Below are 72,089 nucleotides of genomic sequence, written 5' to 3' on the forward strand. Positions count from 1 at the left end.
CCAGCGAACGATGCTGGGGAGAAGGAATGAATGCCGGCTTCAGCACCACACGCAGGGGGGACAGCGCTTAACTCTAGCGCTGTCTCCTGCACGGTCCGTGTGGTCCTTAGTCGGCACACGGGCGGCACATGGCTGCCACCTGTGTGCCACACTGATGTGCCACATGAGCACACGGACACGGATAACTCCGGTACCGATTTTTCCGGTACCGGAATTATCTGGACGTGTGAGACTGGCCCAATAGACACTTCATGTATTCAGCATAAAACAGAACTAGTATTGTAAAATCCTTATCTAATATATAATTGCCTAGAATACTACTTCCTGCAATTTGTGCCAACTTCCGTGGCTTTGTCCGGAGCTAATGTCCGGAGATAATGTCCGGAGATAATGTCCGGAGCTAATGTCCGGAGCTAATGTCCGGACATAAGTGACGTCACCAGTGTCCTACACCCAGGCAGAGCACAGGGGCCCCAGGCAGAGCACAGTGGCCCCAGGCAGAGCACAGGGGCCCCAGGCAGCATATGGGGCCCCAGGCAGAGCACAGTGGTCCCAGGCAGAGCACAGGGGCCCCAGGCAGCCTATGGGGCCCCAGGCAGAGCACAGTGGCCCCAGGCAGAGCACAGGGGCCCCAGGCAGCATATGGGGCCCCAGGCAGAGCACAGGGGCCCCAGGCAGCATATGGGGCCCCAGGCAGAGCACAGGGGCCCCAGGCAGCTTATGGGGTCCCAGGCAGAGCACAGTGGCTCCAGGCAGCTTATGGGGCCCCAGGCAGAGCACACACCAAATCGGAGGCCGAGGGTCCCCGCCCACCAAATCGGAGGCCGAGGGGCCCCACCAACCAAATCGGAGGCCGAGGAGCCCCGCCCACCAAATCGAAGGCCGAGCGGCCCCGCCCACCAAAGCGGAGGCAGAGGGACCCCGCCCACCAAATCGGAGGCCGTGGGGCTCCGCCAACCAAATCGGAGGCCGAGGGTCCCCGCCCACCAAATTATTCTTACATTTGAATAAATAAAGTATATATGGATTCTAGACTCCCGATTCTTTAGAATCGGGCTGCCATCTAGTCTACTATATAATTGCCTAAGGGTACTTCCGTCTTTCTGTAACGGTTATTCGTTCGCTGACTGGTCTCGGCAGCTGCCTGTCATGGCTGCCGCGACCAATCAGCGACGCGCACAGTCCAGAAAAAAATGGCCGCTTACTCCCCGCACTCACTGCCCGGCGCCCGCATACACCGCTCACACAGGGTTAATGCCGGCGGTAACGGACCGCGTTATGCCGCGGGTAACGCACTCCGTTACCGCTGCTATTAACCGTGTGTCCCCAACTTTGTACTATTGACGCTGCCTATGCGGCATCAATAGTACAAAATGTAATGTTAAAAATAATAAATTTAAAAAAAAAACCTGTATACTCACAATCCGCCGCCTTTCTCGCTCCTCGCCACGCTCCCCGGACCGCTCCATTACAAGCGTCAGCTTGCGGTGAGGTCCCGTCCCAGGGCTGGTGTGCGGCAATGACCTGCCGTAACGTCACGGTCACGTGACCGCGACGTCTTCATAGGTCCTGCTCCCACCAGCCCTGGCACTTGCAATGGAACTCGGCTTCAGGAAAATGGCCGCCGCGATCTCGATCTTCGCACGCGCAGCATCCCGCGGCCATTTTCCTGAAGCCGAGCACTACCATCTGCACAGAAAGAGGATCCCAGGAAGAGGAGACACAGGACGCATAGGAGCAGCGACAAGAATGGTGAGTATGATACACTACAAGGGCCCCTCGGATCGTTAGGTGAGTATGTTTATTTTTTATTTTTTGGACCTGTGACATACGTGCCTCGGCAATATACTACGTGGCTGGGCAATATACTAACTGGACATGCATATTCTAGAATACCCGATGCGTTAGAATCGGGCCACCATCTAGTTTATTCATAGATATATTCACTTGTATCATTACTTTTCTTGTTTCAAGTAATTACATTATATCATCCTCGGTGCTCAGTTCTCAAGTTCTGGTTTTACATGAAAAACATATCTCAGAGCCTTCATTTAATTTAAATTACTGAAATGCCTAAAACTGAAATAACACCCATATTACCCTAAATTATCTACTGCGCACACCAAGGAACTCAGAACCGGGAAATGATCATTCTACAAAAAATAAAATTGGAAAATTAATCTGTTAATTCTTAGAAGAATATCAGCAGGGCAGCAGCCAGGACATTTCTTCATACTGTTATTTGCCTTCCTTCAGCCATGCCGGCTCTTATGAACTCCGGCCACGGGATTCTCTGGGTGAAGATGGGAAAAACGACCAAGTGTCCATATGGGGAATACATTTCGGTATGAAGTGTAGCTGATCGCACAGCTCTTGTTAAAGACACCTGATATATTTTCCTGGAAAGAAAATATAAGATGTATTATTACAGGTTTCTGTGGGTAAAGGGGAGTTCATAAGTGACGGATTGAATCCGAGCATGTTTAACCCCTTAATGACCAGGCCTTAAAGGGAATCTGTCACCAGGTTTTTGCTATCCCAACTGACAGCAGCATGATGTAGGGGCAGAGACCCTGATTCCACCACTTACTTTACTGGGTGCAGGAGTTCTGATAAAATCAGTTTTCTCTGCTGTAGATCTCTGAATCCTGAGCTCTGTATAACCTCGGCCACACCACTAATTGTCAGCTTTCTATGTACACTGTGCATAGGCAGAAAGATACCAGTCAGTGGTGGGGGCATGGGCGGACATACCGCCGGTTCAACCGGTGCAGCTGCACCGGGGCCCGGAGGCTCTGGGGGGCCCCTGCAGAGCGGCTAATATAGAGGGCAATCTGGCCAGTCTATCCGTCCCCGAGGCTCCGGGGGCCCCCTGGCCAGATTGCCCTCATGTGCGGCAGGCAGGGAGCAATCCCTGCAGCTCCGCTGCCTGCAAGAGAAAATGGCAACGGATCTCTGCAGGGAATGAATCCATCCTGCTTCCTTTCTCACACAGACAGCAGCGGCTGAATGACATCATCATTCCGCGCTGCGGCTGTCTGTGCGAGACAGGAAGCTGCCGGCGTGCAGCTTCAGGATAGGATCCGTGCGCAGAGGTGAGACATCTCCTGTCTTCTTCACAGCTGCTCCTCCTGTCTGGTGCTTGTTGTTAGATCATCCCCTTCTCCCTGCACACACTTCCAGCCTGTGCAGAACGGCGTCTGCACACTCATGCCTGGAAGGAAGCTGCAGCTGTGTGCAGGACCTCAATCACCCCCTGAACAGGAGGTAAAGAACGGTCTGAATGTGACGGATTGTTTGCAGAGTAAAGAGGGGAGGCAGGGGCTGCAGTCAGAGACTAGAAGCAGTGATTTACTGACTGTGACCCCGGAGCTTTGTGTTCTCTGGTCAGTGCAGGATTTTCATCCACACACAGCAGGGACCAGAGAGCTCAGAACTCGGGAACACAGTCACTAAATCACTGGGTCTATTCTCTGACGGGACTCCAGTCATCACTGCAGTATCAGATCCAGGCTGGGACTGACCCCTGAGCCCATCCCCCAGTGAAGACTTTTTCACATATACTGTATCTGTTGCATTAAACACACAGGTACAATACATAGACACATATAAGGGTATGTTTCCACTGTCGGTAAACTCTGCGGATTGGACGCTGTGTACATCCGCAGCATCCAATCCGCAGCAGCCGGATGTTACAGCATAGTGCATGAGATTTCAAGGAATCCAATGTCTACTATGTAAGCAGCGGCACCCGCAGCTTCCCTGCGGAGACGAACATGCGGCGCATCTTTCTAGACCGTAGCATGTCTATTTATCTTGCGGAGACGCTCAGTCTCCGCAAGATAAATATCACAGTCCACTGTATAGGATGCGGTGATTCCGCATGTGTTCAATGAACACATGCGGAATCATCACTCGTACAAAAGCCGGCAGCGCTTTGGACTGAGCGGACATGTGCTGCATCCAAAGCTTTGCCGATTCCTGACCGTGGAACCATACCCTTATACATTAATGTATAGTATGTCACATATGCAGTAGACACAGGTGTTTTTTATACATGGGCATATTCTACAGTATATGTATGCATTTTATTATATAGGTATGTACTATGAGTGCACTTCATATATATAGTTATACACTGATGCATTGATATACTGTAGGCAGCTACATCATTTTGCCTACTACTAGTTTTGAAAAGTCTCCCCAGACTGTATAAGCCCTTAACGAAATATGACATACTGCATACATCATATGTTGTCTTCCTGCCTTCATGCAGGAAGGGTTGATGGAGAAGGCAATGATGGGGCAGAAGGCAATGATTGGGTTGACGGAGAGGGCAATGATAGGGGTGGTGGGGGAGAAAGCAATTATGGGGGTGGTAGAAAGGGCAATAATGGGATGGTGGGGAGAAGGAAATGATGGAGGTCCTGGAATGTTTAATGATGGGGTGGTGGGGAGGAGGAAATGATGGTGGCAGTGGAAAAGACAATGATGGGGTGGTGGGGAGGAGGCAATGATGGAGGTGATGGAATGGGCAATAATGGGGTGGTGGGGAGAAAGCAATAATGGAGGTGGTGAAGAGGGCAATTAAGGAGGTGGGGAAGAGGGCAATAATGGGATGCGTGGGGAGGAGGACAATGAGGGATGTGGGGGACTGGGGTGAGAGGAAGGGGGATTTGGATGGGAGGAAGGGGGATTTATAATGGATTTAGGATCAGGGGGAGGTGGAGGAAGACGGTATTATCGATTATTATGTCTAACACAGTCCCTTAGTATAAAGTGTACTCACTTATGTATAGCACAGTCCCTTAGTATATAGTGTACTCATTATGTATAAAACCATCCTTAGTTACATAGTTTCCTCTTCTGTTATGTATAACACCGTCCCTTATTACGTACCATCCTCTCTAGCTATGTATGATGCCCTCCTTTATTATATAGCTTCCTCTGCTGTTATGTACAGTGCAGTCTCTTACATAGTGTATTCTTGATATTTTTGTTATTCACAGCGCCTTCTTTTACTACATGGTCCCCTCTCTTGTTAGATATAAAATGGCTACTGATGGAGGAGCCGGTGACCAGACTACCAGTCCATCAGCTCCTCCTTTAGAAAAGAAGCTTTCTTATGCTCCATCAGCCATCATTGCATTTTACAGCTAACAAGACAGGACGGTATGTAATAAAAACACAGGGCTCTATAAAATCCAATATGTAAGGGACAGTGCAGTACATAATAGGAGAGGGCACTGTATAATAAGGGACGGCAATATACATAATAAAGGAGACTATTTAATATATATACATGTATGTGTGTGGAGCTATATATATACTGTATATATATATATATATATATATATATATATATATATATATATATATATATATATAATGTAGCTTTGTCGCCTTTATAAGAGGGGGGGCCCAGACACATTTCCTGCACAGGGGCCCCAAGCTGTCTGTGTCCGCCCCTGGGTGGGGGCGTGGTTGGACTACCTAATTTCATCAGCTGGCATGAGCCCCTAATAGCCGCGGGTGGAATCGCAATCCACCCACGGCTGTTAACATGTTAAATGCTGTTACCAGCGTAAGACATGTAATGACTGACAGTGCACTCTACTGGTCAGCAGTGCCAATGCTTCGGCACGCTACACAGCGGTCATTGAGAGCTATGTAGCCAGTGAAAAAGAAGACAAATGCAGTAATAAACCACTTCTGTCTTCTCCACAGGGTTTGCATTTGATACCTGGAGACAGAACACGCTCATCCTATGAGCAGAAGCTTTAACCCTGCACCATCATATTTTTTTTTAATTAATTTTATAGAGGATTTTCCAACATAACAAGGTTACATCATAGAACAAAGAGCATTTCTCATTAACACTGTCTGGCAATGGTAACTCTGCGCTTAACATACTGTGGGTCTAATATCTTACCCAAAACCATAAGACCCCCCCCATGTCAGGCACCAAATATCCCATACTGTATCTCAAGAAAATACTCCTCATTATTTGGGGGCTATTTTGAGTCACAGAGGAATCAAACCAAGGCTTCTATAAATTACTGATTTTTGTTATATTTTTTTTTTTTTTTAACAATGAAAGCATTTTTAGGTTCTTTGATATAAATCTATTTTATGTGTTTCTATATTTTGCTGTACCTGAGGCCAGTCTCCGTTGCTGAGCTGCTTCTCCAGTAGCAGTTTTACTCCTCTCTCCAAAACACCAACATTGGGAAACCTGCAAAAGATCAGCAAGCTCAACAGAAAGCTTCTATCACACAGCCCGACCCTGTAATCAGTACAGCACATAAAAAGCATGTCGCATTCACACATCCGTACGTCACGGTCTGAGCACGGGCCGTAATCCATGGACTGTCCACGGGTCTCCTGATCCGAACTTGACAGCGTCATAAGCATATTTGAGGCTGCCAAGTTTGGGCCAGGAGACCCGTGAACAGTCCATGGATCCATGCTTGGACCTTGACACGTGGATGTGTGAATGCAGATTGTGCTCTACAGCGAGAACCGGCCCCATATTTCCGGGAACATGCACAGTCAGCTTTTGTAAACCTCAGTGCAAAGAGAACATCCAGCACCAGTCGCCATAAAAGTGGTCGTACCTGACGGCCATCAGAGCCAGCAGTGCCCAGCAGGTGTTGTGTAGCTGAGAGCTGGCACTCTGAACATATCTTCTCTCTTCACATGATTCAAAGTCCTCCCCCCAGCCTCCATCTTCCATTTGGTGAGAGAGAAGAAAATCGCAGGCACGGGTGACCTCCGGGCAACTGAATGGTGTAGGACACAACAAGGCGGATTAGTAGAAATCAATTCATTTCACAAATGCCAGCAATAACTTCCTCTGCTAAGTTTTTCTTTGTTTCTAGGTAACATAAATGCCTGTTAGAGCTAAAGTGGCATTCCCATATCCAAGATCCTATCCCAATATGTAGCAGGTGCAATAATAATAATATTAGCAAATACCTCCAATTAGAAATTCAGTAGAGTTCTTCTGATTAGTCATGTCCCTTACCTCATGTGCAGGGTATAGCTTAGGTATCCATGGTTACGACCAGTAGCAACTATCACTACGCCAGTGGTTGTAACCATGGATATCTAAGCTACTGCAATGCCCTGCACATGAGGTAAGAGACATAGCGAATCAGAAGAACTATTCTACATTTCTAGTTGGAGGTATTTGATAATATTAGTACTACACCTACTAGATATTGGGAAAGGATCTTAGAGATGGGAATACCCATTTAGGACAACTGAAGAAAATAAAAGTCAGGGTCAACCTCTTCACCCTCAAGTTGTAATTTTTTTGGAGTGATAGTAGATAAAAAAGTAATCATTTTAACTAATAATATCCCCTTGCACAACCTTAATCCCAACGACTGCACACAACTCAACAACTAACATCAGACATTGTTTTGCATCTACGTGTCGGCTCCTTGATGACACTCACCCATCTGAGTACTTATATCCCATGCAAGCAAAGGCCTCCAGTCCAAACCATATGCCATATGTAAAGCACACACCCCAGGACCTGGACAACGGGGAGAAATAGAAGAATATATTAAACTAAGAAAAAACAACAACATTTCTTGTCCTTAGCATTGGGGACCCAGCATCATTGGTTCAGGATCTGTCATTAGGAGGCTGATATTAGGTAGAATAAAAAGTAAACTGGTGGGGGTGATGTGGAAAGCGCCACACAAGAGAACATGTGGAGGGCAGCGTGCTCACACGGCAGCTTTTTAATGCAAATTTTCTGCTACAAAAACCATTATCCTCCCAACAGGTCCATTGCTATTACGGAGAAAATTAAACCTTTACACTTCTTGTAAAACCCCTTTGCTGTTGACTACACTAGGGCACACCAGTCCCACCCTATACATATTTTACTGCTCTCCAGAGTTGATTTCCGACCCCTTTGCACATGGCTCTCTTCCCCGAGTTCAGATCATGTTGGTTCTACTTTTACACATTTTTTTTTTTTGCTCTCTTGCTGCTTTTGGCACAAACCTCAGCTGGCCAGTTAGCCCACCAGACAGAGCCAAGGCTTCTTTTCTGCCTACTACTGGAAGGTTCTACGCCCAAGGTTCTGCGCTCCTTAAGGTATTCATCGAGAGAAGGATTTTACCAAAAGTTCAAAAGTCTAAATGATAACACAGTTCTAGAATACTTACCCTTCCCAGGATCCATCTTTACGCTGAACCCTGCGACAGTAATCCAGGCCTTGTTTGAGAGTTTCCCTAAGTAAACAAAAAAAAAAGGAGAAAAGTCCCGATAAGAAAATCAGTGCAGTTGCCTATCATAGTTTTGAAAAAGAACTCCTTTCTATATGAGGGCCATTTGCTTTCCCTGCTGGAAAGGGAATTCTGGACAAGAAGAACAGTACTGTGGATGCAATGTCACAGACCTAAAAGTGCCAGTGCAGCGGTAATACCAGAATTCGATCATTTACAAACGGTCATGCATTTATAATATATTATTGGAAGGTGCTTTAAGATGAAAAAACCTGAAAGAGGTTTTCTAATCTTAAGATACTGATGACTTTTCCTTTGGCTAGGCCATCAATATCAGATCGGTGGTGGGCAGATACCCAGGACCCAAACTGATCAGCTTCATTCTCCGTATAGCAGCCACTGCCAGGTACTGCAGAACAGCTCCTAGTCAAGAGGATAGGGCATCAATATCTTCTGACCACACAACCCCTTTAAATGAGTTTGCCATACAAATCCGAAAGGCAAATTTATATAAAGTAAATAATTTTCTGAACATCAGGAATATGTAACATTGCCTTTGAAGAAGAAGGTCTGAGAAATTACCCGATTTCATGTGCTCTGTAGTCCGGGTCCCAGGCTTGGTAATGTTTCAAGGCTTGCATTGCAGCAGATGTGCACTCGACATAGGTGTAGTCAATCATAATATCGCCTGCAGTGAGTGAAAGCATTGAATGTGATCTCCATGCTCCTCATCAGGATGTATTTATTACATTACTATGTACGTACCAAACACTTCAGAGGGATTGAGCCTTTCCAACAAGCGGCCACCTCGTTTGGTTTCATAGGTAGCAAATCCGCCATCAGAATTCTTCATACTAAGTAGCTACAGCACATCGAAATTATCAAGTTACATCACAGAAGACCACCAATTCCCACATACACGGCTGAACGTTTCTTACCACATCGACGGCATCCCGTAATCTGCTCCTCGGAATATGGTCAGATAAGAAAGAGCAGTTTTCTTGGAGCAGCATTGCAGACTTCAGCCCCTCCGCAGTACAATCTGCTACAACCCAACCACAGTCCCGAGTGCTGAATGGGAATCCGCCCTGGATTACAACAAAAAGTCATAGTACTGAAAATACTCAAAGGAAAACAAGATATCGGATACTGCGTTTCTAAAAGAGTCACTTGTTAGGAAGAATGATGTACGGTCATATAATTTGTATGGTAAATACACCTGCCCCCTCAGGAAACCTACAGATGACCATGAACACTCCTTTATAATATATACCCACCTTGTTCATCTGTCTGTAGAATTTCTTGTACTCTGGTGGGTTATCAGGTATCTGCAACATAAAGAAATTAATCATATATTATGTGTATGTGACTGACAAACACAACTGATCACAGAAAAAAAACAAGCCCTCATCTGACTTTGTCACCCAAAAACCACAACGTATGACTCCTGGGATGCCACAATAAATAAAAAGAACAGGCTTGCAGTTGTCGGTTATTAAAAATGTACTACTGTGTAACTTGTAGAGCTTGCATGTAATACAGAACAGTGCACGCTGCTCGATAGCATACTTTTCTCATTGCATCATGTAAGCTCTGTGACCTGTGCCGAAGCTAATCTAAGCTCAGATTCTTCATTTATGTTAATTTTATTTGTGTGTATATATATATATATATATATATATATATATATATACACATATATATATATAAAAGCTAAGATTAGCTTCAAGATTCATCATCTCATCTGAACTAATGAAGACAAAAAAGAGCAGCATAACCTGCAAGCTCTACAAATCGAAAGGCAAAACATTTTAATGAAATAATCAACTGCAAAAATAAAAAAAAAAATGTTCAAAAGATGTATATAGTGTTCACATCTCTTCAAGCTCCTTTTAACATTTTCCAAAACGTCACCTGTGTAATACGAAGAAATTCATGCGCCTTCTCCAATGTTTTCTCAAATAGTTTTTTCCGGTGTGCTCCAGCCTGTAGACAGACGGCAAAAAAAATAAAAAAAACAAAACAATAAAAACATACTGAAACAAATTATAGAAACTGATATGAAAAAAAAAATATGGGCTTTATTGTAATTTTTTTTCATGTTTTTTTTCACTAATGTAAATAAAATAAATTAAATCTTACAAAATGTCCCCGAGATGAGGCACAACTGCTTGTAGTTCACATACTTTACCTCTAAATATGCCTGTATTGCAAATGCCGTGTCCCAGAGCTGCGATCCATTTGTTCCCTGCGAAAAATGAACAGACAACTGTTACATTTTGGCTACACACGTGGACACAGCACATGGTACCTACGAATGAAAAGCTACCAAGTTGTTAAAAATATCACTAAAATCTCACACGCACTCAGGCCTCATTCAGACGTCTGATTGTCGCGTACGAGTACAACTTGTGGTTTTCACGGATAGCACTCATACCCGTGATACACTATGGGGCCATTCACATATCCGTGATTTTCGAGGACCAAAAGAAGTTCTACACATGTCCGTTTTTGATCTAATTTTATGGAACCAAGGGAAAAAAAAATCATTATATATATATATATATATATATATATATATATATATATATATATATATATATATATATATATATATATATATATATATGTATATATATATATATATATATATATATATATATATATATATATATATTTTTTTTTTATTTCTTCTTTTTTAAATCCACCATATGGTCCCAGATCTCTGGCCTTTTTATCTAATGCCAATGTTTATGTTCTTTACCAAGGAGACGTTGCTCCCAGGGTTATCTAAGGGCATATGTAACCTGTTTTGCATAATTATCTTGTGAGCCCTGCCGCCTTGTAAAGACTATGAAAATTATCACTAAATAAAAAAGGCCTATATTTCTGAAACTGTATGTCAGATTTATGACAAAAAATAAAATAAAAATATAGAAAAAATATCCCAAAACAAAAGAATGGTCAGGGGAGCAGCGAGAATAAAAATCAGAGCAAAACCTGACCACTTTAGACCTGGAACTTGGTAAACACTAGGGTAGCTCAATCAACATTTGTTAGGCAATTCAAACACCTCCTAGCAGAAACACAATTGCATCATCGTCACGGGGAGAAAAACAAAAACATGCTGGGAATCCCTTTGTTGTAAAAATTTTAGAGATTCTAAATTCATAAACCCCAACTAATCTCCTGACACGTCACGTTATAAAGTGTTCTACCATGTAGGCAACCTGACTGCTTGTAGGGCGAACAGGACCTCCAAAGGGCGATATACGGCAGGAAATATCTGGGTGCAGTGGTGTAAGCAACAAAGATACCAATAAAATAAAAAAGACATAGATTTCAGCCTTTAGTTTGAGGGTATATGCACACGTCAGGATTTCTTGCAGAAATCTTCCTGACAAAATCCAGACATTTCTGCCAGAAATCCGCATGCGATTTTTTTTTGCACGTTTTTTACGCGTTTTTTTTTTTTTGCGGAATTTTTGCGTTTTTTCCCAGACACTCCAATTTCATGGGAAATCCGCAAAAAATCCGCAAAAATAATGAACATATTGCTTCTTTTTCCGGATTGCGTTTTTTTGCGGAAAAAAAGCAACATTTGCACAAAAAATGCGGAATGCATTCTAAATGATACGATGCATAATGTATGCGTTTTTTTATGTGGTATTATAGCGTTTTTATCAGGGAAATCCTAAAAAAAAACGCAAAAAATCCTGAAGAAATCCTGACGTGTGCACATACCCTAAGGGTTTGTCCAGTAGCGATCTAAAGGAGATAGGAAATAGAATTTAAAAAAAATGATACTCATCTCCCAAAACCGGCCCCTCTCCTCCATAGTCAGTGTTGTGGGGCCAGTCTAGGAAGTATACTGAATAACAGGATTTTTGGTTGCTTACCGTAAAATCTGTTTCTTGGAGCCTCCATTGGGGGACACAGGAACCATGGGTGTATGCTGCTGCCACTAGGAGGCTGCCACTATGCAAATAAAAAAGTTAGCTCCTCCTCTGCAGTATACACCCCACCGACTGGCATTATACTCTTCAGTTAATGAGAAAGCAGTAGGAGATAAATAACAAGGTTGAAAACCATAACCACAAACTATCTAACTTCAAAATAAATGAGACTAAATCAGAAATGTTAAATCTAGGCATACCAAACAATATAATGAGGAAACTCAAATCTACATTCCCCTTCCCGTGGCAACCCAAAAGTTTAACTTACCTAGGAATTCAAATAAGTGCGTCTCACAAAGATTTATTTGAGCTCAATCTTAACAAACTATACCAAACTACAGCCACCAATCTCAGATCTTGGAAGGACCCCTTTCTTTCCTGGATTGGAAGAAAAAATATACTAAAAAGCCTCATTCTCCCCAAATTTATATACGTCTTCAATATGCTCCCAATCCATATACCCATATCCTTTCTAACTAAAGTCCACTCATTATTTTTTAAATATATATGGCAAAAATGTAAACCCCGCATTAATTTCCAAACCCTCACCCTACCGAAAGACAAAGGTGGCATGGGTGCCCCAGACATTGTCAAATACTATCAAGCCTCTCACCTAGCTAGAACGATCCACTGGTTCAGAAATGATAAAGGAAAACAACAATGGCTTCAAGTAGAGGAAGCAATGTCTCCCATGCCACTGCGCTCTATCTTATTAAACCGCAATAAAATACTAAATCTTAAGGACCATAAAAACAATTTTACGCTAGCTACCTTAAAAATCTGGAAGAAGTGGGGTGAAACCCTGGCTCCATCCTTCTCCCCATTGACCAGAGTCTCCGATTTGATAGACACTCTCCCCATATCCGCTGCCCGTATATCAATCGAGCAATTGCTTGAAGATGGGTCACTTCTCCCATTACATGACCTACGTAAAATTCCAGGCCTATCGGGCCTCACCTTTCTTCAACATGGGAAATTGGCCCATCTTTTCTCTCCACCAAACCGGCCAATTGATTTGAACAGAATACTAACTCCCTTTGAGGTCCTCTGTGCCAGATTTGAACCCCCTCGAAAAATTCTTTCAACGATTTACCAAACCTTATTAACCATAGATACACCCCTGAAACGAGCATACTTAGCCCATTGGGAAAAGGACATAGGGATCCCTCTAACTGAGCAACACATCAAGTATATCTATAAAAACTCTCATGGGCCCTCAAATTGCGTCCGCATACAAGAGAACTCTTATAAAATTATTACAAGATGGTATGTCACCCCCAAACAGATACATAAATGGCACAGAGCCTCATCTAATAATTGCTGGAGATGTGGGACCAATGAAGGAAGCTATTTTCATATCTGGTGGACATGCCCACAGATCTGTCCTTTCTGGAAAGAAGTATCCCAAGTCATATTTACACTTTTGGGTAAACGTGTAACACTGAAGCCAGAGAACCTTTTTTTGAATCTTCCGATTTGGCCTCAAGACAGCAAAGCTTCAAAACTAGCTCAATATGTTCTAGCAGCCGGGAAAACGCTAATCCCATCTAAATGGAACTCAACTATTACGCCCACCACCCAACAACTTTACCTTAAAATAGATCAGTTATACTACGTGGAGAAATTAGCGGCAAGAGTCAATAATACTCACAGCAGATTTCTTAACGTCTGGTCTCCATGGACTCAATTCAGATCTCAATTAACCTTCTTAAGTTCAGTATCAGCTAAATGAACTCACCCTTGGTGCCCACCCTCCTGTCCCCCTCCCTCCACCCCTCCCTACTCTACACCCACCTAAGTCCCCTTATTCTTACCTTTTTTTTCTTTTCTCGTCCTCTTAGCCTACATCATCTTCCTATCACTTACAGATACAGTTCTTTTTTTATTGTCTGACATTCTTAAGTTGTACGTGAATGGATGTAATAATATACTTAATATGTCAATATTTTTTTGTTCGCTCAAAAGTTCATTTGTAATATTGCATATTATTTAATAAAAAGATCATTGAAATGAAATGAAAACCATAACCACAAGCTTGAGAACTGTAAACGTGAGAACAGTCATAGAACATAAAACAACAGAAACTGAGAAACATTGGGAGGGTGCTGTGTCCCCCAATGGAGGCTCCAAGAAACAGATTTTACGGTAAGCTACCAAAAATCCTGTTTTCTTTATAGCCTCTCATTGGGAGACACAGGAACCATGGGACGTCCCAAAGCAGTCCCAAGGGCGGGAAGAAACAGACTTCCATCAGGCCAGAGGACTCACCACTGCCGCCTGCAAGATCCTTCTGCCTAGGCTGGCATCCGCCGAAGCGTAGGTATGGACCTTGTAAAATTTGGCGAACGTGTGGATGGAAGACCAGGTTGCCGCTTTGCAAAGCTGTAGGGCGGAAGCCCTGTGGTGCACCGCACAGGAGGCGCTGACTGCCTGGGTAGAGCGAGCCTTGATCCCAGGAGGATCAGAATTGCCATTCTGATCCAGCGAGCAATAGTCACCTTAGATGCCGGTTGGCCTCTGCGCAAGCCATCAGGAATGATGAAAAGAGAATCCGTCTTCCGGAAAGTGGACTTTCTATCCAGGTAGATCTTCACTGCCCTGACGAGGTCCAGCTTGTTCAACGATCGCTCCAGAGGATGAGTCGGAGCTGGACAAAAGGAAGGTAGAACGATGTCCTCGTTGAGGTGGAAGGTGGAAACCACCTTAGGAAGAAAAGAAGGCGGAGGCCTGAGGACCACCTTGTCCTGGTGGATGACCAAGAATGGAGGACGGCAAGACAGGGCCGCCAACTCGGAAACGCGGCAGATAGAAGTGATGGCCACAAGAAAGGCCACCTTCCAAGATAGAACTGACAGCGAATTTGTAAATAAAGCCGTAGGCACAACTATTGGTTGTGGTGCTCAAGTAGGTGCCCAAACCATATAATATTAGAGATAACTTGGCACACACGTAGTGAGATGCAATAAAGATTTAATCAGTAAAGGAGAGTACATACAATAGACGTTTCGGTCAAAATTAGACCTTCATCAATGTACCTCTCTTAGAGCATTTTAAGCTTATGGGTCACCAAAGGGTTAAGCCCCACTCTTAGTAGAGAGTCAATAGAGAGTCAATTGAGAACTGGCCAAATCCGGCACAAGTGGAAGATAAGATGGACGCGGTATCCACCGCTCGTCCAGTGTGTGCTAGGCCCGAATCCAGTCCTGCCTGAAGGAAGGCCAAAATGGAAGGCAGGGAAAAGGACATAGATGAAATGCGGTTGGACTCGCACCAACGGAAGTAAGCCTTCCAGGTACGATAGTAGATCCTGGAAGAAGGCTTCCGAGCCTGGATCATGGTGTGAATCACCCGGTCCAAAAGGCCGGACGCTCTTAGAACTGCGGTCTCAACAGCCACGCCGTTAAACTGAGCGACCGAGAATTCAGGTGGCAGATCGGACCCTGAGACAGCAGATCGGGCCTGTCTGGAAGGCGCCAGGGAGCGTCCGCGAGAAGATTGACGAGCTCCGCGAACCAAGCTCTCCTGAGCCAATCCGGGGCGATCAGAATGAGCGGCACCCCTTCCGCTTTGATCTTTTTCAACAGTTTGGGAAGTAATGGAAAGGGTGGGAACAGGTAGGGCAGCACGAACTGTGACGAAGGAATGGTCAGAGCGTCGACGCCCACAGCAAGAGGATTGCGAGACCTGGAGACGAACTGCGGAACCTTCCTGTTCATTCGAAACGCCGTGAGATCCACGTCCGGAGTCCCCCATCGAAGACAAATCTGATGGAAGACCTCCGGATGCAAGGACCATTCCCCTGCCGCGAGACCCTCACGGCTGAGGAAGTCGGCAGCCCAATTGTCCACGCCGGGGATATGCACCGCGGATATCACCGGAACTGTTGCCTCTGCCCAGAGGAGGATCTTGGATACCTCGGCCAAGGCGCTCCGAGTCCCCCCTTGATGGTTGACATATGCCACCGCCGTGGATTCGGATTGGAAGGCCCCTGAAAATCCCTTCCCAGTGACGAAGGAACATAAAAATGGCCCGGATCTCGAGGACATTGATCGGCAAGGTTGACTCCTGCGCCAACCAGCGGCCCTGTACAGTCAGGTGGCGAAACACCACACCCCAGCCGAGTAGGCTAGCATCCGTCGTCACCACTTGCCAGTGAACTGGAAGGAAGGACCTGCCCTGGGAGACGAGAGGTGACGTGAGCCACCAGTTGAGAGACCGTTTGACCAGGGGAGAGAGTCGGATCGGGCGGTCCAGGGAGAAGACAGACCTGCTCCACTGAGACAGGATGGCTTGCTGAAGAGGTCGCGAGTGAAATTGGGCGAAGGGAATTGCTTCCAATGTTGCTACCATCCTCCCTAAAACCTTCATGGTCGAACAGAAGGAGGGAGACCGAGAGCCCTGGAGCACGCGTATGTCCCGACGAAGAATGGATCTCGTCTTCGGGAAGAAAGACCTTGGTCTGACGAGTGTCGAAGAGCATGCCCAGAAAGATGATGCGCTGAGAAGGAATAAGGCAGGACTTCTTCTGGTTGACCAGCCACCCGAAACGGGCTAGGGTGTCGAGAACGATGGACAGGCTTTCGTGGGCCTGAGAAAAGGACGGAGCCTTGATGAGGATGTCGTCAAGGAATGGAAACAGAACCAGGCCTCTGACCCTCAAGATGGCCATCAGCGCCACCATGATCTTCGTGAAAACTCTTGGGGCGGTTGCAAGACCGAACGGCAGGGCGACGAACTGAAAATGTTCCTGAAGCACTGCAAAGCGCAGGTATCGGTGATGTCCCGGGAATATCAGAAGATGGGACGCACCCTGCCGTCTTTTTTCGGTACCACAAAGGTTTGAATAGAAACCTGTGAACCGTTCTTTTTCTGGGACGGAATCAATTACCTCGGCTTTGAGGAGAGAAGTGATGGCTGCAAAGAAACCCAGAACTAGAGTGGGATCTCTTGGAGATCGGGATTCGAAAAAACGATCCTGGGGTCGTGAAACGAACGCTATCTTGTATCCCGAGGATACAACTTCCCTGAGCCATGCGTCCTCTACTGAGAAGATCCAGACGTCCCTGAAGAAGAGGAGACGGCGGCCCAGCCTGGGAGGTGGGCTGACGACTAGCCGAGAGTCATGCCGAGGTGGTTCCTCCAGTCCTGGACCTGGAAGATCTACCCTGGGAGTAGCGAGGATGCCAGGAAGGAGTGGGCCTAAAGGATACCGTCTTCTTCTCATGACGTGCCTGTGGCCTCTGTTGCTGCTGGGAGAAGGAATTCGATGCCGCAAAGCGACAAAAAGGCCGAAAAGACCGAAATTGATGTCTAGGAGGAGGGCGACGAGGCTTGGCCTGGGGAAGAAGGGAACTTGTGCGCCCTGTAGCGTCCTTAATGATTTTGTGCAGCTTAGAACCAAAGAGACGAGACCCCTGAAAAGGCAGGCTGTTAAGGGACTTTTTAGAAGACAAATCCGCCTGCCAGGCCTTAAGCCAAACGGTCCGGCGGATGGCAACCGCGTTGCCGGACGCCTGAGCCACACAAGACGCAGCGTCCAGGGAGGTGGAGACCAGATATTCACCTGCGTGAGAAATCTGGTTGGCAAGTTCCACCAGCTGTCCAGATGGAACCCCGTCCAGAATGCCCTGACGGAGCTGTTTGGCCCATTTGGATATGGATTTTGAAACCCAAGTGGAAGCAAAGGCCGGGCAAAGACTAGCTGAGGCCGCTTCAAAGGCTGACTTTGCGAAAGATTCTATGACTCTATTGTTAGAATCCTTCAGAGATGCTCCGCCGGACAGTGGGAGGACTGTGTTGGTGGACAGTCTGGAAACTGGAGGGTCCACCGAAGGAGAAGCAGTCCAATTAGCAGTGAGCTCCGGAGAAAAGGGATATAAAACGCCAAGTCGCTTTCCTCTCTGAAAGCGTCTGGTTGGGTTCTCTCTTTCTCTGGTCATAATCTCTTCGAATTCCGGGTGAGGAGCGAAAAACTTGGAAGGTGGTTTAGCCCGTCTAAACGAAACCGCCTGATCTGTGGGTTCCGTAGAGGACTCCTTGATGCCACAGGTTAGATTTATCGCTCCAATGAGATTCTGAACGATATCCCTCATGGTAGCGATTTGGTTCGAATCCAGCTCCGAAACATCCTCCGAAAGCGCATCAGAGAACGCCTCGCCTGACTCAGGAGAGGGAGGACGCCGACCGCAGAGGACCGACTGGCGAGATGGAGCGAGAAGAGGACTCAGACCGACGTTCCTGTCTGGACCTTTTGCGGCTAATCAAGGAAGGCTTGGGCGGAGGCTCCTGCGACCCGCTGGCTACTGCGGGGGTCTGCAGAGTTAATCGGTCCAGCACGGACACCAGGGTTTGAGACACCAGTGTTAGATCGGCCACCGATTGTGACAGAGAGGAAGCCCAGCCTGGGATGGGGGTATCACTCTCGGGTGGATCGGCCGGGGGATCCTGGGCGGTGGGAACAATCGGGTTGCTGCAGGCCTGACAGAGCGGAGAGGACTGAACTGAGGGAAGTTTGCTGTTACAGCACGAACATGCAAAGTACTTGACTAAGGCAGAAGAGGAAGAAGTAGGAGGACAAGAGCAGCCCCCTTTAGAGTTAGACATATTGAAGAGGTCCCTGAAGAAAATGCGAGTGGGTTAAGGGACAGTGGGGCAGAGGGGGGTGTCAGTCTGCAGTGCAGAGCTACTCACGGCAGACGAGAAAACGGATACCAGGTTGCTGCCGGCCTGGATGTCCCCTGTTGTGAATTCTGCTTTTTGGCTCCCTCCGGTGGTTGTAGGTGGTAATGCAGTTGTTTCTGAGTGGCAGCCCTGGTCAGGTGTTTCTGCTGATTGCAGTTCTGACTGGGGTATTTAGGTTTGCAGGATTCATTAGTCCTTGCCAGTTGTCCATTGTTTTGGGAGGTTTTGTCCTTGCCTGGTTCCTCTGCCTTGCTGCCAAATCTACAAAGATAAGTGTCTGGTTTTCATGGCACACATGCCGTGTGCTTATGATTTAGTGCTATTCAGTGTTTTTTTGTCCAGCTTAGATTGTATCAGTGATTTCTCTGTCTTGCTGGATTCTCAGGAGTTGCAGATATACATTCCATGTCTTTAGTTGGATTGTGGAACTTTTTGTATTTTCTGCTGTGGATATTTTTAGTGTTTTAATACTGACCGCTTAGTATTCTGGTCTATCCTTCCCTGTTTAGCTAGAGTGGCCTCTTTTGCTGGAATCTGTTTTCTCTCTGTGTGTGTCCTTCCTCTCCTATTCACAGTCAATATTTGTGGGGGGCTGCCTATCCTTTGGGGTTCTGCTCTGAGGCATGTGAGTATTCCTATTTCTATCTATAGGGGTATTTAGTCCTCCGGCTGTGTCGAGGTGTCTAGGGTTGTTAGGCACACCCCACGGCTACTTCTAGTTGCGGTGTTAAGTTCAGGGTTTGCGGTCAGTACAGATTCCACTTCTCCTGAGAAAGTCTCATGCGGCTCCAAAGTCACCGGATCATAACACTAACCTGAGGGGAATGAGACGTCCACGGAACTGTGATGGACGTCCTCTTCCCCTCCAACCGACAGGCTCTGGTGGGCGAGTGGGTGGGGGACAGAGCCAGGACCGGACTTCTAAGCACGCTGGTGTGCTAGGCTCTTGGTCCTGGAGAGGGATCTATGAGGATACGAGGTGGCAGTACACGCCGTACTCATAGTCTGTATTATGGGACTACAGGTGTGACTGTTCACCCTGTATCCCTCCGGAAAAACCTGAAAAGAAACGACACACATTGAGGTAGATAAGGGTCTAATGAAACACCCGTGTCCACCTCCTACTGACACTAAGCTAAACGGAAGAGCATAATGCCAGTCGGTGGGGTGTACACTGCAGAGGAGGAGCTAACTTTTTTATTTGCATAGTGTCAGCCTCCTAGTGGCAGCAGCATACACCCATGGTTCCTGTGTCCCCCAATGAGAGGCTGTCAGGACTCTGAACATTTTTTACCTTTTGTGCATTACTGCCCTTTTCCAACATGGCGTCTTTGGTCTCATGTGCACTTGTCTTCCTGCTATAAAACTCCACCCCAGCCTTCAGTCTGTGCTAGATTATTCTGCTTTGCATCCAGCTCCTTATTACTCCCTGGCCTTGCACTTGCACCTGCTCCTGTGAACCTGTTTTGGAGATCCTGCCACTCTGCTCTGAGTTCCTGCTGCATACATCAGTGTTCAGTAATCCTCCTTCATCTGCTGCTCGTGTTACTTCCATCTGCATTTGCTGGACATGTAAGCTGTTTCTGCTCTGCAAAACCTGAGACTATTAACCAGGCCTCCCTGGTTGAGCTAAGATATGATTTGAACTGCCTAATAGCATATCTATCTGTGTCTGGACTAAGTCAAGGATCTATTCGTGTCAAGTTTCCTCAAGTATAACTGTGCTTCATAGACTTTCTGTTTGTTTGCATCTAACTCTGAAGTTTCCTATTGACTGCGAAGCTGCGTTTATTATTTGGACCAAGTGTTGTGGACTTGAGTTTCTCTCTGCACCTGCTTGAATCACCGTGTGATAATATAAACTTTACCACTTATAAAACTGTGTCCTGTTGTCTTGTTCCACGCAAAGAGTCTCCTGAATTATCCCCTATAATTATTACAGAGGCGATAAAGAAATTTTTTTTCTCATCACCCTGTGCCCATTACTAAAGGGTTGTCTAGTTCCTATTTTCCAAGTGTATAGGAAGAAGAAAAGATTAAAAAGAATTCATTTACCTGCATTTTCATTCCATCCAATCCGAGCCTGCAAGAAGATCATTGTTTAAAGAAAAATGGAGAAAGGAACTAAGTTTCAGTTACATGTGGCAGCATAAAATAAAATATTTTTTTTTCGAGGTGAATTCTTATGCTACATTGTACAGTAACATCTAGCTCTAATAAAAAAAGAAAACAGGTGCAATAGTTTTAGGTCCCCATGTGCAGTACCTGAGACGCCTTTCCCTTCACAGCTCAGCTGTGTGTGTCGCACTTGCAGATATCTTCTTCCTCTCAATGCACATGTTATTAAAGAGAATCTGTCAGTAGGATCCACCCTCCTAAGCCGTCTATATGGGCATGTAGGTCATAGGAAGCTGAATAACATGATACATTGATATCTGTGATCTGATGTCTTATTCCAGAGAAATCCACGTTTTTCTTATATGTAAAGGAGCTGTTCTAGGCTATGGGCCGGACACTGATCTGCATAAGAATCTGCCTCCAGAGATTAATTTTGAATGGCAGGGAGCGTTACCAGTGTAACTAACACAGAACAGTAGAACTGAACTTTGTCTTATTACACATTTGCTGCAGCTCTCACAGCTCTGCTGTATTGCAATACTGTCTGCCTGTGAGATGGAAGCTGAAGCTGAGAGGAACCTGCAGATGTGTCAGGTATAATCACACACAGTTCTGCAGTGAGATCAGGAGAGCAGAGAACGGACATTACACGTCACACTGGTAACCATTACACGTCACACTGGTAATACCCCCATCTATTTAAAACAAGGCCTGGAGGCAGATTCTCAGGGAGATCTATGTCCGGCCCATAGATCTTAACAGCTCATTTACACCTAAGAAAATTGTGGATTTCTCAGGAATAAGACATCAGATCGCAGATATCAAGGTATCATTATATTCAGCTTCCTATGACCTACATGCCCATATAATGCAGAGGCTGCTGTAATCATAGGATCTTATTAAGAACACGAGCACTAAGACCTGTATCTCGGCTGTTGTGAATTCTGCTTTTGGGCTCCCTCCGGTGGTTGTAGGTGGTAATGCAGTTGCTTCTGAGTGGCAGCCCTGGTCAGGTGTTTCTGCTGATTGCAGTTCTGACTGGGGTATTTAGGTTAGCAGGATTCATTAGTCCTTGCCAGTTGTCCATTGTTTTTGGAGGTTTTTCCTTGCCTGGTTCCTCTGCCTTGCTGCCAAATCTACAAAGATAAGTGTCTGGTGTTCGTGGCACACATGCCGTGTGTTTATGATTTAGTGCTATTCAGTGCCTTTTTTGTCCAGCTTAGATTGTGTCAGTGATTTCTCAGTCTTGCTGGATTCTCAGGAGTTGCAGATATACATTCCATGTCTTTAGTTAGATTGTGGAACTTTTTGTATTTTCTGCTGTGGATATTTTTAGTGTTTTAATACTGACCGCTTAGTATTCTGTTCTATCCTTCCCTGTTTAGCTAGAGTGGCCTCTTTTGCTGGAATCTGTTTTCTCTCTGTGTGTGTCCTTCCTCTCCTATTCACAGTCAATATTTGTGGGGGGCTGCCTATCCTTTGGGGTTCTGCTCTGAGGCAAGTGAGTATTCCTATTTCTATCTATAGGGGTATTTAGTCCTCCGGCTGTGTCCAGGTGTCTAGGGTTTGTTAGGCACACCCCACGGCTACTTCTAGTTGCGGTGTTAAGTTCAGGGTTTGTCAGCACAGATTCCACTTCTCCTGAGAAAGTCTCATGCGGCTCCAAAGTCACCGGATCATAACACTCGACCCAGGGTGGGGAATCACTACTTACCAGAGGTAATCAGGGATGCGATCTACATGTTCCTGAAATGAAGGAGATTCTGGTCCATCGACATGCCACCGGACCAGCATATTAATCACTTTAGAGATCTGTGAAACAAGAAGATTTGTTTTTAAGACCAGACATTTTTAATAAAAAAAAAATAACTCATGTTTCCATGACACTTACTGGACCAATGCTGATACACTTTGTAAACCGGTCATCTGCTATTACATGGTCGTATAATTCATGCACCGCACGTCGGCGAAGGGCGGGAATGTGGTACGACTCGTATATATTCAGCAGGACTGTGAATAAAAGGGCAAAAATTACTGATCAAAATAAAATACTATATCTAGAGTATAGCTAAAAAATGTCGTTATTGTGCAGCCACATATATCTGCAGAATTACATAGGTGCAAATGCCACATTATTATTATTAATATTATTATTTATTTATATAGCAGCATTGATTCCATGGTGCTGTACATGAGAGGGAGCTACATACAAATTACAGACATCCCTTACAGTGAGCAAACTAACAATTACAGACTGATACAGAGGGGCGAGGACACTGCCATCGCGGGCTTACATTCAACATTCTGACCATAATCAGTGCCTCTTACCGTAAGCAATGTCCAGCAGTGCGCTGTGCGGTGTGTACAGGTCACAAGCAGCAACACAGTTCCTCTGCGTGGGCCAATTTATACTGCTATATTCCTGCACGTACAGCTCCTGCATGAGAAGCAGATGTGGAGATACTAGTGATGAGTGAACGTGCTCGGGTAAGGTGTTATCTGAACATGCTCGAGTGCTAATAGAGTGTCTTCGGAGTGCTCGAAAAATAGGTTTGACTCCTCGCGGACACATGTCTCACGGCTGTTCGACAGCTGTAACACATGCAGGGATTGCCTGTTTGCTAGATACAAGTTCTTGTTATGCCTTTACCTGTCTCAAGCTGCGGATCAAGTCGTCCTCACAGGCCCTCAGACGTGTAGCATAGCAGTAACTCATGGGCAAGTAAACCTGACGGCAGTGACACCAGATGGTGCTGGGGTGGGCCGGAAACCACTGGGGAAGAAGCCTACAAGACAATGGTGGACGTTAGAGAAAATCAGTAAAGGAGAATTCACATCACTGTCCCTGCAAGATAGTAAGAGACAGGCGGTGACTAAATGTGACGCAGAGCAGTGCTGCTTAATAGGAGTTGTCCACTACTCAGAATCCCTATGTTTCCCTCTTGTAAAATAGTACCACCTATACTCACCTCCGGTGCTGGAGCCGTTCAACCGGTGTCGGCACCCATGTCTAATTGTTACGTCACGTGAGCCCCGGGAGAGCGACACCGCCGGAGGGGAGTATAGGTGTTATTATTTTACAAGGGGGGAACATAGGGATTCAGAAGAGGGATGTCGGAATAGTGGACAACCCTTTTGAAGGGAGCCTGAAAATGACTGATCACACCCAGTACCGGTGTGCGGTGCACCCTTGGCGTTGCCGAACACTTAAGTGCAAGAAATCCAATTTGCTTGAAACTTGATGCAGGGGTCCAGGCCCATAGTCGTATGACTTTTAGTATATCCCACTAATAAAGGTATGGATAATTTTCTGATGGTCACAGCCACCAATAGTGTCATATCAGGTCTGAATAATTCTAAAAGAAACTCACCACATCTCCGGGAACAGCGTGTTCATTCCCTCCCAACTGTACACATTGAGCACAGCTAGCCAAAATTTCCCCCAAGAAGGAATTCCAATGGCACCACCTGCAACAAAAGTAAGATGCATTAGACCAAACATGGAAAAAATATATATAGATACTGACTATCTGCTGCAAATGGTCAGCAAGTGTGAGATGTGCTAAAGTTAAAAGCTCGTGTGAACCTACCCTTACTGTGAAGATTGTTGCGAGCACGGGTCATATCTGGATCATCCTGCGACACTCCGAGAAGCCGCAGAGAGGTATAACTGAGAGCCGTGCCAAATACAGTGCTCTTGTCTTCAATATGCCTACGATTAGGAGAGTTATTTACTATGGGAACATAGAACCAATATCCATCATTGTCATGTACCATTAAAAATACACAGGAACTCAATATTGAGACACTTAATCGCGACTGCCAGAGCGTGTATTCCTCTACTATGGAAAAAAAGGCGCCACCCCAACAATCTTCCAAGGGCTTGCCAAGGTGAATGATGTGACGCTTATGGAGGACCTGACCTCTACAATCAATAACAAACGTTTTTATAAATCTTGGTTTTACTGGCTGCAATTTAGATCCTGTGGTGAATATCTGGCTCTAACTGGGGATAACTGAATCCGCATTTTCTCTAGCCCCATCCTTACATACATCCACCTTTCACCTCTCCTTCCTGCCCTCCCACCTTCCCTCTCTTCTCTTTCTCTCTTCTGCTTCTCTCTCTTTTTCTTCTGAACTTACTCATATGTTGCTTTTAGATCACTTTGACCCAGATTATGTTTAGGGAATTAATATTCTGCCTTCAATCTATGTTTTATGATGAGGTCCTAGTCTGGGTGCCAGATCCTTGGAAATGATAACACTGTCTATGGTTACTACTTTCTCATCGTGATTTTTCTTCATTTTGGCACAGTTAGTGCCTTGTGATTGTATTTCTTTCCTTCTTTTCTAACTCAATAAATAAAGAAAAAAAACCCATAGAATCTATAATTACCAATTTGATTTTTGGCAAACAAAAAACAAAAAGAAGTAATTCACGACCAAATCCACGTCTAAAAAGAACTCATTAAAGGGGCTGTCCACCATTCGGACATGCCCTTCTCAGCTGATATATTTCCCAGTATAAAATAAAAAAGCATCTACTAACCAGTGCCATTCCAGCAGCATCAGGTCTCCTAGGGCTCACTTAATGTTATGCCGCGTGAGCACTGCAGCCAATCAGCGGCTGCTTCATGTGCTGGTGAACGTGTAGAAGTCCGTTCCTTACAGGGCAGGTGCTGGCTTTGTTATATACAGTATATGTCGTTGACAGCGGCATTGAAAAAGTTTGGTTGCCAATACACGCCTATACCATCACCAATCGCGATGTGATTGGGGGTTGCCACAGCTACAGAATTGACATTTTTTGGGTCACCATGCCTTCCCCCCCAAAATGCAATGAAAAGAAATCATACATACCTCAATAAATACTATGGCTCGCTAATCAATACATAAAAAAAAGTCCTCACAGAAGAAAAATAAAGCTATTTGCATCAGAAAATAGCAATCGAAAACAATATATATATAAATTTAAATCTGCTAAAACAAACAAACCAAACAAGAACTATACTAGCTAGGTATGACTGTCATTGTACTGACCTAAGGAATCAATGTCAAGTCATTTTTTCCCACACACCTAATGCAGTAAACAGTAAAACCCAAACATTTGTGTTTTTTGCTTTTTTTTCTCACCATTTCATTCCACTTGAAATTTTATTTTACCCGTTTTTTCAGCCATTATACAGTTAACTCAATTATGCCAATCAAAACTATAACTCGTCCATCCAACAGAAAAAAAAAGTTATGGCTCTTGGAAGAAGGGGAGAAAAAAAAATAAAGGAAAATGCAAAAACAAACAAATAAACAAACAAAATACCTGTTTAAAAATTAAATGGTAATGCAAAGTTTAAAAAAATAAATAAATACTCTGGAAACTTGTCAATTAACCTTTGGCTAGTGCTCTCACAGTCGGTCTAGATAAACCTAGAAGTAAACCTTAAGGGCAGTCTCACACGTCCAGATAATTCCGGTACCGGAAAAAATCGGTACCGGAGTTATCCGTGTCCGTGTGCCCGTGAGCTCACGTAGGCCATACGTGCAGCACACGTGTGCCACCCGTGTGGCGAGTGGGTACCACACGGAGCGTGCAGACAGCGCTAAAGTTTAGCGCTGTCCCCTGCATCGTGCTGAAGCCGCCATTCATATGTTCTCTGCAGCAGCCTTTGCTGCAGAGAAGATATGAATAATAGTGTTTAAAAGACAGATCTATGTGTCCGCCGCCCCCCCACCCCCTGTGCGCCCCCCCCGCTGTTCTGAAAATACTCACCCGCTCCCACGTTGGCTGTCACTCCTTCCTCTCTGCCCCGTGCCTTCTACTGTATGCGGTCACGTGGGGCCGCGATTACAGTCATGAATAGGCGGCTCCACCTCCCATAGGGGTGGAGCCGACTATTCATGATTGTAAATGAGCCGCCCCACGTGACCGCATACAGTGGAAGCCGCGGGGCAGAGAGGAAGGAGCGACAGCCAACGTGGGACGCGGGTGAGTATTTTCTGACCAGCAGGGGGGCGCACAGGGGGTGGGGGGGCGGCGGACACATAGATCTGTCTTTTAAACACTATTATTCATATCTTCTCTGCAGCAAAGGCTGCTGCAGAGAACATATGAATGGCGGCTTCAGCACCATGTGGGGGGGACAGCGCTTACTGTAGCGCTGTCTCCTGCACGCACACGGACTGCAGACGGAGAATGTCCGTGTGAGGTCCGTGTTTTACACGGACCCATTGACTTTAATGGGTCCGTGTAATACGTGCGCTCCCACGAATACTGACATGTCTCCGTGTTTGGCACACGGAGACACGGTCCGCAAAAAATCAATGACATCTGCACAGATGCATTGATTTTAATGGGTCTACGTGTGTCAGTGTCTCCGGTACGTGAGGAAACTGTCACCACACGTACTGAAGACACTGACGTGTGAAACCGGCCTAAAGGTATCCTGCACAATTAGGCTATGTTCACACGCTGTGGTTTTAGCTGCGTTTCCACAGCTGTGGGTCCGCAGCAGTTTCCCCTGAGTTTACAGTACAATGTAAACCTATGGGAAACGCAATCCGCAGTGCACATGCTGCGGAAAAAAACGTGCGGAAACGCAGCGGTTTACATTTCCGCAGCATGTCAATTCTTTGTGCGGATTCCACAGTGGTTTACACCTGCTCCACAATAGGAATCCGCACAAAATCCGAAATAAATCCACAGTAATTCTGCAGGAAATCCGCAGGTAAAACCCAGTGCCTTTTACCTGCGGTTTGGAAAAATCCGCAGACCCCAAAAAGACGTGTGCACATACCCTTATACATACAAAGGGCAAAGTCAGATGGCCGTATAGATCGGACAGAGATTGCACCTCAGTGCTCGGACAGAATGCAGTTCTCCTGACCTGAGAGTGACAGCTGCATAGAAATACATGAACCTGTCACGCTCGGGCTGGGAGAGTCACCGGCCAGTCCATGCATTGCAGTCTGATCTCAGTGCGATTTATACGGCTGTCTGACTGTGCGCATATACAGCGCACATAGATTCTGCACCCTGCTTTATGTATGCGGCATGGGTGATCACAAAATATGAAGTCAGTCAGATACTCACAGGCCCCATCCGCCATCAGGTAGCTGCACAGATCGCAGGTAGCGCACCATCTCCTTCTTGGTAGCGTCAGGGAGGGGTGTCTGTGTCACGTGACATACAATAAGGAGACCTAAAAAGTGTCACAGGTTTAGGCCACATTCACAAGTTTTTTTCACATACATGAAAAACTGACCAAGTTTCATCAGTGATTTTTGGTCAGAGTTTCATCCAAGTGTCATCAGTTTTTCTATATTCTTTTCCAACATAACACTCCGTAAAAACAGACCACACTCGGATGTCATCTAACTGCTGGCCATTTTTTTTACGGACCCTTAGGCTGCCGTCACACTAGCAGTATTCGGTCAGTATTTTACATCAGTATTTGTAAGCCAAAACCAGGAGTGGAACAAATAGATGAAAAGTATAATAGAAACATATGCACCACTTCTGTATTTATCACCCACGCCTGGTTTTGGCTTACAAATACTGATGTAAAATACTGACCAAATCCTGCTAGTGTGACGGCAGCCTTAGTCTTGCCGTGCTGTTTATGATCAGACACTCAGATCACAGTTGTTGCACTCGGTCTCCGGAAAATCACGGACATATGACTGACCGCATTCACTATTGTAGGTGCGAGCGCTATCCGTGGAAAACACTGATAGCACTCTTATGAGAAGTCTGAAGGAGGACTTACCGTGAGTATATTCTATGGCAGACAGATCTAGTCATAGTGGTCCAATGTCGCTGAAAAGCCTCACCTGGCATCAAGAACAGTGGTCCGCCATAATCCCCCGCCCAATGCCCATCCTCCGCTTGTAAGGCAGAATAAAAAGTTAGTCCATTTTCTGCTCCATCGTGGGCCGTATGCGCCTTGGGTAAGTCTTTAAAAAACTCGTTCTGCAGGAAGCAAAATCCGCGTTATTGATGATCAGCGCCATTAACAGATCCTAGAACAGATCAGACATTCAGCTCATCTGCTATGAACGCCGGGCACAGGGCTGCGCTCAAAGCAGATCGGCAATGACAAAAATGTCCCCAGAGGTGGACAACCCCTGGTGTTTGCTCTCCTGCAGTTAAAGGGAGGGTTTCACTTTCTAATAATAAAATAATATTATAGTTATTTAAAGGGATTTTAATACTGGATCATTTTTTTGCTCTAAAATCCTTAGCGTATAATACGGGCTGAATTTAAGTAGTCTTATGTACCGGGTCCAGCCCCAGAGAGTGCGCCTCCAGGGCAGTTTGTGGGCGATCTTCTCCCTCCACATAGCGCCAGGTTTGCCTGCCCTCCGTACACGAGAGGCGCCAGCGTGTGAGGTCTGTTGCTGGATCGGTCTTGTACGGACCCCCCCTTCTGCGGAGACGCCTGGAACAAAACATTGCAAAATTACTTTTTAGGTTTCTTTCATTACAATGACTACAGTACGTGGACTAAAATATCGGACAACTGCATAAATAGCAACTCCCATTTATAAGCAGGAGTGATGACATGAGTAGAATACTACAAAATCACTCCGGGGCTGTAAGCACCAAAAACTGATTCTATTCAAGGCTATATGATGCAATAGTGTTAGATCAGGCAGCACATTTGTAAAGTTTGCTTTTCTACAGTCTGTGCTCCCCCATATGCCTATGCAGCAGAGATTCCAGGGACCGTCCCCATACAGCTGCCTAATACTCACGTTCCTTCACTCATTTCTCTGCGCTTCACCTGGTTACAGTCTAACGATAGATCCATCCTTTAAAACCAAAGTGGCTACTGCATTAAACGCAAAGCATTCTAGGACTTGTAGTTCTTGAAGCTCCCCAAGCCCTAGTCAGTGTTACAGTAAAGGACTACATTTCCCAGACAACACCACGCCTCCAGATTTACGTCACACTATCCTGACATGAGCAGAGGCAGCAGGAACCAATCACGGCGCAGATAGATGTATACACGTAGGCGGGGCCATCAGCTACCAGCCAATGGGTGATGAGAAATATGGAATAGCGTGTTCCTTCCAGCGCTGTCGCTGCTGTAGTTGTGCAGCTGGTCTCGTAGTGAGAGGTCAGAGCTGTCGGGAGACGGAGAAGCTGCGGCTTTGTGTAGTGATAGCATTGACAATTACAGCACGACCTCATATTAGTGTGCGGATGGTATGCAGAGTGAAAGGAACGTGTTAGCCCCTTCTATAACACCCTGACACTCAGTAGGTGACATACACCCTGAAAGGGTCCTTCCTAAAAATAAAAGTTCTCCTCCTTCCATAGGTCCCACAAGTGGGACCCTCAAAAATGGGTGTTATGGGCTCACCTGGAGAGGTGGAGCCACTAAGTCGTTGTGCCAGGTGATGATTCAGTGGACTGGCCTCACCGGACAGCATGTGAATAGCGAAGACTAGCAGAGCTGGATGTGCAAGGCAGCAAGAGGAGCAGCACAGCTGGAAGTGCTAGATGCAGCAGAGTTAAGAATGCAGTCGGCACCTTGAACAGCAGACAAATAGGCTGTTGGATACCTTGATGCTGCAGAGTTGAGTGTGCAGACAGCCAGGGCCGCCATCAGGGCATGACAGCCATTACTGCTGTATGGGGCCCGGTCAGCAGCAGTACACAGAGGGGCCCGCAGATCTGGGGCCCCACTGTTGTGGTTCTACTGATCGGGCCCCATCATGCACTAAAATACTATGCACTGCGGCGCACATGTCGGTGCTGGGGCCCGGGAGCCGTCTTGGAGCTGTGCAGGCCGTCTTACCTAGTCGGCTGCGCAGCTCCTGCTCGGCTGTAGCTAGAATGTATGGGCTCCCTGCAGGTCCTGACTACAGCCCATCCATTCTAGCCAGTAGCGTAGGGGGGATCGCCCCGGGCCCTGTCACATGCAGGGGCCCGCAGGGAGCCAGGGCAGGGCCACTTCTATGACGAGGCAGAACACATAGGAGCAGAGCAGTATAACGTCTGCTCCCGTCTGACAAGCTGCACGCTGGCTACTAGCACAGTGGCTGGCTGCAGTCTCCCCCTGCAATGAATGGTTTCGCCCCCTCTGACCTGATCATGAAGCTTTTCCTGGCTGCAGTTTTCCTCACTCTGTGCACGCTGGGATTGGCTCAGGCACGCTGGGTCCTAGTGCCCACACTCTGCATTTCACTGACACTTCCTGGTCCTGCAGTGCAAACGTTATCAGTAAGTGCTGGGGATGGGACATTTTAGGTTTATTAAATTCAGGTATGTCACTATGAGACCGTTGGGGTATTGTGGGGGCTGAAAGTGAGTGAGGGGGGACAGGGTACTTGGGGGTGAATGTGAGCCCATGGGGGTATTGTGGGGGAGGGGAGACAGGGCACTGGGGGGTGAATGTGAGACCATGGGGGTGTTGTGGGGGAGGGGAGACAGGGCACTGGGGGGTGAATGTGAGACCATGGGGGTGTTGTGGGGGCTGAAGGTGGGTGAGGTGGGACAGGGCACTGAGGGGTGGTTGTGAGACGATCGGGGTATTGTGGGGGAGGGGGACAGGTCACTGGGGGCTGAATATTATAATGTTATGATAGTATATGTACGGGGAGGCTGGAGATGGGGGGTAGGGGGCCTTTGATACGTACCACCTGGATATTTTATGAGTGTTAGTATAAGGAGCCCGCATACAGTAACCAAGAGCTGCATCACATTTACAGCACCACTTCCAGGTGCTGAAAATCCGCGTCCCCTGCCCCCTGTCTGATACTCACCTTCTGGCGTCTTCATCTGTTTTAGTCTCCGCTCGGCTCCGTCTCCTGCAGTTTGTGGCCTGTCCGAGGCGCCAGTGTTTCATGGAGCAGCGCAGAGGTCACTAATGAGTGTGAGTCTGTGGGAGCCTCGTTCTGGCCTCTTTCTCACTCTCAGGCTAAGTGCACACGGTGCGGATTGGCCGCTGCGGATCTGCAGCAGTTTTCCATCTGGTTTACAGTACCATTTAAACCTATGGAAAACCAAATCCACAGTGCACATGGTGCGGAAACGCTGCATTGTATTTTCCATAGCATGTCAGTTCTATTTGCAGATTCCGCAGCATTTTACACCTGCTCCTGTATAGGATTCCGCAGGTGGTAAAACGCAGGTGAAATCTGCACAAAAAACACAGGAAATCCGCAGTAAATCCGCAACAAAGTGCACATAGCCTCATAGTCTTACATTGAGCGCTTGTGACATAGCTTCTAACTTCTGGCCTGTCAGAAGCTGCGCTCACAAGTTTGAGCAGCGGCACTGCAGCAGTGCCACAAAATACTGAATACGCCGGAGGATGAGTAAATGTCCATCATACTGTGTATACGGGAGCTGCAGGTCCATCATACTGTGTATAAGGGAGCTGCAGCAGGTCCATCATACTGTGTATAAGGGAGCTGTGAGTCCATCATACTGTGTATAAGGGAGCTGTGGGCTCATCATACTGTGTATAAGGGAGCTGCGGGCCCATCATACTGTGTATAAGGAAGCTGTGGGCTCATCATACTGTGTATAAGGGAGCTGTGGGCTCATCATACTGTGTATAAGAGAGCTGCGGGCCCATCACACTGTGTTTAAGGGAGCTGCGGGCCCATCATACTGTGTATAAGGGAGCTGTGGTCCCATCATACTGTGTATAGAGGAGCTGCAGGCCCATCACACTGTGTATAAGGGAGCTGTGGTCCCATCATACTGTGTATACAGGAGCTGCGGCCCTATCATACTGTGTATAAGGGAGCTGGGGGTCCATCATACTGTGTATACGGGAGCTGTGAATCCATCATACTATGTATACGGGAGCTGCGGGCCCATCATACTATGTATAAGGGAGCTGTGGGCCCATCATACTGTGTATAAGGGAGCTGGGGGTCAATCATACTGTGTATACGGGAGCTGCGGGCCCATCATACTCTGTATAAGGGAGCTGGGGTCCATCATACTGTGTATACGGGAGCTGCGGGCCCATCATACTGTGTATACGGGAGCTGCGGGTCCATCATACTGTGTATACGGGAGCTGCGGGTCCATCATACTGTGTATAAGGGAGCTGTGGGCCCATCATACAATGTATACGGGAGCTGCGGGCCCATCATAATGTGTATACGGGAGCTGTGGGCCCATCACACTGTGTATAAGGGAGCTGCGGGCCAATCACACTGTGTATACGGGAGCTGCGGGCCCATCATACTGTGTATACGGGAGCTGCGGGCCCATCATACTGTGTATACGGGAGCTGCGGGCCCATCATACTGTGTATAAGGGAGCTGCGGGCCCATCATACTGTATATATGGGAGCTGCGGGCCCATCATACTACATATAAGGGAGCTGCGGGCCCATCATACTGTGTATACGGGAGCTGCGGGCCCATCATACTGTGTATAAGGAAGCTGTGGGCCCATCATACTGTGTATAAGGGAGCTGCGGGCCCATCATACTGTATATATGGGAGCTGCGGGCCCATCATACTACATATAAGGGAGCTGTGGGCCCATCATACTGTGTATACGGGAGCTGCAGGCCCATCATACTGTGTATAAGGAAGCTGTGGGCCCATCATACTGTGTATAAGGGAGCTGCGGGCCCATCATACTGTATATATGGGAGCTGCGGGCCCATCATACTACATATAAGGGAGCTGTGGGCCCATCATACTGTGTATACGGGAGCTGCGGGCCCATCATACTGTGTATAAGGAAGCTGTGGGCCCATCATACTGTGTATAAGGAAGCTGTGGGCCCATCATACTGTGTACAGGAGAACTGTGAGGGACATCATACTGTTTGACGGCAGCTGCCGGCCCATCATACTGTGTATAGGAAACTGTGAAGGCATATTGTGCATATGGGAGCTGTTGGCCCATTACACTGTATACGACAAGCCTACAACCTGCAGTAACCACCGATCGACCAAACCGCTGCATGACCAGCTCTACCCTCACCTACTGTATTCTCACCCATCCCTTGTAGATTGTGAGCCTTCGCGGGCAGGGTCCTCTCTCCTACTGTACCAGTTATGACTTGTATTGTTCAAGATTATTGTACTTGTTATTACGTATACCCCTCCTCACTTGTAAAGCGCCATGGAATAAATGGCGCTATAACAATAAATAATAATAATAATAATAATAATAGGGGAGCTCTGGGGGGCATTCTACTTTCTATAGTGGAGTTCTGTCAGCATTATACTGTGTATAGGGGAGCATTGGGCTCATTATCTATAGGGGAGCAGTGGGAACATCATACTGTGTAAATAGGGGAGAAGTGGGAACACCATACGGTGTATGGGGGAGTTATAGAATCATTATACAGTGTATATGGAAGCTTTAAGCTCACCATACTGTATAATGGAGCAGTACAAGGGGGAACTTAGGGGACATTATTAAATGTTAAGTGGGCACTTAAGCATCATTGTTATAGGGGCACTCGGAGTATTGTGACCATCAAAGTTGCATATTATCACAATATGGCGGTAAAATCAATGTTCGTTTTTGTATAGAGATTTATTTTCAATAACAGTAGGGTCATATTCTGAGGTTCCCCTATATTCACAATAAGTGCTCAACCGTAGCTGTAATCAGGGTTAGCTGGTTAAGGGCCCACTCAGATGTTTCGCGCCCCCCTAAGTTGAAACCCTAGCTACGCCTCTGATTCTAGCAGTCTCAGTAGTGAATGTGCTAGAATGTAGGGGCTCCTGTCAGGTCCTCTCAGCAGCCCATACATTCTAGCTGCTGCTTCACTGCTGGAAACACTAGACGGACGGGAACGACTGAGGTAAGTATAAAAAACATTTTTATTTTTGTTTTTTTAAATGGGTGAGGTGGGTGAGAGTGAGCCTGCAGATGATGAAGTGTGGTTGAGGGGGCACTGCGCATGATGAAATGATAGGGAGCTGCAGATGATGAAGTGTGTTTGAGGGGGCACTGCGCATGATGAAATGATAGGGGGCTTCAGATGATGAAGTGTGTTTAAGGGGGCACTGCGCAAGATGAAATGATAGGGGGCTGCAGATGATGAAGTGTGGTTGAGGGGGATCTGCACATGATGAAATGATAGGGGGCTGCAGATGATGAAGTGTGTTTAAGGGGGCACTGCGCATGATGAAATGATAGGGGGCTGCAAATGATGAAGTGTGGTTGACGGGGCACTGCACATGATGAAATGATAGGGGGCTGCAGATGATGAATTGTGTTTGAGGGGGTACTGCACATGATGAAATGATAGGGGGCTGCAAATGATAAAGTAAGGGTGATGGGGACTGCATGCACATCAAGTGAGTGTGAGGGACGGTGGACAGCAATTGATTTGTAGGTGGGGGTGGGGAGAGCCAATGGTATATTGAAGGTAGGGAGAGCAAATAATGAATTTTGAGGGTGGGGAAGAGCAGTTGATAATGAATAGAGGGTGGGAGAGAGAGAAGACATGACAATGAATTGAGGCAGAAGGGGCATGTAACTATAATGAATCGGAGTTAGGGTTAGAGCGGGAGGTGCATAGTGGGATCGTTGAGGATAAAGTGACTGGAAATAAATTGGGAGAAAGAGTACAGGTGCTAATTAATTTATATATTAAATGGGGAAAGTGGCTATGTATAGCTAGAAGGGGCTCAGTGGCGTATTATAATTTATATTTGGAATGGTGGGTTGCATAATAACCAATTACAGTATATATTAATGGTGGGTGAATGTCTGTATTCAGATGGGTAGTGTAGAAGAAAGGAAAAAAGTGGGGAATGTGCTCTGAAAGCGGTGCTCTAGATAACTGTTATTTTATGCAGAGACGAGTCCTGGCTGAAAGAAGTGATGGCGGTCTGCGCTGGACTAAAAAGAAACGCAAAGATGAAGGACTTCAGCTAGAGACATCACTGGTGAGTCAGTATGTTACCTGTACACTGACACCATACGCTATATACTGTATACAGAGCTCCTGTGTATCATGTCACTAGTGATCCCTGTATTACCTATACACTGACACCATATACTGTATACAGAGCTCCTGTGTATAATGTCACTGGTGATCACTATATTATCTGTACACTAAACACTGTATACAGAGCTCCTGTGTATAATGTCACTAGTGATCCCTGTATTACATGTACACTGACACTATATATAGAGCTCCTGTGTATAAGGTCACTGGTGATCCCTGTATTACCTGTACACTGACACTATATATAGAGCTCCTGTGTATAATGGCATCGGTGACCACTGTATTACCTGTACACAGACACTGCATACTAAGTACAGATCTCCTATGTATAATAGCACTTATGGTGATAGTATTTTTTTTTTTATTAATGATCAGTATTGTACTATTCAGTCACAATGTGGTGGTAATATGTTGTCCGGCCATGGTGTGGCGGTATTTGTTCCTTGTATGTGCTATTATTTGGTCACTATTTGGTGGTAATATGTGGTCTGGTCATGCTGTGGTGAAAATTTGTTCCTTGTACGTGCTATTATTCGGTCACCGTGTGGTGGTAATATGTGGTCTGGTCATGTTGTGTTGGTATTTGTTCCTTGTATGTAGTTGGTCACCATGTGGTGGTAATATGTGGTCTGTACATGCTGCTTTGGTATTTGTCCCTTGTATGCGATATTGTTCGGTCACTGTGGTGGTAATATGTGGTCTGCACATGGTGTGGCAGTATTTATTCCTTGTAGATAGTATTATAGGTCACTATGGTGATAATGTGGTGTCTGGTCATGGTGTTGTGTTATTTGTCCCTTGTATGTGGAATTATTGGTCATTTGAAAAATTGAAAAATAAATAAAAATATACCTAAATTGTATTGCATATTTTAACAAATGTTTAATAAGTTAGAGTAGAGTAGGGCCCGGCCAAAAGACTCTACCTTGTCATCGTGGCAGATTAAAAAAACCTTTTGGCCAAAACAAAATCTGCTGGCTATGTGTGTGATCTGGTGATGGGAACTGTTAATGTGTGATTGGTGAGAAGTGTAGTTTTTCCAAGAGTCAGCGGTGGTGCTGTAGACAGTTCGAGGGTTGGAGGCGGGGCTGGGGTGGAGCCTGGGCGGAGTCTTAATGGGGCCCCGAAAATGTTGCCAGTATGGGGCCCCGAAATTTCTAGTGGCAGCCCTGCAGACAGCACTGTGAATCAGCTGAAATGAGAAGGCGGACAAGTACCTCCATACAAGTGTGCAGACAGCTCCTTGGATTAGCAGAGATAAGTTGGTTGTCAGCTCCTGGTTGTAGCAGAGTTGTATGTGCACACAGCACCCAGGAACAGCAGAGCTGTGTTGGGATTAAGGCACCTTACTGCAGAAGAGCTGAACACAATCGGAAATGTGGATAGAATCCTATACAGTGAGTGGTAGCAGCGTGCACCTGCTACCTCAATACTCCGGCCGTGCACAGGTGCCTGACCTGAAAAGATCTTATCATAGGTGCGTGCCACGTTACTATAGGAACTCGACGTATACTGGCACAGATGGTGCAAGCTGTAGGGGAAGGAGGGAGAAAATCACTGGGCTGGAGTCAAACCACATGATTAAGGCTGGGGTTACACTTGCGAGAAACTCGCACGAGACTCGCGTTTCAATACCTGGCACTGCCGCCAGCACTCGGACTGGAGCGTTCAGCTGCATAGAAATACATGCAGCCGCACACTCCGGACCCGACTGCCGGCGGCAGTGCCAGGTATTGAGACGTGAGTCTCGTGCGAGTTTCTCGCAAGTGTAACCCCGGTCTTACAAAGGGGCTCGGAATCCCTAAGAAAAGGGCTCCGCAGCCCCCTATTGTATGGAGCAGAGGTGCGAATTCTCATCCTCTGCTCCACTCATTGCCTATAGGACTGCCAGAAGAAGCGAGCGTTGTGCTCTGCTTTCTCCAACAATCCCAGAGACAGAGCTGAGACCAAGCTGGGCTCCTTCACTCCATTCAGGACCCCCAGAGACAAAGTCATCCTCTATCCAATTCCTCATTCCTTGTAAGGACGCAGACTAATTTGGCTTTCAATGATTTTTTTTTCATGCCCACCTTCTGATAGCAACAACTTTCAATTACATTTTTTTGGGAGAACAAAACAAGTGAAGCAAACAGCACTAGGATCCAACATTAGTCTGTTTTTTTCGCAGATCTAATGACTTAAGCCGGGGTCACACTTGTGAGTGCAATCTGAGAAACTCATGCGAGTCTCTCGCCTCAATTCATTCGAGACCGGAGCGTGCGGCTGCATAGAAATACACGCAGCCGCACACTCCGGTCTCGATTGTCGGTATTGAGGCTCGAGTTTCTTGCATTGCACTGGTAAGTGTGACCCCGGTCTAAGATGGATGATTTCACTTCCCAAATCGGATTCAAATTGGACATTTCTTCAGTTTTATTTACAAACTGCAAGAAAGTTCATGTAGAAAAGGCCAAAAAATATGAGAAACATATATAAAACACATCCAACAAAAATGAATGAATAAGAAGTAAAGCACAAAAATTAAGTTGAGCTCTATACATAGCTATGTCATATCATTTATATAGCTGTAGAAGAACTAAGGTTTGAGCCGGAGAATCAGAAAGCTCTGACTTAGTTTTCAACAGTCAGGCCCAAATGTTTTGAGACCGACACAAATTTTGGTTTTCAGATTTTGCTACTTCAGTGTTTTTAGACCTTTTAGTCAGATGTATCTATAGTTCCTGAAGAACAATTACAAGAACTTCATAAAAGTGTATAATATTTTATTGACAAATGGCAAAGACTCAATATACCGGTATACAGCGTTGTCCCTTACTTTTTCAAAACTCCTGCAACTCGTCCAGGAGTCTGGATATCAGCTTCTGGGCCAAATCCTGACAACACAATCTTGTCTAATCAGTGTTTGAAGTTTTTCACAATTTTTGTTTGTCCACTCGCTATTGTGACTTTAGTTACTTCTCACGGTAAGAATGTGAGGCAGAAAAGTCAGAGATTGCGGGGTCAATACCAAGAGAGCACGTACATAACCAAGGGAAAAGACAAAGTTGTAAAGGTACCGTCACATTAAGCGACGCTGCAGCGATATCGACAACGATGCCGATCGCTGCAGCGTCGCTGGGGAGCTGTCACACAGACAGCTCTCCAGCGACCAACGATGCCGAAGTCCCCAGGTAACCAGGGTAAACATCGGGTTACTAAGCGCAGGGCCGCGCTTAGTAACCCGATGTTTACCCTGGTTACCAGTGTAAATGTAAAAAAAACCCCAAACACTACATACTTACATTGCCGTGTCTGTCGCGTCCCTCGCCTTCAGCTTCCCTGCACTGTGTAAGCGCCGGCCCTAAAGCACAGCGGTGACGTCACCGCTGTGCTTTGCCTTACGGCCGGCACTGACACATTCACTGCAGGAAGCTCTGAGCAGCAGCGCGGACGCCGGGGGACGTGACAGACATCAGAGGGTGAGTATGTAGTGGTTTTTTTTACTTTTACAATGGTAACCAGGGTAAATATCGGGTTACTAAGTGCGGTCCTGCACTTAGTAACCCGATATTTACCCTGGTTACCATTGTAAAACATTGCTGGCATCGTTGCTTTTGCTGGCAAACACGACGATACACGCCGATCTGACGACCAAATAAAGTTCTGGACTTTCAGCAACGACCAGCGATATCACAGCAGGATCCTGATCGCTGCTGCGTGTCAAACACAACAATATCGCTATCTAGGATGCTGCAACGTCACGGATCGCTATCGTTGTTAAGTCGCTCAGTGTGAAGGTACCTTAAGTCAGGTCACAGTCCAGGGTCAATAACAAGAAATAGCGGATCAACGCAAAAGGAGGAGACAAAGGGATTTTCTGAACACAGTTCAAATGGTTAGGCCGGGGTCACATTTGTGAATGCAGCGCGAGTCTCTTGCATCAATACCCGGCACTCGGGACCAGAGTGTGCGGCTGCATGTATATCTATACAGCTGAACTCTCCGCTCCTGAGTGCCGGCCACAGTACCGGGTATTGATGCAAGTTTCTCTCATTGCACTTTCAAGTGTGACACTGGCCTTAGGCAACAAAATCAGGCTAACACTCACCAGGAAGCACAAACTACAGGGATCAGGGGCAGACAGATCAGGTAAATAGGCTGGGACAATCTCCAGAACACTGAACACCTGGAGAAAGTCCCGCACCTCCTAATCACAGATTGGACAGCTGACCTGTCAATCAATACACTGACACTCCAGCAATAATAATAATCTTTATTTTTATATAGCGCTAACATATTCCGCAGCGCTTTACAGTTTTGACACAGTATCCATCGGACAGCATAGAAATCACTCACTGAGTGGAGGAATTGTGACAGATTTTTGAGGATTGATCACAGATTTTCAATCTTTGCAGTTTCCTGGCCATTGGCGCAAAATTTCAATGTTTTGTTCCCCGAGTCTCTCAGTTAACACATTTCTCTTTGTGAAATGCTAGGAAAAGCATTGTTCATCACCTAAATTCCACCTGGATCATTGGGAGAACTTGCTCTAGGAGGATGTCTACCATTCATTATTCATAGCAGTGTTCTAAGGTGAAACTCCTGTTCGCTCGCCTTTTCTTCCCCAATCATTCTTCTAGATGTCCCAAACAGTCTGAAGGGGGCTTCATCAGATTAAATAACTTTACCCCAGTCTACTGCAGTCCAACCCCTGTACTTCCTGCAAAGTTACTTTCTCTGATGAAGGCCTTTTTGGATTATTTAAGACATCTACAAGAATGATTGTCCTGTAAAAGTAAAAAAGTGCAACATTTTGAATGAAGCCGAATTGAAAAAGTGATTTTTAACCCCAAATAAAAAAAAACAACAACATTGACCCCAGCGGTGAACAACCCCATGAAATTATTTTTTATCAAGTTATCAAGGTGATGAGTTGTTTGTCAAGTTAGACTTGGATAAATCTGTAGTCTGATGCTGATTGAAGAATAATTTTAGCAGGTAGAGAGACTTTTCTGCACAGTGAGTCAAAGACCTCCATACCCAAAAGATAGGATCAGTAATGTCATTGTTGTCACAAATTTGGGGCTATTCAGGTGATAGAGTGTCCGTGTGAAAAACAAATTAAAGAATTAGCTATTTTCTTCCAAGACTCCATTTGTCTCCTATTTAAGTCTATGGGTGTGTAAAAAAATTGGATCCTATACAGAACATCCGTATTTCACCTGACTTTTTTAACCTAGGAAACGGTATTTGATCATATACATTTTTGAATGTAAATGTCCGAAAAAAGATCGCACACGGATGTAAAAATGGGACACAAGGAAAATCATCTGAGGTTTCTGGATGAAAACCGAACGATTATACATACACTTGTGTCACCCCTGCCTAAGTCTTATTGCTCCCAGGACAATATTTTGTATTTTTACTATTCTTTCTCTTCATTTCTGATTTTCATAAACTCTTGTCCAAGTTTACTTAGATCCTGTATCTCATTTTGCCTGTGGCGTACCTCTGGACAACAAGCTACCACAGTGCGCAGAATTGTTTTTCATTGTAAGGTAAGGCCACCATAAGATTTGCAAAGATGATAACTTACAGTCAGGACATTATCAAAATCCCCCTTTGTTGTTCGTAATGTTAATAAACGAACTCATCTCAAGGGAAATGCTTCCAATATTGCATTCAACTAGTAATGTTGGATTAGGCAGTCATCTGGGACACAAATTGTGGAAGTATACAAGTACAGGATTATCGAGTTAGCTCATACCTTCATATCCTATAATTGATGCATAATTTGTTTTAGTTTACTTACACAGCCGATTAATTATCACAGCACTTTACAGACATCATCACTGTCCCCATTGGGGCTCACAATCTATATTCCCTATCAGGATGTCTTTGGAGTGTGGGAGGAAACCGGAGGAAACTCGGGGAAAACATATAAACAAATATAATTGCAAATATTCCATTTGTGCTTTCTCTGCCATCTGTGCACCCCATGACATGGAAGTGATAGATTATTCTCGGTCATAATGCTCTGAAGTCAGTGGCGTAAGTGCAGATCCAGTAACTCGGTTTATCTCCATTAGAACTTCACTTTCCTTCTCAAACATCTGTTAAAGTGAACAAATGATATGAAAACAATTAGCATTTATTAACATAGATTAATCCTAAATATCTGAATCCTTGGGTCAACTTTTATATTAGTGTTCCTTTATAAAAACAAACAAACCATAATATACAGGTCACAGAGACTACAGGTATCCCCAATGGCCAGAAGACCTTGCTACTACAGTTCAACAATAAAAGCAGCATTGTAACGGCCACGTATTTGTGGATCAGCAGCAAACATTTTCTTTAGTGGACAGGATGGAATGGAAAATATTTAGCATAATAGGCCACCTCCTGATATGAAAACCTGCTGCATGACCTCAAATCCTGAGTAGAAATATCAAATACTACTAGCACATCTTCTGTCTGCCAGGGCGCACCGCTTCCCTGCCTTCAGCCTTCCTGCTTGCCTCGTGTAATGGTGTGCTCATGAAGACTGACAGTTCACACCACTGGCATGTTTGCATCACTGGCCTGAACGTTGCTCTCTCCCGTGCTGTTAGTACAGACAGGTTTGTCTTTGCAGCATGGTATGGCAGGGACACCAAAGCTGCCCAGATCCAGCAATCCTGCCAACTTCAGAGTGGTGCTAGCAAGTTGTATAACTAAATATTCACCCGTTCTTGATATCGGAGAATAAGACGTACATTGCAAAGTTTCTTGTTTTTACAAGCACTTTGCCGTTTTGACCATTATCAAACATGAGACGTCTTTAAAGGTCCATTCTCTTTATTAATGGGTAAAGTTGTAAAAATGAGCAAAATTGCAAAGAGGATTTTTCATTTTTTTGTTTACTGCTTGTTGCCTTGTTTACTGACCATCAATGCAATCTAGCAACGGTGGCCGAGCATGTGCAGTGGTTACAACCTCTTTCTAATAGCTCCGGGTCCCAGAAGTTTCAGTGTAACTACGGTCTTCAAATGGTACGGAGGCAAAGCTGCTTCTGCTTGCAGCATTGGAGCACACAGTTTGGGCCAATTACAGGACTATACCACTAGTCTGTACTGTCAATCATGCAGGAGCACACTGCCCCTATCAAGCACGAAGCCAGGGGCCAAGGGAGCGTGCGCTCCCCCAAAATGCACATGCAGGGCCGGACTGGCCATCGGGCAGTTCTGGCAAATGCCAGAAGGGCCGGTGGCAGTAGTGGGCCGCTCGAGTGTGCCGCTGTCGGCACACTCTCCCCACTGTCGGCGCACTCCCGGCCCCGCATTCAACTATACCTACGTCATAGACGCCGGTACAGTTGAATGCAATGATGGAGGAGAGAGCGTCTGCTGACGCCCCCTCTCCCATCATTCCCCGCTCTGCCTGCCGCTGACACTGCGGGTGCGCGATGACGTCATATCATAGCGCACCTGCTGTGTGTCCGGGCGGGCAGACTGCGACTGCTGAGACCAGAGCCAGAGCAGCGCGGGGCAGGAGGAAAGGTGAGTAGAGTGTTTTTTTGTTTTTTTTTTTTAATCAATGAGTGATGACTGGATTGTGGAGCTATTGGGGGGGGCTGTGCTGCATTACATTCTATGGGCCTCTGCTGCATTATATTCTATGGGGCTGGCTGCATTCCATTCTATGGGCCTCTGCTGCATTATATTCTATGGGGCTGGCTGCATTCCATTCTATGGGCCTCTGCTGCATTATATTCTATGGGGCTGGCTGCATTCTATTCTATGGGCCTCTGCTGCATTATATTCTATGGGGCTGGCTGCATTCCATTCTATGGGCCTCTGCTGCATTATATTCTATGGGGCTGGCTGCATTCCATTCTATGGGCCTCTGCTGCATTATATTCTATGGGGCTGGCTGCATTCCATTCTATGGGCCTCTGCTGCATTATATTCTATGGGGCTGGCTGCATTCAATTCTATGGGCCTCTGCTGCATTATATTCTATGGGGCTGTGCTGCATTCCATTCTATGGGCCTCTGCTGCATTATATTCTATGGGGCTGGCTGCATTCCATTCTATGGGCCTCTGCTGCATTATATTCTATGGGGCTGGCTGCATTCCATTCTATGGGCCTCTGCTGCATTATATTCTATGGGCCTGTGCTGCATTATATTCTATGGGCCTGTGCTGCATTATATTCTATGGGCCTCTGCTGCATTATATTCTATGGGGCTGGCTGCATTCCATTCTATGGGCCTGTGCTGCATTATATTCTATGCGCCTGTGCTGCATTATATTCTATGGGCCTGTGCTGCATTTTATTCTATGGGCCTCTGCTGCATTATATTCTATGGGCCTGTGCTGCATTATATTCTATGGGGCTGTGCTGCATTATATTCTATGGGCCTGTGCTGCATTATATTCTATGGGCCTGTGCTGCATTATATTCTATGGGGCTGTGCTGCATTATATTCTATGGGCCTGTGCTGCATTCCATTCTATGGGCATGTGCTGCATTATATTCTTTGGGCCTGTGCTGCATTCCATTCTATGGGCCTGTGCTGCATTCCATTCTATGGGGCTGTGCTGCATTCCATTCTATGGGCCTGTGCTGCATTATATTCTATGGGCCTGTGCTGCATTGTATTCTATGGGCCTGTGCTGCATTCCATTCTATGGGCCTGTGCTGCATTCCATTCTATGGGCCTGTGCTGCATTATATTCTATGGGGCTGTGCTGCATTATATTCTATGGGGCTGTGCTGCATTATATTCTATGGGCCTGTGCTGCATTCCATTCTATGGGCCTGTGCTGCATTATATTCTATGGGCCTGTGCTGCATTATATTCTATGGGGCTGTGCTGCATTCCATTCTATGGGCCTGTGCTGCATTATATTCTATGGGCCTGTCCTGCATTATATTCTATGGGCCTGTGCTGCATTATATTCTATGGGCCTGTGCTGCATTATTTTCTATGGGCCTGTGCTGCATTATATTCTATGGGCCTGTGCTGCATTCCATTCTATGGACCTGTGCTGCATTCCATTCTATGGGGGCTGTGCTGCATTACATTCTATGGGGGCTGGCTGTATTACATTCTATGGGGGCTGGCTGCATTACATTCTATGGGGGCTGTGCTGCATTACATTCTATGGGGGCTGTGCTGCATTACATTCTATGGGGGCTGTGCTGCATTACATTCTATGGGGGCTGTGCTGCATTACATTTTATGGGGGCTGTGCTGCATTACATTCTATGGGGGCTGTGCAGCATTACATTCTATGGGGCTCTGCTGTATTACATTCTATGGGGGCTGAGCTGTAATGCTGGATACAGCTGTAATTATATGTTATATAGTCGTGTTACACTCCCCTCACTTCTTGTAGCCTACAAGTGTACAAAGATATTATACAGTCACCATGTGACAAGTGGGCCTGTGTGACTTCAAATGCCAGGGCTGAATTTTAGTCCCAGTCCGGCCCTGTGCACATGAAACAACACCTTATGTCTGGAGCTACTGGAGATCTGTAAAGAGATCAAACCAGTGGTTTTCCGTTAAAGAAGAACTGTCACTAGATTCATACTGCTTGAACTACAAGCAGTATGAATCAGATGCTGGCTGCACATGTAACTTTAACTGTGAAATGCTGGGACATTTTAGTGAAAACACAGATTTAAAAGCTGGCCGGGGAGGATAGAGAGAAAGCTAGCTCATCAGGTGCTGTTCCTGTTCTGCTCTTGTTGATTTTCAGGTCTCTCCATGTATGTGCATTATGAACAGACCTGGCAGTAGATGACTCACGTCTCTACAGCCTTTTAAACTATGTTTTCTCTGAAACGGAGGAGCATCTCAAACTAAAAACAAACCTGGCTGTAATTGCACAGAAGAGTCTAATTTATGCTGATTGTAGCAGATTTCCTATAATAAAATAATACTGCAAATATAAGCCATTACTATATACTCATGTAAAGCTAAAAGCCTTGTAATATCAGCACAATCTTAATTTAAAAAGAAAAATCCCACAAAACTAACCTTTCTCCAGTCTTCTGGGCTATGATGAGTATAACCTAGTAGGTGACATAAGCCATGCACTGCCGTCACCTGGGAGAAACGTAATTTATATTTGAGTTTCCGTCAGTAGAAACACATTATAAATATTCACTGGAAGGAACAAGACCATAAAATGTGACCAGCCAGACTTAGGGCAGATTCACTTACTACACGCAGGGCCGGCGTTGGGGGCAGGCAGACCAGGCAGCTGCCTGGGGCCCCCGCTCCCCCAGGGGCCCCCAGCTAGCGGCAAGTCACGCAGCCGACTCCCCCGCCGCATTGAACTATACCAGCGTCTGCCGATACAGTTCAAAGCAATGATGGAGGAGAGCGCGCCACCTGACGCTCCCTCTCCCACACCTCTGACACAGCGGGTGCGCATCATCGCGCACTCGCTGTGTGTCAGGCAGTGCGGCGGCCGCCGCCGACACAGGAGCAGGGAGGGAGCAGCGCGGGCTCGGGGAGAGGTGAGGAGCTTGTTTTTTTTTGTTTTTTTTTAACTAGACTATGCGGCCATTCTCGGGAGGAGAGAGGCGGGGAGGGAAGGAGGGATGTGGACAGTGCTGTATACTCCTGTGGGCTGTGCTGTATACTCCTGTGGGCTGTGCTGTATACTACTGCGGGCTGTGCTGTATACTCCTGCGGGCTCTGCTGTATACTCCTGCGGGCTCTGCTGTATACTCCTGCGGGCTCTGCTGTATACTCCTGCGGGCAGTGCTGTATACTCCTGCGGGCAGTGCTGTATACTCCTGCGGGCAGTGCTGTATACTCCTGCGGGCAGTGCTGTAAACTACTGCGGGCTGTGCTGTATACTACTGCGGGCTGTGCTGTATACTACTGCGGGCTGTGCTGTATACTACTGCGGGCTGTGCTGTATACTACTGCGGGCTGTGCTGTATACTACTGCGGGCTGTGCTGTATACTACTGTGGGCTGTGCTGTATACTCCTGTGGGCTGTGCTGTATACTCCTGTGGGCTGTGCTGTATACTACTGTGGGCTGTGCTGTATACTACTGTGGGCAGTGCTGTATACTACTGTGTGGGCAGTGCTTTATACTACTGTGTGGGCTGTTATATACTACTATGTGGGCTGTGCTATATACTATGAGGGTATATTATATTCTATGGGGGAGGCTGTATTATATTTATATTCTTTGAGGGGTGATGGCATCATACTCTATGAGGGGGCTACATTATACTATATGGGGGGGCTGCATTATATTCTATGGGGAGGTTACATTATACTCTGTGGGGGGTTACATTATACTCTGTGAGGGCTGCATTACCGTATTTTTCAGACTATAAGACGCACCGGACGATAAGGCGCACCCCAAATTTGGGGTGAAAATTGCAGAAAAAATATTTTTTATAAGATGGGGGTCCATCTTATTGTCCGAATTTACAGAATCTTACCTGAGGGCTGGTGGTGGCAGAGCAGGATCACAGGAGGCATGGTGTCGGCAGAGGTGGGGTGATGCGGTACGGCGTGCACCTGAGCAGGGTACCTTCCTGCTTAGGTGGGCGACGCCACGGCATGGTGTCCATGGGAGGGTGGCAGCAGTGGTTACCGACAGGTGCTGGGATGAGGAGGCACAGTGAGAGGTATGGCGTGAGAGGGGTCCCTTTCCCCGGTGAGGTGATGCAGCAGCCCGGTAATGCAGCAGAGCCGGATGAATCCTGTTGTTATCGGTGGGCGCAGCCATCTTCCTGAGGCCGCGCGTGCGCAGATGGAGGGCTCTGCTGCCTGGGGCTTCAGGAAAATGGCCGCGGGATGCCGCGCGTGCGCAGATGGGGATCGCGGCGGCCATTTTCCTGAAGCCGAGTTCGCATCTCGGCTTCAGGAAAATGGCCGCCACGATCCCCATCTGCGCACGCGTGGCATCCCGTGGCCATTTTCCTGAAGCCCCGGGCAGCAGAGACCTCCATCTGCGCACGCGCGGCCTCAGGAGGATGGCCGCGCGCACCGATAACAACAGGATTCACCCGGCTCTGCTGCATTACCGGGCTGCTGCATCACCTCATCGGGGAAACGGACCCCGCTCACTGCGCCTCCTCATCTCCACACCTCTGCCGCCACACCTCTGCCGCCGCACCTCTGCCACCGCACCTCTGCCGCCACGGTAAGCCTGCATTGCGACTATTAAACGCACCCCCCATTTTCCCCCCTTTTTTTGGGGGGGGAAAAGTGCATCTTATAGTCCGAAAAATACGGTATACTCTGTGGGGTGGCTGCATTATACTATATGTGGGTTGAATTATACTGTATCGAAGACTATGGGGAATACATTATACTATATGAAGAACTATGGGGTGCATTATACTATGGGAAGTGAATTGTACTACATGGATGACTATGGCGGTGCATTATACTATATGGAGCACTGCGAGGAGTGTATTATGCTATATGGAGGACTGAGGAGTATATTTTAATATATGGAGGACTATGAGGAGTGTATTATACTATATGGAGGACTATGGGAAGTGTATAATACTATATGGAGGACTATGAGGAGTGTATTATACTATGTGGAGGACTATGGGGCACATTATATTATATGGAGGACTATGGGGTGTCCATTTTACAATATGGAGGACTATGGTACACATTAAAATATATGGAGGACTATGGGGTGTATTATACTAAACAAGCAAAATGCTGCATATTTATTGGGTGATTGGATTGTTTATGCCGGAATAAAAATCATTGTTCTCATCAGCACATCGCCGATGTTAACTGTAGATGTGCTGCTGATAACATAATACTGTATGGTGATCTGTTAGTGATCTACTAGTGATGGTTCTGTCCCCTTCATTCTTTCTCAGATGGTGGAAAGAGGCGGGGAAACAAGCGTCCAACGACTTCAGTATTGTCGATCACACTCGTTTAGCGGCCTGAGATCAGCGCATGTAAATACAACCGAAATGCTTCTGTATGATGCGCAATACTCGTATGTTAGCATTTGGGGCCCCATTTTAAACTTTGCCTAGGGCCCCACTTTGCATAAAACCGGCCCTGACTACACGTACTCGCTTGTGGAGCAGATACTAGCGAGGGTAGTTATGTTTCACCAGTAGATCTACCCCTGAATGTTAGGTGCTACTCTCAGTGAGGACACAACTCTTTACACATTCCTGAAGCATCAGTACAAGTAATAAATCCTTTGCTTCTCTACTTTTTTTTTATTTTTACCAAATCTTCTACAAGTCCTTATCCAACTCAGCTCAGATCCATTTTACTATGTCGTACCTCGCAACAACCAACCTTTGAGCTACAAATAATTTGCCATGGGTTTACCATGACAGATAAGAGCCAGAAGATCGCAGTGTCTGATTTCTCCTACTCCTGCACTGTTTAGAAGCACTTCACCTTCATATTAAGCGGTACAAGTTTCTTTTAGCAGTGTAGAATCTGCTCAGTTGAGAGTTCTTAGAAGCTTTCCTGCATTAAGGCTCTCAGCGGTTCACTGGTAGCCACACCCCTCTCCAATATATTCTGGGCCCCGTCAAGCACTCATTGCCAGAGCTAGCTTATGCTGCATGGTTACGAGATGGTGGTTTCTTGTGGTTTAGTGGATTTATCGGACACTGTTGCTAGGTTTTGGTTGTGTGATAATTCCATTCCTTCCCTTACTTTGTTTTTTTTCCCCATTCTCAACTCCCCGGTGTTTACCTCTGTTGTTTGTGTGAGTATATTTGTATGACTGGGAATGTTCCTTTATCCCTGTTTTTATTACCTACCTTGTTAGTTTGGTTGGTGTATTACGGAACACTACTACTCTCCTCTTCCCTGGGTGGGGAAAGGGTACAGACTGAGCTAGGATTCAGGAGCTAAAGCAAAGTATGTGGTGCCGGCTTCTTCACCATAAGAAGTAATTCGGTGCATAAGGCAAGATAAGGCGCCCCTGGCGTTAGGGACAGGAAAGGAGCCCCTGGTCCCGGGACACCCGACAACAGAGTCGTGACAAAATTGTTGTTGATAGCATGATAACACCATTTGATTTCCATTCTCCAAAACTTACAGTCAAGACATTGTTAAAATCCTCCTGCTTTTCTTCACACTGGTGATATATAAACTCTACTCCAAGGTAAATGTCTCCTAAATTGTATTCATCTGGGAATGCTGGATCAGGCAATAATCCGGGACACAAATTCTGGAAGTATACATGGATTACACAGTCAGATGCAGCTAACACATATTGTATATAAGTGCAATTACTTAAAGAGTTGCTATCACCTGAGCAAAAGTTGCTTGTATGCAGTTTTTTTTTAAATCTGCCATATGATTCTAAATATATGGGCCTTTTTATCTAATATTAATTTTGATGGTGTTTACAAGGGTGCGTGGCTCACAAGAGAGGATCCTCAGGGGCGTGTCTTTAGGCTCCTCTGAATTATTACTCTGAGCCACACCCCCTTATAAAGACTATAAAAATTAGCACTGAATAAAGAAGCCTATATCTCTGGAACGGTATAGCAACTAAAAAAAAGCAAAAAAACTGAGTGCTCAGGGGAGTGATAGGAATAAAACCAGAGCCAAAAGTGGTTACTTTTTATACCTGGTGACAGGTTCCCTTTAAAGACAACCTGCTCTGCTATTTGGTGTACCTCATGAAATGGAAATGATAACACGTCTGTAGCTTTGTCTTGTCGTCTATAACGTTTGTTCAGTTGTCGGATCTTGGTATCATTTATACATATTACCCCAACATCAAACCTCTTCACACCGAGACAGCTTCTGGTAATTTCTAGATTCTTGCGTAAATGGGCTCTGCGAAGAGGGATCACATGCTGCAGGTTCCGTATAAGAAGAGACATTACCCTGTTGGGACAAATAATACATAGAGACTTGGGGTACAGGTGTTGTCTGCTTTGGACGATGTCTGCATGTTAGAAGGGCTCTTGGACAATAAGATGACGACAAAGTTTTCCATCTCCAGGACCGTCCACTGTATTCAGAGGGATAACCAGACAGCAAATGATTTATTTCCCTACAGCTCTACCACAAGCAAAATTACAGGGGTTCTGAGACAAAACAACCGATGACCTGCTGTATCTGTAGGATAGGGCATCATCATGAGATCGGGGGTGGTCCAACACTTGGCACCTGAGACAATCAGCTGAAATCAGCCCCAACGGTTACCAGATACCAGCAATGTGCAAGGTGAAGCACAGCAGCCCCGTACCATGCTAGTGAGTATGACACGCCGCTGGCATTTTCATGAAGGATCTTCGGCTTCATAAAGTATGCGGATATGGTGGCCTTTATAATTTGCTGTGTGCTCACGATAAGTTTTGGGTGACTTTTTGGATGTTGGATATTGTCCTGTGTCCCAAGACTCCAGAGTCACTCAGACAGAGAGGCGGTGTCGAGGGCGGGCAAAGTAACAAGAAACAGGTCAGTGATGACCCGTGCTGCAGACTCACACAGTGCAGTGTGTGCGTGCGTCCCTGTCTTCTCCTCTCTGACTCACACACACAGTCAGTCAGCTCAGCTGTTTCCTTGGACTGTGCTGGCAGAAGTCAGTGAGATGAGGTCGGCACTCGCACCACGCTGCGCACGGGCTGCAGCCTGCTCTTATCAAGAGCACAGACTCGGCGCCGTCGGCAGCAGTGCGAAAGATGATCATTTCATCAAGTGAAGGAGCGAGCAGCTGCCGCGCAGCACTTCAATCACATCACATTCTTCCTCTTTGGTACAGCCTGCTGTGCGCCGGGCCCCGGCTATAGAATAAATAAACTATGCTAAATAAACGTGCAAAGCATGCAGGGCAGGGACAAATCACAAATGAAGGAGGATGGGGGCGGGGCCCACCGGAGGATTCTCCGGTGTCCCGGTGCCCCAGTCCGAACCTGATCACACACACTAGAATTAGGCGTGGATCGTGCCTGACTCTGCCTAGACGACTCTTCACAGCCTGAGAGGTAACTACCCCTAAAGAGAAATATAGCCTCACCTTGCCTCAGAGAAATTCCCCAAAGGAAAAGGGCAGCCCCCCACATATATTGACTGTGTTAAGAGCAAGGCACAAACACAGGAATGAGACAGGTTTCAGCAAAGGAGGCCAGACTTACTAAATAGACAGAAGATAGATAAAGGGATCTTTGCGGTCAGCACAAAAACTACAAAAAGCCACGCAGAGTGAGGAAAAAAAAACCCGCACCGACTCACGGTGCGGTAGGTGCCACTCTGCAACCCAGAGCTTCCAGCTAGCGAGACAATATCATGATAGCCAGCTGGACAGAAACTTAGCAGGTACTCAGAAATATATTCAGCACACAAATGAACAACAAATGAGCTTAGCAGGGACTTAGCTTCTGTTGAAGTAGACAGGTCATCAGGAGATCCAAGTGAGATCTGAACCAGTACTGATACATTGACAGCTGGCATCAAGTAACGATCTGAGCAGAGTTAAATAGAGGAACCAGCCCAGTCCTAAACGATGCAGCTGAGGAAGCCACTTCAAGACCAGCAGCTCCACTTTCAGCCACCAGAGGGAACCCACGGACAGAACTCACAGAAATACCATTCCTGACCAAAGGAGGGAGTTCAAGAACAGAGTTCACAACAGTACCCCCCCCCTTGAGGAGGGGTCACCGAACCCTCACCAGAACCCCCCGGCCGATCAGGACGAGCCAAATGAAAGGCACGAACCAAATCGGCAGCATGGACATCGGAGGCAAGAACCCAGGAATTATCCTCCTGACCATAGCCCTTCCATTTGACCAGATACTGAAGTTTCCGTCTCGAGATACGAGAATCTAAAATCTTCTCCACCACATACTCCAATTCTCCCTCGACCAACACCGGAGCAGGAGGGTCAACGGAAGGGACCATAGGCGCCATATATTTCTGCAACAACGACCTATGGAACACATTATGGATGGCAAAAGAAGCTGGAAGGTCCAAACGAAATGACACAGGATTGAGGATTTCAGAAATCTTATAAGGCCCAATAAAACGAGGCTTAAACTTAGGAGAAGAAACCTTCATAGGAACATAACGAGATGACAACAAACCAGAACCCCAACACGAAGTCGAGGACCAACACGGCGACGGCGGTTAGCGAAACGTTGAGCCTTCTCCTGTGACAATGTCAAATTGTCCACTACATGAGTCCAAATTTGCTGCAACCTGTCCACCACAGAATCCACACCAGGACAGTCCGAAGGCTCAACCTGCCCTGAAGAGAAACGAGGATGGAAACCAGAATTACAATAAAAAGGTGAAACCAAAGTAGCCGAACTGGCCCGATTATTAAGGGCGAACTCAGCCAATGGCAAGAAGGTCACCCAATCATCCTGATCAGCAGAAACAAAGCATCTCAGATAGGTCTCCAAAGTCTGATTGGTTCGTTCAGTTTGGCCATTTGTCTGAGGATGGAAAGCCGAAGAAAAATACAAATCAATGCCCATCTTAGCACAAAAGGACCGCCAAAACCTTGAAACAAACTGGGAACCTCTGTCCAACACAATGTTCTCCGGAATGCCATGCAAACGAACCACATGCTGGAAGAACAACGGAACCAAATCAGAGGATGAAGGCAACTTAGGCAAGGGTACCAAATGGACCATCTTAGAGAAGCGATCACAAACTACCCAGATGACCGACATCCTTTGAGAGACAGGGAGATCTGAAATAAAATCCATAGAAACATGCGTCCAGGGCCTCTTCGGGACCGGCAAGGGCAAAAGTAACCCACTGGCACGAGAACAGCAGGGCTTCGCCCAAGCACAAGTCCCACAGGACTGCACAAAAGAACGCACATCCCGCGACAAGGAAGGCCACCAAAAGGACCTAGCCACCAAATCTCTGGTACCAAAAATTCCAGGATGACCAGCCAACACCGAACAATGAACCTCCGAGATAACCCTACTAGTCCATCTATCAGGGACAAACAGTCTCTCCGCAGGACAGCAGTCAGGTCTATCTGCCTGAAACTCCTGTAGAACCCGCCGCAAATCAGGGGAGATGGCAGACAAAATTACCCCCTCTTTGAGAATACCAGCCGGCTCAGAAACTCCCGGAGAATCAGGCACAAAACTCCTTGAAAGGGCATCAGCCTTCACATTCTTAGAACCCGGAAGGTATGAAACCACGAAATCGAAACGGGAGAAAAACAGCGACCATCGAGCCTGTCTAGGGTTCAACCGCTTGGCAGACTCGAGATAAGTCAGATTCTTGTGATCCGTCAAGACCACCACGCGATGCTTGGCGCCCTCAAGCCAATGTCGCCACTCCTCGAATGCCCACTTCATGGCCAACAACTCCCGATTGCCCACATCATAATTACGCTCAGCAGGTGAAAACTTTCTAGCAAAGAAAGCACATAGCTTCATCACAGAACCATCAGAACTCCTCTGAGACAAAACAGCCCCTGCTCCAATCTCAGAAGCATCAACCTCGACCTGAAAAGGGAGTGAAACATCTGGCTTACACAACACAGGGGCCGAAGAAAAACGATGTTTCAGCTCCTGAAACGCCTCAACGGCCGCAGAGGACCAATTTACCACATCCGCACCTTTCTTGGTCAAATCAGTCAGTGGTTTGACAACACTAGAAAAATTAGCGATAAAGCGACGGTAAAAATTCGCAAAGCCCAGGAATTTCTGAAGGCTCTTTACAGATATAGGCTGAGTCCAATCATAAATGGCCTGGACTTTAACTGGATCCATCTCGATAGTAGAAGGGGAAAAAATGAAGCCCAAAAAGGAAACCTTCTGAACTCCGAAGAGACACTTAGACCCCTTCACAAACAAGGAATTAGCACGAAGGACTTGGAACACCATTCTGACCTGCTTCACATGAGACTCCCAATCATCCGAAAAGACCAAAATATCATCCAAATATACTATCATGAATCTATCCAGATACTTTCGGAAGATGTCATGCATAAAGGACTGGAATACAGATGGCGCATTAGAAAGCCCGAATGGCATCACCAGATACTCAAAATGGCCCTCGGGCGTATTAAACGCGGTTTTCCATTCATCGCCCCGCTTAATACGCACAAGATTATACGCTCCTCGAAGATCTATCTTGGTAAACCAACTAGCCCCCTTGATCTGAGCAAACAAATCAGACAATAGGGGCAAAGGGTACTGAAATTTGACCGTGATTTTATTAAGAAGGCGGTAATCTATACAAGGTCTCAGAGAACCATCCATCTTGTGTTATGATCCTAGTGGCAAGGATCGCAGGTCGGACTAGCTAAGTAACTGAACAGACTACTAGCTCTGGGGAAGTGGTAACTAGATTGACCGCAACCTGATCCTATCCGCAAACAACTATAGGCAGCCGTGGAACGTTACCTAAAAATCCTAGACGTCTCGTCACGGCCTGAGAAACTGACTATTCCTGGAGGGAAAGTAAGTCCTCACTTGCCTCAGTGGAAGACCCCAAAGAAATAGAATAGCCCCCCACAAATATTAACGGTGAGTTAAGGGGAAAGCACAAACGCAGAGATGAAATCAGATTTAGCAAATGAGGCCCGCTAATACTAGATAGCAGAAAATAGGAAGGAAACTGTGCGGTCAATAAAAAACCCTATTCAAAATATCCACGCAGAGATTGCTCGAGCCCCCGCACCAACTAACGGTGCGGGGAAAGCAACTCCGTACCCCAGAGCTTACCAGCAAAAAGAAATCACATGTTAGCAAGCTGGACTAGACTCATCATACACAGAAATCATATTGCAGGCAGATGAGCAAAAAATATTCACACAGAACTTAGCTTATCCTGAAGAGGCAGAAAACGAGATAATCAGGAGTAATCAGAATAGCACTGAATACATTGACAGCCGGCAACAAGTGGAAGTGAAGCAGAGCTAAATAGGAGCCTCCCTGGTGAATAACGAGGCAGCTGATCCAGCAGACCCGCAGGATAATAAACCAAACCACCAGGGGGAGCCAAAAAACCAAAGTCACACAATACCATCTGTGACCACAAGAGGGAGCCTGAAAACGGAGTTCACAACAGTACCCCCCCCTTGAGGAGGGGTCACCGAACCCTCATCAAAACCCCCAGGGCGATCAGGGTGAGCCACATGGAAGGCACGAACCAAATCGGCCGCATGAACATCAGAGGCGACAACCCAGGAATTATCCTCCTGACCATAGCCTTTCCACTTAACCAAATACTGAAGCCTCCATCTAGAAATTCGAGAATCCAAGATCTTCTCCACCACGCATTCCAATTCTCCCTCAACCAGCACAGGGGCAGGAGGCTCAACCGAAGGAACCACAGGCACCACATACCTCCGCAACAACGACCGATGGAACACATTATGAATAGCAAACGATGCCGGGAGGTCCAAACGAAATGACACAGGGTTAAGGACTTCCAAAATCTTATAAGGACCGATAAACCGAGGCTTAAACTTAGGAGAGGAGACCTTCATAGGAACAAAGCGAGAAGACAACCACACCAAATCCCCAACGCGAAGTCGGGGACCCACACAGCGACGGCGGTTGGCAAAGCGCTGAGCCTTCTCTTGTGACAGCTTCAAATTGTCCACCACATGATTCCAAATCTGATGCAACCTATCCACCACAACATCCACTCCAGGACAGTCAGAAGACTCCACCTGACCCGAGGAAAAACGAGGATGAAACCCTGAATTACAAAAAAAAGGCGAAACCAAAGTAGCAGAACTAGCCCGATTATTAAGGGCAAACTCGGCCAATAGCAAAAAAGTCACCCAGTCGTCCTGATCAGCAGAAACAAAACATCTTAAATAGGTTTCCAAAGTCTGATTAGTTTGGTTTGGCCATTCGTCTGAGGATGGAAGGCCGACGAAAAAGACAAATCAATGCCCATCTTAGCACAAAAGGTCCGCCAAAATCTAGACACAAACTGGGATCCTCTGTCGGAAACAATATTTTCAGGGATCCCGTGCAAACGAACCACATTTTGAAAAAACAGAGGAACCAACTCGGAGGAGGAAGGCAACTTAGGCAAGGGCACCAAATGGACCATTTTAGAAAAACGATCACACACCACCCAAATGACCGACATTCTCTGAGAGACAGGGAGATCTGAAATAAAATCCATGGAAATGTGCGTCCAAGGCCTCTTCGGGACAGGCAAAGGCAACAACAAGCCACTGGCACGAGAACAGCAAGGCTTAGCCCGAGCACAAATTCCACAAGACTGCACAAAGGAACGCACATCCCGCGACAAGGAAGGCCACCAGAAGGACCTAGCCACCAAATCTCTGGTACCAAAAATCCCAGGATGGCCTGCCAACAACGAAGAATGAACCTCGGAAATAACTCTGCTGGTCCATTTATCCGGGACAAACAGTCTCTCCGGTGGACAACGGTCAGGTCTATCCGCCTGAAACTCCTGCAGCACTCGTCGCAAATCTGGGGAGATGGCAGACAAAATCACCCCTTCTCTGAGGATACCAGCTGGCTCTGAATCACCAGGAGAGTCAGGCACAAAACTCCTAGAAAGAGCATCAGCCTTCACATTCTTCGAACCAGGCAGGTACGAGACCACGAAATCAAAACGAGAGAAAAACAACGACCAACGAGCCTGTCTAGGATTCAGCTGCTTGGCCGACTCGAGATAAATCAAATTCTTGTGATCAGTCAAGACCACCACACGATGCTTAGCTCCCTCGAGCCAATGTCGCCACTCCTCAAATGCCCACTTCATAGCCAACAACTCCCGATTACCAACATCATAATTCCGCTCGGCAGGCGAAAACTTTCTTGAAAAGAAAGCACATGGCTTCATCACAGAGCCATCAGAGCTTCTCTGCGACAAAACAGCCCCTGCTCCAATCTCAGAAGCATCAACCTCGACCTGGAAAGGAAGGGAGACGTCTGGCTGACATAAGACCGGAGCCGAAGAAAACCGGCGCTTCAGCTCCCGAAAGGCCTCCACAGCCGCAGGAGACCAATTAGTAACATCAGAACCCTTCTTGGTCAAATCCGTCAATGGCTTAACAACACCAGAAAAATTAGCGATGAAGCGACGGTAAAAATTAGCAAAACCCAAGAACTTCTGAAGACTCTTAACAGATGTAGGCTGAGTCCAGTCATGAATAGCCTGAACCTTGACTGGATCCATCTCAATAGCAGAAGGAGAAAAAATGAAACCCAAAAAAGAGACCTTCTGGACTCCAAAAAGACATTTTGAGCCCTTCACAAATAAAGCATTGGCACGCAGGACCTGAAACACCATCCTGACCTGCTTAACATGGGACTCCCAATCATCTGAAAAAAACAGAATATCATCCAGATACACAATCATAAATTTATCCAGATATTCGCGGAAGATGTCGTGCATAAAGGACTGAAAGACAGAAGGAGCGTTAGAAAGTCCAAAAGGCATCACCAAGTACTCAAAATGGCCTTCGGGCGTATTAAATGCAGTTTTCCATTCATCACCCTGCTTAATACGCACAAGGTTATACGCACCACGAAGATCTATCTTGGTGAACCAACTAGACCCCCTAATGCGAGCAAACAGATCAGATAACAATGGCAAAGGATACTGAAATTTGACCGTGATTTTGTTTAGAAGGCGATAATCAATACAAGGTCTCAAGGAACCATCCTTCTTAGCCACAAAAAAGAACCCCGCACCAAGAGGGGAGGAGGAGGGGCGAATAAGTCCTTTCTCCAAAGACTCCTTTATATAACTCCGCATAGCAGCATGCTCCGGCACTGACAAATTGAAAAGTCATCCCTTAGGAAACTTACTACCAGGAATCAAATTTATAGCACAATCACAATCCCTATGAGGAGGTAGAGAACTGAGTTTAGGCTCATCAAATACATCCTGGTAATCTGACAAAAACGCAGGGACCTCAGAAGGAGTGGATGAAGCAATTGACACCACAGGAGCGTCGCCATGAATTCCCTGACAACCCCAACTTGACACAGACATTGCTTTCCAATCCAGGACTGGATTATGAGTCTGCAACCATGGCAGGCCCAACACGACAACATCATGCAAATTATGCAATACAAGAAAGCGAATCACCTCCTGATGAACAGGAGTCATGCACATGGTCACTTGTGTCCAGTACTGAGGTTTATTCGTAGCCAATGGTGTAGCATCAATTCCCCTTAGTGGAATAGGGAATTTTAAAGGCTCCAAAACAAAACCACAGCGCCTGGCAAATGACAAATCCATCAGACTCAGGGCAGCACCTGAATCCACAAAAGCCATAACCGGGTAAGATGACAGGGAACAAATCAGGGTAACAGACAAAATGAACTTAGGCTGTAAAGTACCGATGGTGACAGATTTATCAATCTTTTTTGGGCGCTTAGAGCATGCTGAGATAACATGAGCTGAGTCACCACAGTAAAAGCACAACCCATTTTGCCGTCTATAATTTTGCCGTTCACTTCTGGTCAGAATTCTATCACATTGCATAGACTCAGGTGTCTGTTCAGAAGACACCGCCAAATGGTGCGCAGGTTTGCGCTCCCGCAAACGCCGATCAATCTGAATGGCCAGTCATTGACTCATTCAGACCTGCAGGCGTAGGGAACCCCACCATGACATTCTTAATGGCTTCAGAAAGACCTTTTCTGAAATTTGCAGCCAGGGCACACTCATTCCATTGAGTAAGCACCGACCATTTCCGAAATTTCTGGCAGTACACCTCTGCATCATCTTGCCCCTGAGAGAGGGCCAACAACGCTTTTTCAGCCTGGTTCTCAAGATTAGGTTCCTCATAGAGCAATCCAAGGGCCAGAAAAAACGCATCCACACTGAGCAATGCAGGATCCCCTGGAGCCAATGCGAAAGCCCAATCTTGAGGATCGCCACGCAAGAAAGAAATAATAATCTTAACTTGCTGAACAGAATCCCCAGAGGAACGAGGTTTTAAAGAAAGAAACAACTTGCAATTGTTCTTAAAATTCAGGAACCTAGATCTACCTCCAGAAAACAACTCCGGAATAGGTATTCTAGGCTCTGACATAGGACTGTGCACAACAAAATCCTGAATACTTTGTACCCTTGCAGCAAGATGATCTACACTGGAGGCCAAACTCTGGATATCCATGTCAGCAGCTGAACTCCAGAGCCACACCAAGATTAAAAGGAGGAGAAAAGCCAGACACACAGCAGCTAGACACACGGCAGCAAAAAAAAAAAATATCTCCAAGCTTCTTTTCTCCTGCTTCTGCCATGCAGTTAACACTTTATGGGCCGGCTGTACTGTTATGATCCTAGTGGCAAGGATTGCAGGTCGGACTAGCTAAGTAACTGAACAGACTACTAGCTCTGGGGAAGTGGTAACTAGATTGACCGCAACCTGATCCTATCCGCAAACAACTATAGGCAGCCGTGGAACGTTACCTAAAAATCCTAGACGTCTCGTCACGGCCTGAGAAACTGACTATTCCTGGAGGGAAAGTAAGTCCTCACTTGCCTCAGTGGAAGACCCCAAAGATATAGAATAGCCCCCCACAAATATTAACGGTGAGTTAAGGGGAAAGCACAAACGCAGAGATGAAATCAGATTTAGCAAATGAGGCCCGCTAATACTAGATAGCAGAAAATAGGAAGGAAACTGTGCGGTCAATAAAAAACCCTATTCAAAATATCCACGCAGAGATTGCTCGAGCCCCCGCACCAACTAACGGTGCGGGGAAAGCAACTCCGTACCCCAGAGCTTACCAGCAAAAAGAAATCACATGTTAGCAAGCTGGACTAGACTGATCATACACAGAAACCATATTGCAGGCAGATGAGCAAAAAATATTCACACAGAACTTAGCTTATCCTGAAGAGGCAGAAAACGAGATAATCAGGAGTAATCAGAATAGCACTGAATACATTGACAGCCGGCAACACGTGGAAGTGAAGCAGAGCTAAATAGGAGCCTCCCTGGTGAATAACGAGGCAGCTGATCCAGCAGACCCGCAGGATAATAAACCAAACCACCAGGGGGAGCCAAAAAACCAAAGTCACACAATACCATCTGTGACCACAAGAGGGAGCCTGAAAACGGAGTTCACAACACTCTTGGCCACAAAAAAGAACCCTGCTCCTAACGGTGATGACGACGGGCGAATATGCCCTTTCTCCAAGGACTCCTTTATATAGCTCCGCATAGCGGCGTGTTCTGGCACAGATAAATTGAAAAGTCGGCCTTTAGGGAACTGTTGTGAACTATAGTTCTTTGCTCCCTCTTGTGGTCATTAGCGGTATGGCACTTGGAGTGTCTTTCCCCAGGTTGGCACTCACCTGCTTCGTTTGGCTTGGGTGTGCCTATATAAACTTCCTGGATTCTCTGTATTGTGCCTGGATTCGTTGTTATCAGACCTTGTCTGTTTTCTCCTGTCTCCTGATTTTGCAAGATAAGCCTTGCTTTCTTATTTTTGTGCATTTGAATTTCCCTTATTTTGTTCCAGCTTTGTTTAAAATGTGATTCCTGATTTTTCTGGAAGCTCAAGGGGGGCTGTTATCCTCCCCCCACACCGTTAGTCGGTGCGGGGGTTCTTGGATATTCAGCGTGGATATTTTGTAGGGTTTTTTGCTGACCGTATAAGTCATCTTTCTATTTTCTGCTATTAGTCAGTGGGCCTCTCTTTGCTAAATCTAGTTCATTCTTACGTTTGTCATTTCTTCTTACCTCACCGTTATTATTTGTTGGGGGCTTGTATTATAACTTTGGGGTCCTTTCTCTTGAGGCAAGAGAGGTCTTATTTTCTCTGAAAGGGTTAGTTAGTTCTCCGGCTGGCGCGAGACGTCTAGAACCAACGTAGGTACGTTCCCCGGCTGCTGCTAGTTGTTTGTGCTAGGATCAGGTATACGGTCAGTCAAGTTACCACTTCCCTATGAGCTGTTTTTTTGTGTTTGCAGACTTAGCTGGTACTCCTGAGATCCTCTGCCATTAGGATCATAACAGGGAAATTACTACCAGGAATCAAATTAATAGCACAATCACAATCCCTATGAGGAGGCAGGGCACTGGACTTGGGCCCATCAAATACATCCTGGTAATCTGACAAAAACTCAGGTACTTCAGAAGGAGTGGAAGAAGAAATTGACAATGCTGGAACATCACCATGGGCCCCTTGACAACACCAACTGGACACAGACATTGATTTCCAGTCCAATACTGGATTATGGACCTGTAGCTGTTATGATTACCCCAATGGCAGGGGAATAAAAATAACAAAACAGACTAGCTCTCGGGTGATGGAAACTAAAGTTGACCGTGACCTGAACCTGACACAACACTGGAAGTAGCCAGGGGATGTTCCTACGATGCCCTAGACACCACGCGCCAGCCGGAGATCTAACTACCCCTATCAGAGGAATATACAGGCCTGCCTTACCTCCAGAGATGAACCCCAAAAGGAAATAGCAGCCCCCCACAGATATTGACGGTGAGTTAAGAGGAAAAGACATACGTAGGATGAACAGCAGATTTAGCACAGTGAGGTCCGCTTTCTAGATAGCAGAAGGATAGGAAAGAGTTACTTCACGGTCAACTTCAAAACACTACTCAAAAAACACCATCCTGAAATTACTTTAAACTCCAGTGACAACTCATGCCACTGGAGTGGCAATTTCAGTCCACAAGAGCTTCCAGCTAAAGAGAGTCACATTGCAGAAAGCTGGACAGAAAATAGCATTAACTAGAAACAAAATTCAACTTAGCTGAACTGGAACTTGAGGCAGGAGAATGCAACAGAATGCTACTGATACATTGTTGGCCGGCATAGGGCTAACAGCCAAGCAGCCTTAAATAGGAAACTCCCCTAATGGGTGGCAACAGGTGATCAGGGATAGAAGAAGGCACATAAGAGGCACTACCATAAAACACCACCGGGGGAGCCCACAAGCAGAATTCACAACATGTAGCCATGGCAAACCCGACACGACCACATCATGCAAATTATGCAACACCAAAAAGCGAATATCTTCCCGATGTGCAGGAGCCATGCACATGGTCAACTGGGTCCAGTACTGAGGCTTATTCTTGGCCAAAGGCGTAGCATCAATTCCCCTTAATGGAATAGGATGCTGCAAGGGCTCCAAGAAAAAACCACAGTGCCTGGCATACTCTAAGTCCATCAAATTCAGGGCTGCGCCTGAATCCACAAACGCCATAACAGAGTAGGATGACAAAGAGCAAATCAAAGTAACGGACAAAAGAAATTTAGGCTGTATAGTACCAATGGTGACAGACCTAGCGGACCGCTTAGTGCGCTTAGGACAATCAGAAATAGCATGAGTGGAGTCACCACAGTAAAAACACAGCCCATTCTGACGTCTGTGTTCTTGCCGTTCAGCTCTGGTCAAAGTCCTATCACATTGCATAGGCTCAGGCATCTGCTCAGAGGACACCGCCATATGGTGCACAACTTTCCGCTCCCGCAAACGCCGATCGATCTGAATAGCCAAGGACATTGATTCAGTCAGACCAGCAGGCATGGGGAACCCCACCATAACATCCTTAAGGCCCGCAGAAAGACCCTTTCTGAAAATTGCTGCCAGGGCACACTCATTCCATTGAGTAAGCACAGACCACTTTCTAAAGTTCTGACAATACATTTCAGCATCATCCTGACCCTGACATAGAGCCAGCAAGATTTTCTCTGCTTGATCCACAGAATTTTGTTCGTCATAGAGCAATCCAAGCGCCAGAAAAAACGCATCTACATTAAGCAATGCAGGATCTCCTGGCGCAAGGGAAAATGCCCAGTCTTGAGGGTCATCACGCAACAAGGAAATAATGATTTTTACTTGCTGACTAGGGTCACCAGAGGAGCGAGGTTTCAGAGCAAGAAACAGTTTACAATTATTCTTGAAATTCAGAAACTTAGATCTAACCCCAGAAAACAAATCAGGAATTGGGATTTTAGGCTCTAACATAGGATTCTGAACTACATAATCCTGAATGCTTTGTACCCTTGCAGTGAGATGATCCACACAAGAGGACAGACCTTGAATGTCCATATCTACACCTGAGTCCTGAACCACCCAGAGGTTTAGGGGTAAAGAAAGGCAAAACACACTGCAGAAAAAAAAAAATGGTCTCAGGACTTCTCTTATCCCTCTATTGAGATGCATTAACAGTATGTGGCCAGCTGTACTGTTATGGACCTGGTGGTTAGGAGCACCTGGAATGACCTGCTAGTCAAACTGCCAGAATAGAGCGAGCTCTGGGAAGTGGGAGCTCTGCTGACCGCAACCCTAATCCTATTATCACACACACTAGAATTAGCCGTGGATCGTGCCTGACTCTGCCTAGACGACTCTTCACAGCCTGAGAGGTAACTACCCCTAAAGAAAAATATAGCCTCACCTTGCCTCAGAGAAATTCCCCAAAGGAAAAGGGCAGCCCCCCACATATATTGACTGTGAGTTAAGAGGAAGGCACAAACACAGGAATGAGACAGGTTTCAGCAAAGGAGGCCAGACTTACTAAATAGACAGAAGATAGATAAAGGGATCTTTGCGGTCAGCACAAAAACTACAAAACGCCACGCAGAGTGAGCAAAAAAAACCCCGCACCGACTCACGGTGTGGTAGGTGCCACTTTGCAACCCAGAGCTTCCAGCTAGCGAGACAATATCATGATAGCCAGCTGGACAGAAACTTAGCAGGTACTCAGAAATATATTCAGCACACAAATGAACAACAAATGAGCTTAGCAGGGACTTAGCTTCTGTTGAAGTAGACAGGTCATCAGGAGATCCAAGTGAGATCTGAACCAGTACTGATACATTGACAGCTGGCATCAAGTAACGATCTGAGCAGAGTTAAATAGAGGAACCAGCCCAGTCCTAAACGATGCAGGTGAGGAAGTCACTTCAAGACCGGCAGCTCCACTTTCAGCCACCAGAGGGAACCCTGTCATGGTTCTCAATGGCAAGAGAACGTAGCCAAGCATAAATAAGGACTAGCTCTTGGAAGATGGAATCTCGAGCTGACCATGAGCTAAACCTGCTGCACAACTAACAGTGGCCGGGTAGCGTGCCTACGTTTTTATCCCTAGACGCCCAGCGCCAGCCGAAGGTCTAACTAACCCTAGCAGAGGAAAATACAGACCTGGCTTACCTCTAGAGAAATTTCCCCGAAAGGCAGACAGAAGCCCCCCACAAATATTGACGGTGATTTCAGAGGAAATTGACATACGTAGTATGAAGATAGGTTTAGCAAAATGGAGGTCCGCTTACTAGATAGCAGGAAGACAGAAAGGGAACTTCACGGTCAGCTGAAAACCCTTTCAAAATACCATCCTGAAATTACTTTAAGACTCTAATATCAACTCATGACACCAGAGTGGCAATTTCAGCTCACAAGAGCTTCCAGGCACAGAAATAACCAATTACTGTGAACTGGAACAAAAATGCAAAAACAAACTAAGGACTAAGGTCCAACTTAGCTGGTAGTAGTCTAGGAGCAGGAACATGCAACAGAAAGGCTTCTGGTTACATTGATGGCCGGTGTGGAGATCAGACTGAACCAAAGAATCCATTTTGTTTTTCCTCCTGAGAAATCTGACTTACAGCAGAAAACATTTTTTGCAAACTTGACATTTCCTTTTATGAAAGTAATCACGCGCACATTTCTCCTTGATATTGTAGCCTTTATCCACATACCAGTTGTTGTAACTTTTCACTAAAATAGATTTGCTTTGTAAGTGATTGTGAAATATGAGCGCTTGTGCGCATGTCAGTAAATGTCTAACTTTTTACTATATAAAGAAGGGGGAGAGCCCAGTGAGGCAGGCGTGCTCCAGGGCTATCCCCGTTTATGAACACACAACCTTTGTGCTGCGTGTTATTTATTTGGATCCCATCCAGGAAGCCAGGGACGGAGAAGGACTCAACATTTCTTGGCGCCCGAACACAGGGACCCGAGGCGAGAGTATTTGCTCGAGATTCACCTGCGGATACGGACAACGGAGATCTGGGATAATGGACGGCAAATGAACTGAAAAACCTGGCCAGGTAAGAGACATTATTAGTTCTCTTTTATCTGCCCTGTATTATCCGAAAGATCTCTACGAGCCGTGTCACGCTGGGTTAGTCTAGTAGTGAGTAGATACCTATAAAACTCGGGTTACCATATTGTATAGATTTATAAGTCCTGTCCCTGGCAGTGTGTGAACAGTGTGAAGGTTGTGGCATGTTGTGAAAGAAGAGCAAAAGTACGTAGAAAAATAAGCCAAAATAGTTGGGGTATAAGCCTTATACACGGAAGTCAGCCTAACTGGGTCATGTGGTTGTGTCCTTTCGAGGAGACCTCCGCCCATGCTTGACTCTCATTAAGTGCTTAACCTCCTTCATTTCTGGATAAGGTTTGATAGAATGAGCCCAGGACGCGGTTTCATGAGCCTGGGACAAGTATGATAACAGAGACTGAGAGTTTTGTGATCTGTATGGTGTTGCTGGGTCTGCACATATGTTAGAGAGGGCACCACACAAATAATTTGAATAGGGATACACCCTGGATCTCCATATAAACACAGAACCACAAGTAGAGAAAGCTGGAGACCAATACAAGGGGATCACCTCAAAGTAATAAATAACTTTTATTGGATACAACAAAACATACAACATACAATTAAGACCATTTAAAAGTCATAGACATGACACATAACAACCCAAATAGCTTATAATAAAGCAGAGAGTCTCCCCTCCCCAAGTCCAAGATATAAATATACCTCTTGTCTATTAGTGGCAGTAGAACACATACCAATGCATGCCCTGATACATGTACACCACGTAAATCCAGTACACCGGTATAATAACCATTCAATGACTAGGCAATACTGAGTACAACCGGCTGTTCAATAAACAAAACATCACTTCAGACATGTATATACTTAGCCAGTAGACCATGCATATGACAAGAGGCACACCAAATAAATCAGGAAGGGGGACCCGTGGAGATGCCCGACGCGTGTCGCCACCAGCAGGTGGCTTCGTCAGGGGTGACTTTGAGGTGATCCCCTTGTATTGGTCTCCAGCTTTCTCTACTTGTGGTTCTGTGTTGCTGGGTCTGTTTGCGTGCATAATAGCACTTAAGTACGTTCTGCATGTTAGGAAGAACAGAGCAGACAAGTCTTTCAATATTTTAGCTCCCTAGGAGAGAAGGCAACGAGACATCACCACAGAGTAAGTGATTGTCCAAACGTCACCTGGGGTAGAAATAGCAAATATTAAAAGGATATTTTAGCTCCCTAGGAGAGAAGGCAACGAGACATCACCACAGTGATTGTCCAAACGTCACCTGGGGTAGAAATAGCTAAAATGGGAAATAAACAGACAAAAACCGTCCTAGGACAAGTGGAAGCAGCAGATATCATACAAGAAAGATGTGGAAGGACAATCAGAAGGCAGATTAGAAGGGTAAGAGAAAAATTGGGAATTTCAGAAGCACTTATGTTCAGCACAGAATGGGAAAGAGTAAATAAAGAAAGAGGAGGAATAGTTAAAGATAATGGGTGGGAAGATATTGTGCATTGCATGATAAAAGTCTCAAAAACAGCAAGAGAGGAAAATTGGAGATATGACCCAGACACTTCCAAATGGTCAATAGGAAGGAAAGGATGTATTCCACCTCCTTACCTAGATCCAAATGCTCCACCATTTACACCAGCAGAAGGGGAAAAACAGATTCCATCGTTATATCCTAGGCTTAGCGGACCAGGAGGATGGGTATGTTCACACTGTGGACAACAAAATCCAGATTGGAGAAATGATTGCCAAGCCTGTGGTGCACCCAGACATGGCGCTGTTCTCGCCCCTGTTAGGATAGTGCCAAGACCTTTTAGAGAAGCTGGTGAAAGAGGAGTAATGAACACCAGATATCATCAGACCAGACAATACTTTCCTTGGTCCCCTGCTGAGGGTATGTCACTCTTGCATAATGCACCAGATCCCACTCAATACCCCATAAGGTTTGCGCAGTACATACAACAAATTGTGCAAACTCATGCTGGAGTTTGGGCTGATGGTGAAGAGTTGTGTCGAATGAAAATGACACCAGGACTTTTTCAGGAATTATTGGCACACTTACAACCAAATAGACCGCCGGTCGAAGGAGGTGCCTTACAGACAGTAGAATCAGGAACTCAGTTTGTGAATCAGCTTATACTTTTTATGAGGGGAAAACAGAGAGAGAGGGGATCCACGGGTGTGATTATGCAGAAACCAGGGCAAGGAGTTGAGGACTATAGTCGAGAATTGGAAAATAATTTCCGAGATGAAGGATTAGATATGACAGACCAAGGTGTCTTGCGGCTCTACACAAAACAACTGATAGAAGGGTTAGAGCCAATACTTAAAGGAAAATTCAAAGCTGCTACTCCAGACTGGAGAACGTTAGAACAACCAAATATTGTGAAACAACGATGTTTAGGAATAGCCATGGATATGAGAGAGAATCGCAAGCCTGTTAGAATAGCACAAGCTAATACAGGAGGAAGAGCGAGACATAATCTTCCTTGCCACTACTGTAAAAAGCCAGGTCATTTCCAAAAAGAGTGTAGGAAAAAGTTGGCAGACATAAAGTCAGGCAAATTTGTTCCCAGAAATAACCCTCCCCAAACGGATAACCAGCAGAAATCTACCATCGTAGATGGTCCCATATCAGATTCAGATTGACTCGATGTATTACAAACTTCCCTACCAGCTAGAAGACCTATGATACAGGTGAATGTGGGGGGGAGAGAGATTCCATTTTTGATAGATACAGGTGCAACTTCCTCAATTTTGAATCAAGATTTTCTTCCAAACCCGGAAGATATTTCACAACAAACGACTTTTGCTGAGGGTTATGATGGGGTAATTCGAACACTGCCATATACTGTACCCTTAGAGGTCTCGTTAGGACCTAAATGTTTTGCATCCAGATTTTTGTATGCCAGAGGTGCTCCAACATGTTTGTTAGGAACTGACGTCCTAAAGAAATTAGAAGCTAACATCAATTTTAGGGAAGATGGCACAGTTATGCTGACTATCCCTGATGATGCAGAAACATTAGAACAATATGTCAGAATTCAGGCTTTTGAGGATTGTATTGAAGAAAAAGAGTACACCACAGATCTAGACCTCTCAATGGTCCCAGAAACACTGTGGGCACAGGGTGACACTGATGTGGGATTATTGCATATCTCTCCTGTAAAACTATCTGTGCAACCAGGAACTGTTCTCCCACAGCTCAGACAATACCCTGTGAGTGCCCAGCAGGAACTAGCAATTACAAAACAGATAGAGGAATACAGAGAGAAAGGAGTTTTGGTAGAGATACAATCACCTGCTAACACTCCTCTGTATCCAGTCAAGAAGAGAACTCTTGATAAGAGTTCTATGCCCAAATATCGTATGGTACATGATCTAAGAGAAATAAACAAAGTTCTAGATCCAATCACCCCAGTTGTACCCAATCCTCATACGTTACTATCACAGATACCAGCCAGTTCTCAAGTATTTACTGTAATAGATCTTTCAAATGCATTTTTCTCGGTTCCTTTACACCAAGATAGTTGGCATTTGTTTGCATTTACATTCAAGGGCAAACAGTTGGCGTGGACACGCCTTCCACAGGGAATGATACACTCCCCTACTCTTTATTCAAATGCCCTACAAACAGTCCTTCAGAGGTTTGAACCCGAACCACAGGTAGTAATTTTACAGTATGTGGATGACATACTACTCTGTTGCCCAGATCTAGAAACCGCAGAGAGGTCCACTGTAAGTTTACTATGTTTTCTAGAAAAAGAAGGGTGTAAAGTGAATAGACAAAAGGTACAAGTTAGTCAGACCAAAGTGGTCTTTCTAGGTCATTGCATTTCTCAAGGTAAAAAGCATCTTACACCTCAAAGAACTGAAGCAATAAGACAGATGAATGAGCCTAGAAATCATAAACAGCTACGAGCATTTTTAGGAATAGTGTCTCATTGTAGACAATGGATTATACATGCCAGTCAACTAATGCAATCACTGTATGACTGTGTAAAAAGTGAACCTTATTTGTTGACAAAAGAAGGTCAGATTTCGTTCCAACAATTAAAAGATGCCCTTGTTTCAGCTCCAGCGTTAGGGCTACCAGACTACACCAAACCATTTCAGCTTATGGCTGCAGAAGTTGATTCTCATGCTACAGGAGTTCTTACCCAGAAGCATGCAGGGAAACAAAGACCAATTGCATATCTTTCAGCAAGGTTAGATCCAGTGGCTAAGGCAGCGCCAACCTGTGTACGTGTGGTTGTTGCTGTCTCACTATTGTTGGACAAAGCATCAGAAATTGTCCTAGAGCATCCACTCACAGTTCAAACCACACATGATGTTTATGGGATATTAAACCAGGTCCAACCAAAACACATTTCCATGGCCAGACATTTGCGGCTACAGTGTTCTTTGCTGCTCCCCTCTACTATCACATTTGCAAGGCTTCAGACTCTTAATTTAGCAACACTGCTACCTCTCAAGTCTGAAGGGGGGAATAAGGACACTGATCCACACGCAAATTTTTTCCCTACAGACACACATGATTGTACAGAGCTCATTTTACAAGAAACAGCAGGCTTACCCAATGTATTCGAAACACCACTTCAAAATCCAGATTTAGAGCTGTTTATAGATGGTAGTAGGTTTGCAGATGACACAGGTAACTTTCATACAGGGTATGCAGTTGTGTCAGAATCTGAAACTCTCAAAGCAGAACCTCTTCCACCGAAACAGTCTGCACAAGAAGCAGAACTAACAGCATTGATTGAAGCGCTAAAAATAGCTGAGAATCAGACAGCTAATATATACACTGATTCTAGGTATGCACATGGTATTGTGTTTGACTTTGGAGTAATCTGGAGAGCTAGAGGTTACATGACAGCGTCAGGCCAACCTGTAAAACATGCTTCTCTGATCAAACAGATCTTAGAGGCTGCACAAGAAACAAAAGAAGTAGCAGTAATTAAGGTAGCTGCACATGTGAGACTCGACACTAGGGAATCTAGGGGAAATGATAGGGCTGACAAAGCAGCCAAAGCAGCGGCAGTCAAACCCTTACGACAGGTTCATACTGTAAACCTCACAGAAAATACTGAAGATAGACTGAGACAAGCACAGGAAGATGCAGGAGAAGAGGAGAGGGACAGGTGGAAAAAGGAAGGGGCAGAAGAACAAGCAGGAATTTGGAAGAAAGATGGACTAATATGTCTACCTAGAGCCTGGTACCCGATTGTAGTTGGTGGACTGCACCACCCTACTCATGTGTCTGCAAATGCAATGACACTACTGGCAAAGCAAGTCTGGTTGGCTCCAGGTTTTGGCAACTACGGAAGAGACTATTGTGCTGCATGCGTTATATGCCTGGCACATAATCCCGGACAGACGACAAAGACCCCTATGAAGCACCACGTCCGACCTCTCTATCCGTTTCAGCGATTACAAATAGACTTTATCCAGCTGCCAAAAAGTAATGGGTATGAGTATGTGTTGGTGTGTGTGGACATGTTCTCAGGGTGGCCAGAGGCCTATCCAGTTCGGAAGGCTTCAGCTAAAAACACTGCTGTAAAGCTAGTTGCCGAACTGATACCCCGTTACGGTCTCCCTGAAGTGATCGAGTCAGATAGGGGTACTCATTTCACTGGAGAAATATTTCAAAATGTACTGAAAATGTTGGGTGTTGAAAGTCAGTTACACACTCCATACCATCCTCAAAGTTCTGGTAAGGTGGAACGCATGAATGGAACTTTAAAATTAAAAATACAGAAAGCCATGGCTGAAACAGGAAAGCCTTGGACAGAATGCCTTCCACTGGCCCTTTACTCAATACGCAATACCCCAAGGGGTAAGACTAAACTGTCTCCATATGAAATTTTGTTTGGCAGGACTGCCAATTTAGGATGTTATTTTCCACAGCAACTTGTGTTAAATATTGAGTCATTGACTTCTTATGTGCAAAACCTCCAGAAACAATTAACTAAGGTGCATGCACAAGTTTTTGCTTCTCTTCCAGATCCTGACAACACTGAAGGAAGTCACAAGTTGGAACCAGGTGATCAAGTCTATGTAAAAAGACACACCAGAAAGGCTCTTGAACCAAGATTTGACGGACCCTTCCAAGTCCTGTTGACAACACCTACATCAGTCAAGCTTGAAGGAAAGGCATC

The 72,089-nt window shown here is 45.9% G+C and overlaps 2 protein-coding genes across 3 annotated transcripts; both read right to left on the bottom strand.

Moving 5' to 3' along the window:
- Window positions 1-2,163: 2,163 nt before the first annotated feature.
- On the bottom strand, window positions 2,164-29,905 carry LOC143784340 (lanosterol synthase-like). The gene is made up of 22 exons (XM_077272524.1): window positions 29,753-29,905; window positions 29,277-29,436; window positions 28,829-28,967; window positions 28,089-28,197; window positions 24,592-24,713; window positions 24,373-24,469; window positions 23,652-23,787; window positions 23,330-23,438; window positions 22,893-23,011; window positions 22,716-22,813; window positions 20,939-20,966; window positions 10,438-10,494; window positions 10,161-10,232; window positions 9,524-9,574; window positions 9,185-9,334; window positions 9,012-9,108; window positions 8,829-8,934; window positions 8,187-8,252; window positions 7,463-7,543; window positions 6,618-6,782; window positions 6,157-6,235; window positions 2,164-2,399 (listed from the first exon to the last, which is right to left on the bottom strand). Exons 1-22 carry the CDS (start codon window positions 29,806-29,808, stop codon window positions 2,253-2,255), a joined length of 2,244 nt encoding a protein of 747 aa, XP_077128639.1. The 5' UTR covers window positions 29,809-29,905; the 3' UTR covers window positions 2,164-2,252.
- An 11,779-nt stretch (window positions 29,906-41,684) lies between these two features.
- LOC143784343 (endoribonuclease YbeY-like) lies at window positions 41,685-51,375 on the bottom strand. 2 transcript variants are annotated; one of them, XM_077272527.1, is made up of 5 exons: window positions 51,162-51,364; window positions 50,584-50,797; window positions 49,998-50,129; window positions 45,961-46,029; window positions 41,686-42,040 (listed from the first exon to the last, which is right to left on the bottom strand). In XM_077272527.1, the coding sequence occupies exons 1-5, from the start codon at window positions 51,215-51,217 to the stop codon at window positions 41,945-41,947; spliced, it is 567 nt and encodes a 188-aa protein (XP_077128642.1). In that variant the 5' UTR covers window positions 51,218-51,364; the 3' UTR covers window positions 41,686-41,944. The 2 variants fall into 2 exon arrangements, with proteins under 2 accessions (XP_077128643.1, XP_077128642.1); XM_077272528.1 differs by lacking the exon at window positions 45,961-46,029 and having other exon boundaries at window positions 41,685-42,040; window positions 51,162-51,375.
- Between the last annotated feature and the right edge of the window lie 20,714 nt (window positions 51,376-72,089).

The sequence above is a fragment of the Ranitomeya variabilis genome, chromosome 7, assembly GCF_051348905.1.
Source record: "Ranitomeya variabilis isolate aRanVar5 chromosome 7, aRanVar5.hap1, whole genome shotgun sequence".
Taxonomy (NCBI): domain Eukaryota; kingdom Metazoa; phylum Chordata; class Amphibia; order Anura; family Dendrobatidae; genus Ranitomeya; species Ranitomeya variabilis.

What these genes read in the sequence shown, in the direction of transcription:
- LOC143784340 (XM_077272524.1), bottom strand. Translation starts at nt 29,808, where the DNA reads ATGGATCTATCGTTAGACTGTAACCAGGTGAAGCGCAGAGAAATGAGT. An exon ending in CCTGATGGCGGATGGGGCCT is followed by an intron (nt 24,714 to 28,088) that starts GTGAGTATCTGA and finishes TCCTAATCGTAG; the next exon opens with GCATATTGAAGACAAGAGCA. An exon ending in TGGATGGAATGAAAATGCAG is followed by an intron (nt 10,495 to 20,938) that starts GTAAATGAATTC and finishes CATTTTTCGCAG; the next exon opens with GGAACAAATGGATCGCAGCT.
- LOC143784343 (XM_077272527.1), bottom strand. Translation starts at nt 51,217, where the DNA reads ATGAAGCCGAAGATCCTTCATGAAAATGCCAGCGGCGTGTCATACTCA. An exon ending in GTGTCATACTCACTAGCATG is followed by an intron (nt 50,798 to 51,161) that starts GTACGGGGCTGC and finishes TTGTCCCAACAG; the next exon opens with GGTAATGTCTCTTCTTATAC. An exon ending in ATTTTAACAATGTCTTGACT is followed by an intron (nt 46,030 to 49,997) that starts GTAAGTTTTGGA and finishes CGTTTCTCCCAG; the next exon opens with GTGACGGCAGTGCATGGCTT.